General features: G+C 33.0%; 1 protein-coding gene across 3 annotated transcripts; it reads left to right on the plus strand.

The window, feature by feature from the left end:
- The first annotated feature begins 6550 nt into the window (after window positions 1-6550).
- Window positions 6551-45985, plus strand: LOC143922771 (arylphorin-like). Of its 3 annotated transcripts, XR_013261648.1 has the most exons (7): window positions 6551-6674; window positions 7234-7335; window positions 13273-13343; window positions 14090-14226; window positions 43328-43458; window positions 43531-44364; window positions 45672-45985. XR_013261648.1 is itself a non-coding variant. In XM_077446108.1 (6 exons), exons 4-6 carry the CDS (start codon window positions 14193-14195, stop codon window positions 44050-44052), a joined length of 687 nt encoding a protein of 228 aa, XP_077302234.1. In that variant the 5' UTR covers window positions 6551-6674; window positions 7234-7335; window positions 13273-13343; window positions 14090-14192; the 3' UTR covers window positions 44053-45077. The 3 variants fall into 3 exon arrangements, 1 of the variants encoding a protein (XP_077302234.1); XR_013261649.1 differs by lacking the exon at window positions 7234-7335; XM_077446108.1 differs by lacking the exon at window positions 45672-45985 and having other exon boundaries at window positions 43531-45077.
- The last annotated feature ends 26104 nt before the right edge of the window (window positions 45986-72089 follow it).

Here is a 72089-nt window from a genome sequence, read left to right on the forward strand (position 1 = left end):
AAGGTTATGTCTCCATGTGTGTAGTAAATCCCCCACAAGATACAAAGAACTTGACAGGTATGTAGCTCATGTCTTTTGTATGAAATGTTTGGCGATATCTTGTGAACAAAAATGTATTACTGAGCGAATAAGGTATATGTACATAAATATAAATACATATTTTTTTTGTCACTATCATCGGGTGAGACTTGGGTCTGAGGTGGCAACCCTAACCATAATAATACATTAAAAACATTTTTAACAAAATTTATAAATGTGTTTTCCAGATGAAGGAGTTTGCGATATAATCGACAATAGTTTTGTTCTGACTTGACTGTCTTGGATGCTTTGCTTCGGTACTCGTGAAATCATCTCTGGAGTGTTTATTTACAAAAATACTACATCAACCGATCTTCCATTAAGGAGTTTTGCATTGATCAACGAGTCGTACGATTTGCAGACTAAGGAAAAACCTCCGGAGAAGTGGAGTGTGCAAAAATACTTTGAAACCCGAAAAAATGTTTTTGTATCAAATTTCAGTCAATCTGAGTGCAGATATGTGACTAGATCAGTGGTTCTCATGTGCGGCCACCAACGCTATATTGAGTAATATTTCACTATTTTATTTGTAAAATTATTTATAAATTTTTGACATGTATTACATACATAGTTCGAATTATAAACAACTACAAAAAAATAAATTTATGTACAATAATAGAATATTGTACATAAATCAATGCAAGCATATAGCAAGTTCCAGATATAGATTGAAGACACTATAAATTAACGTTTTAAATTTGAATTCAGAAGTTGTTTTAATCGAACTACATAATATGCAAAAAATAACAAATAAAATTGTGAAATATTACTTTATGAAGCGTTGATGGCTGCACATGAGAACCACTGGTACATATGCATGTCAAACTAGAATGATCTCCTATTATTAATTTTATTACTATCATCAAAACGAAAGCGAATAATAAAAGCCTTGTAAATAGATAATAATCGTTAGATTAATAACTAATATATACATACATGCATATATGTAGAATAAATTTATTGTAAGTATATTTTATGATAAATAAAAATCTATTAAAAATTCAAAGAAAATAACTTTTTGATACAACCATCAGTCATAATTATTATTGCAAAATTTAAAAAAGTATGAGACCCTAGATAACTACCAATGAGGATTTCGAATTTTGTAAAGGTGTGTTTAGACTCTCTAATATGTATATCTTGCAACAATATAAAATAAACAAATTCTAAGTCTATTAATTAATGTATTTCTCAAAAACTAGTTCGATCTTCATCGTTCTTAAAATGTCATGCTCAAATTCTAAATACCAAGCCACAATCTAAAATACTCAGCAGCTAGGGATTTCCAACGAGAAATTCTACTCTAATTATAAATTCAGCAATTCCGGTGTAAACCAGTCTTTATAAACATTGACACGGATTACACGACCCATATTCAATGCATTTTTTTTCAATGCTACCTGGAAACAGATTTTACCTGCATTGCATTTTTGCATTATATCTTACATAAGGTTTTTGTGCTTTTTCTTCAGCTTTTTATATTCAATATTAGATAAATAGCAGAAATATTTTAGTTTTTCTGTTCTGACGGTATCTATTCCGCGTCTGCATGTGATGTATCATTCTGAGTGTTAGAAAACTATCGATTGAAGACAAATTGATTGATGCCTGGTACACATTTTTTGTCTTCCAGAAATTATAAGACAGAGACAAATAGTTCACTGCTGCAGTGTTTACCAGACTTTCTGGTCCAGACATCGACTTTTTGTTTATATTTTATGTTAATTCTGAGTTAAAAAACTTCTGTGGGAATTTAAAAAAGTAGTAAACCGGGACATTTGGGCGTCCCGAGAGGTTTGTTCGGGATACCGGGACACTGGACTTCAAACTGGTGACAATCCCGATTAATCGGGACGCCTGAAAACCCTAATTATGTCCGTTGTTTATATCATTAATTTTTATCTTCGTGACAATTGACGTGTATAATAAATGTATATAGCGCTTTAAAGCATAGGTTCCCAAACTTATTTTCCCCGTGGACCCCTAACCCAGTATTTTATCCTTCGTGGACCCCCTCCCCCAGGATGCGTAATAGTGAAATTAGTAATAGTGTAATTTTTTTAAATACAAATATGAACATACTGTGATAGGCACCACTAAGTATTTTATATTTTAATTTATATTTAATTTATATTTTTGGTGTTAAGTATTTTATATTTTAATATTGACTTTTTATTTCAATTTCATTAGTATCACAGGATGTTTTTAGATATCACTGTGAAGAAACCAAAATTAATTTCGAGTCACAGCCTTAAATACGAAAGAGCGCGCACCGGTGCGCTTATGGTGATGAAGTGGTTAAGAATACTTGGAAAAGGAACATAGACGATGGACCTATACAAAAACTACTATACAAAAAAACTCGGACGTGACTAACCCATTACTTTATCATAAAAAAAAATTCGATAATGAAACATAGTACATACACGTTCACACATACCGGCTATGAGAGAATTTTCGATATAAATGTATGAAAAAGTTACAACAGGACAACAGTTCTACTTCCGGTTGTTGAATTTTGTTTAAAATATTTTGGTTACTTAAAATTACTATAAATATTATAAGCACAAACTATCACTAATATAGAAATAGTTTAAAATGTCAAAATAAAATAATGAAATATTGTTTTAAGAAAAATTACTACTTCCGGTTTACGAATTTTAATCAAAACTTTATCAACTTTAAGTTAGTACATGAAGAATACAAATATTAATTTTCAGCTTCATACGTTCAGTGGTGTGGAATAAAGTTACATAAAGCAAAAATAATAACGACAAAAATATAATCGAAATAAATTCAAAATAAGAGAAAATAAATGAAGAATTAAAAACAGAAAATAATATATTGATAAAATGAATAACTATAAAAACCCATTAATTTTAAGGAAATCATCAAGTTTTTTTATTAAAAGGTTTAGATTACTAGAAGTTACCAATTCAATAAATATATTATTCAAAATATTAACCATTATGGACGCAAAAACGAAATAACATATAGACATATAAAAAATGAAAAAAATAAATCAATATACGTATATAAGAAAACAATTACAACATAAGAACACATATACGATTTCAAGTCATACAATCGATCAAATTGAATCAAACGAAGCGATCAAATTGGTACGTGCGATAGGATAAGAGAAAAAATTGCGGCATCTATCCAAACCTGTCAACATCAATTCAAACCCGTGTTGATAGGTTTGAATTGATCAACAAGTGTCGATCTGGAGCAGCTATGGTGAAAATGAAAAAAAAGAATATAATACAATATTGCTAAGCAGAAGCTTTACAACAGACAGATTTACCGACAGATCGCTACGTTCACGGGCTATTGTCTAATCTCACCTACAAATACACACATACGTATATCCTGAAAATAGTCGATATATTTTATATGATAGAAAGGTGGTAGACTCATTTCAAATTATTTCCAATATACCAGATATTGAACGCACGACTTTCGTTCTATTCTTTTTATACTACTTCCATATATGTATGTATACATATTTAATATAAATTCGGTACATGGAGGGCTTTCCTTCAACGGTGAAGAAATTACTCTTCAACGCGATGTGGAGATGGCAACATAGGGTTATTTTAATCAACGTTAAATTAACGAGGGGCGGGGGGATATTTTGGCATAATTTTTGCGGCAAGTCGAGACATGTTTGCGTACACACGTACACAATTACATGTCGCCGAAAATAAGATAACGGGTGTTATTGTGGCGAAGTGTGGGGTCAGATAGACCACGGGTGTGCGATTACGGGTCGGGGTCACGGTCTGGGGTCACGCACATCCGCCTCGACACGGAGTCACGTGAGGGTTGTGTCTTTTAATCGGTTCGGAGTCAAATGTATATCTCTGTCTGTCTGTATATACATACATATATAAATTATAAAATATAGAGTGAAAAAAGAAAAATTTATAGGCGTTTAAACAATTAAAATCTGACATAGCGAGAGGGTGGCGAAAAGGGAAAAAACGATCGGAAGAGTGTGGATAAATATGGCAATGTGGATAATGGTAATTGGATTAATAGTCACATTGCGGTGGTCACAAAGACTTGGCACTCAAGTTCTCGATAGTATGATAGTTATCGTTAGTATGATGGACTTTTTGGCTGCCAGATGTTCCGTTATAGAGATTTTAGTGACTTTGTGACCAATAATGATCGAACCGTAGATAATAGTTACCGAGAACGATAATGAAGTATTTTCAAACGTGTGTATTACGATTATTTTTCACCATTGTAATGGTGGATTTGATTTCCACATATATTGATGACCAAACCGAGCAAAATGGCAAAGTTTGAAAACGATCGGATAAGAACCCAAATTTCGTCACACGAAAAAATCGAAAGCGAAGTAAGAAGAGGTTAGTGACTAGTAAAAAAAAAAATATTTGTTTGCCAGCTATGAAAAAATATATAATTTTTAACTTAGGACCACCAAATTTGCTATACTTTCTCATTGTGAAATGTATGGTAGACTGGTTTTGGAAGGGTTTTTTTCTGGCTTTGAGCAAAGCTAGTAATTTATATTATAGCCAGAAGTATAGCTCGGTGGTTGCGTTAATGCTAACCACCGAGAGGTTCCCGGGTTCAAGCCCTGGGCTAACCTCGATTGAATTGAATTTATTCAGAAGTATTTCAGACTTGGACATTTGTGACTCCGAATCGATCGTTTCCTTTCACAGTTTACCAACGTGTCTGATTTAAATTGGCAAAATCATTCCTACACACTGTCACCACTATTTGAATATGATTTCAAAAAATTTTAATCTATAAATTTATATATGGACAAGTTGGTCCAATGATGCCGCTAAAGGTAATAGTTATATGTACATAAAAATGTAAATAAAAAAAAAAATACACATGTAGTTAAAATATTGAGTGTCGGTAAATAAACGTGTATTTCAAATTAGAATAATGTATTGTCTGGGTATGTTTTTGCATCTGTGTAAATACGCCAAAATGGAGAAGCTGGGAGCTTACGCATAAATCAGTTGGGCTTTCTATCCTTATTTGAGGTTTGTGGTTATTCAATATTTCAGTCAAAGTCAACATCATTGTGGTTTTCGATCGTTTATTGTTGTTCTTATTAATTAATCGGACTTTCAAAAGCTTACAGTTATATTTCAAACATTTGCTCGGTGGAAATATTTCAAATTTATTTTGAAAAAAAAAATAAGTAAATATATAAAATAAATAAAAAAACAATTAAACCTGTAAAATTTTTGTCCTGAAATATTTCTATTCAAAAATTTATTCATAATTTAAAATATATTCAAATGCCAGAAAATGGTTTTTAGAATTAGATTATAAAGAATGTAAAGGATTCTGTTTGAGGAGTACGAATTCGATTAAAATCAACCAAAATAATATTAAAAAAAACAGGCTGACTATAACTCGTTATTCCATCCACAAGTCTGCAAAGAAAGAAAAATAAAAACCACTACAACGCAATCAGGAATCAATAAAAGATACAAATCAGTCAAAATCTCGAAATCATTTGCCACTTCGTATATTTTATTTTTATTTATTATATTTTTTATTTTTAAACATTGAAATTAAAAACATTGCAGTATTTTTTATTACATAAATCGCTGTATTTCGAGAGGCTGAAGAGCAATTAATTTATTACATCTATGTATTTAGACTTGTACATAAATTTTTCATATTGTACATTAATCAAATTCAGATATTTGTGACAGCGGGTAGGATGATGTTTGCCAATCTGATGGAGGAACTCAAATAAATTGACAAACTCTGATAGGAAACAATCGACTTGGAGTCACAAATATCCAAGTATGACCAGCAGCATTAAATATTAGCACGGGATCGAACCCGGTAACCTTTCGGTGCTAAACATAAAAGCAACTACCGAGAAATACTGCTGCCTATATATATATATATATATATATATATATATATATATATATATATATATATATATATATATATATATATATATATATATGTACATAAAAACCTACATACATATGTTAATAAAATAAAAATCTAATTGAGAATGCAAAAGCAAAGCAAAAAAACACAAAATACATACGTATTTTGTATTTTTATTAAAACCATTTATCAATAATAGAAGTATGACAGAAAAGTAGATAAATATATGAAACTTTGAGCATATTATAATTGTGACTCGAGCATATATATATATATATATATATATATATATATATATATATATATATATATATATATATATATATATATATATATATTTATATATATATATATATATATATATATATATATATATATATATATATATATATATATATATATATATATAATAATTAGACTTGCAAAAACAAATTTCATGAAAAACAATCATTTTTATATGGTGGTACAATTAAGCATTATGTACTACCAAGTGGTACGCGAGTCAAAAAAGGTTGGGAAACGCTGAGGGGGCCATGTATTGTTCAAAGGTTGTAAATGCGCTCAGTTCGAGGTGATACTTCGCCGAGGTGACATGTTACTACCGACCGCTTCCTGACACCTGAGATGTCCTGCAAATGACTTCCTGGGAGACGATGGAACTCACCAGTGATGGTCAACACACTTAGGTATTTATCCTTACCATTGCAAAAAAATATACTGTCGCCATTTTGGTTATGCATTTTGTTTCCATCGTTTTTGCGATTACTTTAAGATTGTGTGCATTTTTGTCGGGAACTCTGCGCGAAAAAGATGTCACCACACAGTGTGATTGCTTAGAGCCGCTTATCATATGACGAATTCACAATAACGGGCGCTGTATAATATTGTATGTCTGTACATCGGTTTCAATTTGATTCGGCCATTTTTTATTGCGCAGTTTGCAATTTCTTTGTTTGCGTTTTTACAGGTATTCCTCGACTTTTATTTTTGGATTCAGTGTGACAGCATGCTATACACCTATTCACATACACTACGCAAGCGCATTTGTTCGCGACAACTCTCAATAACAGACCTATACTAACCGTGACCTTCAGGTGACACCGTCCATTAAATCGATTACTTGCCTGTAGGGGAGAAAAGTCTATGTTGACATGCGCTTCTGAGCTCATGGCAACAAGGGGCGGTGAGAGGGGCGGGGGAAGCCGGGGTTGCTTCAATCGATACAGTGTCTGGGTAAATTTTCAGGACCACCCCATGGCGCAGGTCAGATCCAGACGAGCCTTCAGCGAGAGAACATCTTTGTGGAAGATAATGGAGCTCAACAGTGATGGGGCCGCACACATACAGGTATTTACGACTGCAACTGCGAAATCAAAAATATTTTTTCCTGTCGCCATTTTGGTTGTGCGTTTTGTTTACGTCATTCTGCGTTTCTTTTTGACTGTATCATATTACGCATTCACAATAGCGGGCGTTCTACAATATTCGGTGGCATTTTGTTTCGGCTTTTGGGTGCGTTATCTGGTAAATTGCTATTTTTTACTTTATCTATGTTTTTAGTTGTATTGTTTTAAATTGGGAATTTTGGGTTTCTTTTGCAATTTTGTTCATTGCAAGCAACCGCAATTGTATGTAGTTGTAGCTGTACTTTTTTACTTTATCTATGTACGTAGTAACAATAGATGAAGTTTTGTGATCATGCGAAAATTCGAACTCGAGATTTTGACTGATTCGAACTCAGAATCGATCACTGATCACGTTTTCATGATCTAGAAAAAATGTGTGTGTGTGTGTGTCTGTGTGTGTCTGTGTGTGTGTCTGTGTGGGTGTGTATTTTGGGGATATTTTTAACACTGTTAGTCCTATCGAACTGAAACTTAGTATCGGTTACTGAAATTCTTATCGACACGACGTAAATTTTTTTCAAATTTTTAAGTTGACCGGAAATGGTACCTCGCCTTATAGGTGTCCTCTTTTTTTAAGTTTTTGAATTCAATTATCTCCCAAATCACTAACTGAATCGGACTGATTTTTTTTTAAATATAATAGAAATAATAATTTTTATAACCTCATATTTTTTAAATATTTCTATCTGAACCGGAAGCAGTACTTTTACTCTAGAGAATCGAAGTTTTTTATGTTTTTTTCAGATCTTCATATCTAGAAGTTTAAGTTTAATACCAAGTTAATTATAAAATTTAGTTAGCATCCGTCAACCGGAAGTAGCAGTTTACTCTTGTTCGATTTTTCTTCCACTATTTTTTTCGACCCCTTAAGCATGTGTGTTCGTCACAAAAAAATTCAAGTATAATTCTTGTTGCAATTTGATGAAAATGAAAAAAAATTATTAAATTTTATAAACCGGAAGTGGGATTTTTTTCAAAATGTTGTGAAAATGTTGAAAATGTTGTGCCCACTACTCTGTCCGCACCCCTGATCGCATTAAGCTGAAAATTTATATTTCTATCCTTTATGTACTAACTTAGAGCTGGTAGGGTTTTGGTCAGAATTCGTAAATCGGAAGTAGTATTTTTTTTAAAAACAATATTTCATTATTTTTTCATTATTTTATTTTGACCTTTTAAATTGTTTTAAGCTTCTTGATATTTAATGTGTATAATAAAAATAGTGATTTTAAGTCAAAATGAAAAAAAAATTACTTAATTTAATGAACCGGAAGTGGGATTTTTTTCCTCGTAGAAAGGTCAAAAACGTTGTGCCCACTACTCTGTCCGCACCCCTGATCGCATTAAGCTGAAAATTTATATTTCTATCCTTTATGTACTAACTTAGAGCTGGTAGGGTTTTGGTCAGAATTCGTAAATCGGAAGTAGTATTTTTTTTAAAAACAATATTTCATTATTTTTTCATTATTTTATTTTGACCTTTTAAATTGTTTTAAGCTTCTTGATATTTAATGTGTATAATAAAAATAGTGATTTTAAGTAAAAATAAAAAAAAATTACTTAATTTAATGAACCGGAAGTGGGATTTTTTTCCTCGTAGAAAAGTCAAAAATGTTGTGCCCACTACTCTGTCCGCACCCCTGAACGTATTAAGCTGAAAATTTATATTTCTATCCTTTATGTACTAACTTAGAGCTGGAAGGGTTTTGGTCAGAATTTGTAAACCGGAAGTAGTATTTTTTTTTAAAACAATATTTCATTATTTTATTTTGACCTTTAAAATTATTTTTATTTTCTTGATATTTAATGAGTATAATACTGATAGTGATTTTTAGTAATAAAAAAAATTTGAACAAAATCTGATAACCGGAAGTAGATCTTTTGTTTTGTGCAAGTTTCCATACATTTGCGCTCAATTTGTATCGCTATCATAGTCATCAGTTCAATATCGAATTTTGTTTTGTAACCTTCTTATATTCATCAAATACATAGATAAAGTCATGGGTTGGTCACACCCGAATTTTTTTATATATTACCTCAATTTATGATATTTCAAATGATTATTTGTATAAATGCACTAACTGCTAAATTTGAATTCAATAGTGTTAGTTGATATTTTTACGTTGCTAGTTTAAATTTTTGACACTCTCCAAGTAAGGGCGAAATCATACAGCGGTGAATGTGGGACTTGGGGTTTTTTTTAGATAGTTCAAAACATATAGAAAAAATATCGCGTTTGTGGTATAGTCCTTTGAAAACGATACATTCGACCGTTCGTCGTTGAAATTGTATGGTAGTATTTATCCTTGCTTTCAGTAAAATTCGGTCCGAGGGTCGTTCGTCAGAACGGTGTAAATCTACATATATTTTTTTATCAAACTTCTCTTTGACTGTTACTAGGAAGGATAGTTCCGAGTGCAGACTGCAGACACATTATACAGTTAGTTTTGCTTGTGCATAACGGAAAAAAAGATATTTTCTCTTGAACTGCTACGTACTAAACTGCGACCTTTTTATATATATATATATATATATATATATATATATATATATATATATATATATATATATATATATATATATATATATATATATATATATATATATATATATATATAATATATATATATGTCTTATATAATATATATAAGTCTCAGACTTACGAGAGCTGAGACTTATGTTCTTGACGATGTAAAGCGAAACTGAAACGAAATGTAATTGGCCATCGCGGGTCGAGTGGGGGGTGATTGCGATCGAAGTCTCATCTTAGATCGGTTTATTTTTATTTATGTAAGTCTCATCCTAAATTTTATTAACGCAAATATTTCAAAATACGAACCACGAACTCAAAAATAATAAAAAATAAAAGTCAAATTCTGCCGACCGCTATACGCACGAACAATGTTGTATTTTTGACCAAAATGCAATGCCTTAGCATTGAAACGTAATGTAATTGGCCATTGCGAGTCGAGTGGGGGTGAATGCGATAGCATGTATCCATGTACATATGTATAATACTGTAACGTAGAGATTAGGTGAGTGGCGCTCGTGGACTGATGGTTCACGACCGCGGATCACCTGATCTCTCGTTCCCGCCAAAAAGGCCTCCACGAATGAATCAGCCCTATGCAACGGCCAAAGGCATCGTCTGACTCATCGACCAATGATTGTTGAGATATGTATGTATGTGTACTGTGTCCAGCGAGTATAAATATGGGGCGTTCTCGGCATGGAATTCATTCCAGCCCGGACCGCCGCCAAGAGAGCACGAATAAACCGCTACTACCCATCTTCCTGCGTCTTTCTCCGATTCTGGAAACCCCCCCCCCTTTACGTCCACGCAACAATACCTTTTACGTAAGTCTCAAAACTAGATCGTTTCGACTATAAGGCAATAATTAAATGACTTTTTCCGAATATGAGACCAGGGACAAATTCTGTAATAGAGATAATGAATGATAGTAGCATTATAGAAGATATTTTATTTTTAGGTCTTGATTCTAGACCTACATATACATCGGTACATTGTGTTATTATGTTCTTCTAAATTCTAGAAGAACAATTGAAACGATCCATCATCCATAGCGTAACTCCAAATTTATTTCAAGTACATATGTATACATAATTGATGATTACTCTCAATCATTATCAAAGGAAATAAACGTATATAAAGTAACGGGAAAATTACAAAGAAATTAAAATAGCCCTTATAAGACAAATCCATAGATTGTTTGTGTTCTTTAAAAAGTTTTACTAATTTACAGAAATTTTTTTAATGCTTATTAAATTTAAAAAGATATGCAATAATCTAAAATATATTTTTTTGTCATTTTGATTTTTATATATGTCCATTATAGGCAGTGGCGGCTCGTGGATAGGATATCTGGGGGTGCTGCGGTTGATTTTACTATTAACATCAATTTTATGAAAATTAAACATTATATGTATTTCATTTCATTATAAAATTGATTCTTCTGTATTTTTTCCTTGAAAAAAGATCTATCACCTTTTCGTTAATTTTTTTACTGTCCGTAATCATTTTTTTTCAATTGACAGCATAGACAAAGCCGTCAATCTTTCCTGAACCATTGTGTTTCTTATACTCGTATACATATGTATATCTTTATTCTATTTATTGATGAAAAACACCGTTCTGGCTCAGAGGTAGTTAAAGTTGTAAGCAGAATTTGAATAAGTTTTGCTATTTCCACACGAACTTTGCATAAATTGATTGCAAAAATAAGTTTTAAAAATATTAATAAATCTTTAATACTATGCATTTCTTTCCTTGAGTAAAACACTTCTAATTCAGTTTGAAGTTTTTCTTTATCTAACATTGGATATGATTCAACGGTTAGTAGTAGATCTTTCATTGGCATTTTCTTTCAGTACTTTTGAAAATTTTCTTTATTGAATAATTTCCCAGCTTTTAATTGATTAGAAAAAGTATATCTTTCTTTAATATCCTTAATAATAACAAAGCACATATTTTAGGTTTCTATAATATGTGCATCACATATTATTGGCTTCTATTTTTTCTCGTATTTGTATAATGACATTAGTAAAACTTTTTAAGGTTTCTTTAATTGAAAATGCATCGATATTACTAGATTGCATTTGGTTATAAATAATTTCTACATGCGGCATTAACTTGTGAAATAGTTCTGACTAAAATAAAAAATTGTATTCAGTAAATTGGTAGAATCTGTTATTGTTTTATCAGTATTTTCGGAAGAATATTTAAGTTATTGAAAACATTAGCTCAGCTTCTCTTGATTTTTATACCATCTTAAATACAATACTTAGAGTGACGTATAGAAGGAAGTGTAGAAAGATATAAAGTGTAAGAGGTGTAGAAAGAAAGACAAAAGGTGCAGAAGAAATGACGAAAAGTGAGGAGCGTGTCGAGCGCGCGACGCCGCACACGAACGCAACAAGAAATGTGTATAGCACTGTTGGGAGTGCAGTACGGACCAAGCTTCTAGCTGCCCTCGCGCCCCCCCTTCGCCCACTTGAGCAATTCCATCGAAAACCGTACTGCACAAAATCATAAACGATGCCTCACTTTCTGATATTAGTACCGCGATATATGATCATTATTGGATGTATCGGTGTGCGGGCGAGCTTAATACACGCTTAAATATTATTGATATTTTCATATAATATACATACATTTATGTATGTATATAATAATATTAATTTTTTCTCAATTTCCTTGGGGGTGCTGCAGTACCGCAGTGCGTATGGACGAGCCGCCACTGATTATAAGTAACTTTTTAGGGAATTCTTGAGACTCAAATATTCCAACAAAATGAGTTTCTCGAATTTCGAGATTTTTATATATTTACATATTCCGAAAAAATGATATTCTGGAATCTTGAGAATCAAATAAAGTCGAGAAATTAGAAGCTCTAGTCTCAATTCGTCAATATATTATATGTATATATGTATAATATGTATGACAGTTTGGCTTGCCTATATATTTCATAAAATTCTCGGATTTTTTCGGCATTTTTTTATAATTTAAGTACAGATAATCAAAAATTACAAATATGAGTACAAATGGGAGTTTCAGGAAAAAGTGGCAACTTTGAATTCTTATTCGCTGTGAAGAAACCAAAATTAATTTCTAGCTTTAGCCTTAAATACGAAGGAGCGCGCACCGGTGGGCTTATGATAAACAATCCAATTTCACTGCAATAGTTGACTATTGAGCGATCATTTTAAATTTATTAATCGCCGAATTTGTTTGCGTCTGATTTTGAGCTAACTCTGGTTCATATGACTTTGTTTAACTATCAATACAAGTAATATTTTCCGGATCTTGTAATATTTTCCAAAAGCAAATCTCAATGTTTTTTTTTCTTGCATTTTTTAGAACTTTGGAGTGGATGAGCGCTGCAACCGAGTCCTGCAAATGAGCCTCGACCTTGCACTCAGTTGAATAAAGTAAGTTCTACATTCAGCATAAAATTAAAATGAACTTTAAGGGGTTATTCTAGTCTAGAGGGATGAATTGTAGGTATTTTATTTATAAATGTTTGAAGAGTACATAAAAAAAAATTCTAAATTCTAAAAGTTACAGGCTGATGAAGTGGCGCGTCAAAAGGGCGCGTCAAAAAAATGGCGCGCCCTGGTTTACACGATTCCAACGTTCATAGTTATCTGATATAAAAAAAAATGAATTCTTAATCCAAACAAATGCTGCAATCGAAATAATTTTTTTTCGCAAAAAATTGTTTGAAATGAAAAAGCAAAAAGCTGTTTGAAATGAAAAGACCATTTTTTACCAGTTTTTTTTAATTTTTTAAAAATAGTAAAATTTAAAATTTGTTATGGTTCTAGTTCGTGCGATAGAGTAATGTATAGAGAAGGCTCACACCAAATTTCAAGTAAAACTTGAGATACCATGTCAACCGTCTCGAAAAAAGTACTTTCGAGAAAAACGCGTTTAAAGTTTCGGGTAAGGTTACGCGCCGGTTAGATGCCACGTCACTGAAGCAGCGATATCTCCGAAAATAATTTGGATTTTAAAAATCCGCTTAAACATATTCTTAAAGGTTTAAGCTCTGAAAATATGAAAGAAAAAAAAATCGATTTTTTCAAATTTCTAAACTAGAATACCCCCTTAAAAAAACTAAGACTGACTATAAATATATGTATTACATGTATACTTGTTTTTTTTTTATATACAGTATCCGAGTCAATCAATAACAGTAAATATTTTTTTAAATATGGAAAGCAGCTTGTCGTGTTTAGAAGAATTAAGACTCTTCGCATCTTCAAAAAGCAGATCAAATGTTGCATAATACAAAACGAGCGCATTTAAAAGGTAGTCAAGATTTCTCGTCATTTCTTTAATCGTGATTTTTCGAATGCCTCATTGTTATCGGATGATTTCTACATGTGTGCGAGTCGATTCAATTTTGTCAACCAGAAATTTAGCTAAAATGTCTCATAACACTACCTACATATGTGTTTACCGGTTCGGTGATTACTGGTCACAAAGTCACTAAAATATCTAAAACGCAACATCTGGCAGCCGAAAAGTCCATCATACTAACGATAACTATAATACTAACGAGAACTTGAGTGCCAAATATTGTGTATTCGCGATTTTAATGGCAAAAATTGTCTTTGTGACCACCGCAATGTGACTAATAATCCAATTACCATGTGTTGACCGTACATGTATGGACAGTTTCTGTTGCAGAAACTCCAACGAATGATCTCTTTCCATTACTCATTATTACAATGAATGAATATATGTACATATGTATGTGTGTATGCTGTAACATTGTAAAAAAACGTAGTTTTAACTAATATTCGATGACAGTCAAGAAGTATCATGTGTTAAAACATGTGTGTATATACTTATGTAGTTTCAAATTATGAAAGTCACCAAGTTGTCTTACATGTGTACATACATATTTTCGTTGTCTGTATGTATGTATGTAAATCTACAAAATATTAAGGATAGAAAAATATGCCTTTGTGCATCCATATATTCTATACCCATACATATATTCTCAATAACGAGTTCATCATCAGTAAATCATGCTATGTAAAGTTTAATGACAATAGTTTAGTGTATACATAAATAGTAAGGTCACAGAAAACCTGAATGTATGTAAGAATTGCATAATATATTTTACTTTAATCTATGTAAATATGAACATATGTATCTACATACTTATTATGTATAATATAGAAAAAAGTTTCAATCACAAATTCGATCTTGTTCCTCTCAAACTCTTCTTTGTCTTTGGAGCTGCAGCTTCGGATACAGAATACAATCTCGATTTAGACCCACTTCGTTCATCGAAAAGATTGCGTTAATTTTTAAACATTGGTGGTTAATTGTGAGTAAACTTTCAAATTCTGAAAGACACTGTCTGTCATTGTATTAAATTAATCAAAATATGTATAATCAAATGTCCGGTTTACACTCAATTCTCAATCGGTTAATGTATATAGTATTTTTTCTTAATCGTATAAAACAATACTGCGAGTAATATCGGCATCCGGCGTTATCATGACTTATCGATATCACCATCGAATATACATACTAAGGTGAAGTCACGATATCATAATTGCTCTTGATATTGGAGGTGTCTAGACTTAAAGTTGACGTAGTCATATTCTGCTCTCGAAACATTCTAGTCGTTCTCAATGTATTATAATGTGATGTGGGATTTACTATTTATTTAATGCATCTTTCGTTTTGATGCTAGTAATAATATTAATAATGTGGGGTTTATGTATGCGATGTGCTAAAATACGATATAAAATATGAGTTTACTAAGATCGGCACCCTTAGGGTGATTTTAAGTGCGAATATTCTCTTAGGAGTAAACGAAGAGTTGTAGTTGAATTATACGTATGCAACTACAAAAATAATCTGACGAAAACAAACGTCATCGTCGAACGTTCAAATCGGACAATTATCGACATGAATCGCAATGAATCTCTTCTGCTAAAAGTAGATTCTGTAGCCCTATTGTTGTGATATTTACTACAAGGGCAATCAGCTAATCCTTAAAGGTCACTTTCTTTTTCTCTTTTGATACGATTAGATATGCAATGTCCTTAAAAATGGAGCAAAGTGTAACGGGTTTACGTGCACACGTGTCTCTGTCTCCTCTCTTGTTGAAATATGCGTACAAGCTTGATCAAATCGTGATCTGTGAAATTCCATAGATTCGGAATCATGTTTCAACGAAACCAAGTTGACCTTTTGGTCGCGTTGCTCCCCAGCAACTATTTTGTCCTTTGGGTTGTCACTCTGAATACTGGGGAGTCCAGAGTTATGAAGTTACGAGCAGTTTTGTCTACGGCATTAATTAAAGTCTTTAAAATCAGTACATAATTCATGTATGTTCAAGTTAAAGTTTTTAAAATCGAACATCAAATTGCGATTATCGACATAACGATTCTGTTATCCGTGTCCTGTGATACTACAGAGGCACTCAACAAACTTTGAAAGTTTCAAACGTCACTTTCTTTTTCTCTTTTGATACGATTGGATATGCAATGTCCTTAAAAATGGAGCAAAGTGTAACGGGTTTAGGTGCACTCGTGTCTCTGTCTCCTCTTTTGTTGAAATATACGTACATACATAGATATATCGCCGAACTTGCGATTGCATTGATTTCGTTGTATTCAACGTAGTCACTTGAATATACATAATTAATATTTCAAAGTGATCCATTATTGAAACAAGCCAGAGAAACGTTAGCTGTTTACATTTCTTCGAGTTTTTCATTACAAGATGAATCAAAATTGAATAAATCGTCCACAAAACGGACAATTTTCAATCTTTAAACTTTAAACGTATTCTCGTTCTCAGTTTAATGGATACGTGTCGTCCTCATTCGTGTAAAACAATACTGCGAGTTCTTTCGACATCATATGTTTTCATGACTTATAAACATCTGATGCAGGTGATATCACGACATACCAATTGCTCTGGATACTGGAGTTGTCCAGAGTTATGAAGTCGACGTTGTCTTGTTCTCCTCTTGAAACTTTCTAGTCGTACTCATTTAATTATAATGTGATATGCAATTTACTATTAATTTAGTGCGTCTTTCGTTTTGATGCTAGTAATAAAATGAATAATATGGGGTGTACATGTATGTATGTGATTTGATAAAATACATAACATGAACGCACTAAGATCGGCACCTCAGGCCGATCAGATTAAATTTTTAAAATTGATCTCTAAACGAATCGCGTTGGAATAATGTTTTGAATATTTTTGACAGCAAATTTGCTTCCCAATTAATTGATGTTCGCCGAATGACTTTGTCTTCTTTGAATCATCTGAGCGCAGTAAGTCCAAGAATTGGTCTCCACTGAATACATTTGTAGTTTATTTGTGGATACATATTTTCCACTTTTATTATAAATATTATAAATGTTTCCAATTGATTCAAAATATATTTGAATCAAGTCGATGGAAGCTTCGGTCTATAGTATAGCCTCCATAACATATAAGCTGTCTGGGCTTCAAGCTTACTTTGGACAGTATTTGTACACCATTTTTTTTTTTTTTAAATGCTTTTTATTATTACGAAATTATTTTCACAATACATCTTATATCTATTTTAATAGCTACTGATCTACTGATCATTTTCTATTTTACAATTTAATTTAATTTGCTTATTAATCACAGTATTATATTATTCTAATGTTAATCTACAGCATAATAGGAAAAATAGCTCAAAAACCTATTTGCAATCCTTATAAATGTTCATAATACATCTAATACATAATATTAGTTAAAGACTCTCTAAAGTCGATGATCTAAAGCAGATTGTGTTTAGGTAATCTGTGTTTATACCTGAAGGGTATAGACATTTTGTTGTAATCACCGAGACTCTTCACAAGTGTGTTAGTATGGTTATTAGTGATTCTTTCATAGAATCTACTGGTTAGTTTGTTAGTAATGTCTGTTACAAACGGAATATTATATATGGAATGCAGTTTTTTCAGGTTAGTATATATGGGTGTATTATAAATTATATTTAGGGATTTATTTTGTATTACTTGGAGCTTGGAAAGTTTAGTATTCGAGGCGGTATTCCATACAGGTGAAGCATAGGCAAATAATGGTAATATGAGCGCACGATACAATTTTATTTTATTTAGCGTTGATAAAGAACTATGGCGATTAAATATTGGATATATTGAGGATACACCCCGCATCGCCTTGCATTTCGCTGCCTCAATGTGAGGTGCCCATCTCATTCTTTTATCAAACGTTACTCCTAAATATTTTATTACTGACTGCCATTTCAGACTTTCTCCAGAGGGGATTTTCAGATCTGAACTTGGCTTATGCTTTCTAACACTAAAGAATATGGCGTCTGTTTTGGTTTGATTAATTTGAATTTCCCACTTAGTGAAGTGTTCAGTCATTGTTTTAATTGAAAATTCAAGATTTTTAAGAATAGTGTCTGGTTTTTTGCTACTTGTGAAGCAAGCTGTATCATCTGCATATAGGGCTATGTGACAGTTTTTTGGAATAGGTATGTCATTTATATATATGGAGAACAAGAGTGGGCCATGCAAGCTCCCCTGCGGAACGCCAGCTGTGATTATTTTTGGAGACGAATCATTATTTACGCTAACCACTAGCTTTCTACCAGTTAAGTACGATTTGATGATGAGAATTAGGTAGTTTGGTATTTTGTTAATAAGGAGCTTATGAATGAGTCCATCGTGCCAAACCGTGTCGAAGGCCTTTTCTATGTCGAGACATACCATTCCGGTACTTCTCTTCATATTAAAGTTCTTCGTCACGTGTTCAGTTAGTCTTGTTAGTTGTTGGATCGTGGAATGTCCAGTGCGAAATCCAAGTTGTTCATTTATTAATTTCTTATTTACGACTTTAAGTAAACGAGTGTATACTATTTTTTCCAGAATTTTTGAAAGCGTGCAAAGTAAGCTAATGCGGCGATAATTGGCCGGGTTTTTTGAGCTTTTATCGGGCTTAAGTATGGGAATTACGTTGGCTGTTTTCCAGTATTCTGGAAAATACCCGGTGAGTAAACATGCGTTGAATATTTGAGATAGTGAGACTAAAGCTTTAAACGGAAGTTGTTTGATTATGATATTATCTATTGAATCTCGCCCAGGTGCTTTTTTTATTTTTTAAATTACGTATTATATTTTGGATTTCACACGGATGCACCAATTTTATATTTTTAGTACTGTTAGTGGGAGTTTTTGTGATGATTTTAATGGACCGGTTGACTTTATTATGCGTCGGTATGTGATTGTAATGTTGTGTGAGTGTGTGATGTTTTTGGAAGGATTTTGATAATAGTTCTGCTTTGTCGCAATCACGCGTCACTGAGATTCCTGCATCATCTAATGGAGGAATCGAGTTTTTTGTCCTGCGAATCGCTTTAGCTTTCAACTGAGCTTAATTTTTCTAATTTTTTAGACCAAGCTTCATTTTTTATTTCTTTGATTCTAATTTTAATTTGATATGTGAGCTTATTTATTAATGTTTTCAATTCTGGATTTTTTGATGTTTGCCAAATTTTACGGAGTTTATTTTTACTTTTTATTTGATTTGCAACAAAGTCAGTTATCTCTAGTTTGTGTTCAATGTATTGTGTCTTAGGTATGTGACGGTCTTTGGATCGAGTTATTGATTCCGTCAGGTGTATTATGGAGCTGTCGATTTCTGTTTTGTTTGTGAGTGTGGTAGAAGTTAGAATAGTTTTGTCATTTATGTACGACTTGAACTCTCGCCAGTTAGCTCTCCCGTAATCCCAACTATGCTTGATGATTTCCTCGGGTTTCCCGTCGATTGAGAAGATTATCGGGAGATGATCAGACGACAGGGTTTGAAGGGCATTTGGTGTCGATATTTTTGGGCAGTTCTTGACGAGGACAAGATCTAGTGTGGATTGTTGTGAGTTATTTTTGGGATAGTGTGTGTATGTATCCGGATGAAGTTTGATTGTATCTGTTATTTGAATGTATTTAAAAAGAGTTGTGCCTTGTTGGTCAGTGTTTACGCAACTCTATAGCGGATGTTTGGCATTAAAGTTACCAGCTACCAATGTTAAATATTTTGTTAACAATGAAATCAGAGAAAATTGGCAATTTCTGATAGGAAACGATCAACCTGGAGTCACAAATCCAGGTCTGACCAACAGCATACTCTGAAAAATTCATTTTCAATCAGGGATAGAACCCGGCACCTTCTTGACGGTAAGCAGAAGCTTAACGTCCGAGCTATGCTGCTGGCTCATTAAATTTCGACTTTTCGATGATAGATAAGTCAAAATCGATACATAGAAAGACAAGTCCAATCAAGTAAACGAAGCGTTTTAGTTGAATTATACTTATGCAACTACAAAAATAATTCGAGTAGATGATTTTAGACAAATTTCACATTTATGTGCTTTTATCCCGGCATGCAATTTTTTATATTTCTCGAGTATAGGTTTTTGAGTAAATGATTTTACACATGAAATGCTTTTCACAGTTTTGTTGTGGATAATTTTCTATGCGAAGATTCCCTTAGGAGTGTGTGTTTATCTAAAAACATATCCAAGACGAGGAGTGCCTCCATTTCAAAGAGGCTATGCAAAGAGGCTATGCATAATGTTATCACATGAATATTATTTACGTTTACAATAGATTCAATACATATTTGAATCTAGTCGATGGAAGCTTCGCTCTATATAGCCTCCATAACGAAGAAGCTGTCTGGGCTTCAAGCTCACTTAAGACAGTATTTGTACACCATTTATGTAATTAAATTTCGACTTTTTGATGATAGAAAAGTCCAAATCGATACATAGATAGACAAGTCCAATCAAGTAATCGAAACGTTGTAGTTGAATTATACGTATGCAACTACAAAAATAATCTGACGAAAACAAACGTCATCGTCGAACGTTCAAATCGGACAATTATCGACATAACAATGAATCTCTTCTGCTAAAAGTAGATTCTGTAGCCCTATTGTTGTGATATTTACTACAAGGGCAATCAGCCAATCCTTAAAGGTCACTTTCTTTTTCTCTTTTGTTACGATTGGATATGCAATGTCCTTAAAAATGGAGCAAAGTGTAACGGGTTTACGTGCACACGTGTCTCTGTCTCCTCTCTTGTTGAAATATGCGTACAAGCTTGATCAAATCGTGATCTGTGAAATTCCATAGATTCCAAATATTTCAAAGTGATCCATTATTGAAACAAGCCAGAGAAACGTTAGCTGTTTACATTTCTTCGGGTTTTTCATTACAAGATGAATCAAAATTGAATAAATCGTCCACAAAACGGACAATTTTCAATCTTTAAACTTGAAACGTACTCTCGTTCTCAGTTTAATGGATACGTGTCGTCCTCATTCGTGTAAACAATACTGCTAGTTGTTTCGACATCATCTGTTTTCATGACTTATAAACATCTGATGCAGGTGATATCACGACATACCAATTGCTCTGGATACTGGAGTTGTCCAGAGTTATCAAGTCGACGTTGTCTTGTTCTCCTCTAGAAACTTTATAGTCGTTCTCATTTAATTATAATGTGACATGCAATTTACTATTAATTTAGTGCGTCTTTCGTTTTGATGCTAGTAATAAAATGAATAATATGGGGTGTACATGTATGTATGTGATTTGATAAAATACATAACATGAAAGCACTAAGATCGGCACCTCTGGCCGATCACATTTGTATGCTTTTATCTTAACATGCAATTTTTTATTCAAGCTTACTTGGGACAGTATTTGTACACCATTTTTGTAATTAAATTTCGACTTTTCGATGATAGATAAGTCCAAATCGATACATAGAAAGACAAGTCCAATGAAGTAAACGAAGCGTTGTAGTTGAATTATACTTATGCAACTACAAAAATAATTCGAGTAGATGATTTTAGACAAATTTCACATTTATGTGCTTTTATCCCGGCATGCAATTTTTTATATTTCTCGAGTATAGGTTTTTGAGTAAATGATTTCACACTTGTAATGCTTTTCACAGTTTTGTTGTGGATAATTTTCTGTGCGAAGATTCCCTTAGGAGTGTGTGTTTATCTAAAAACATATCCAAGACGAGGAGTGCCTCCATTTCAAAGAGGCTATGCAAAGAGTCTATGCATAATGTTATCACATGAATATTATTTACGTTTCCAATAGATTCAATACATATTTGAATCTAGTCGATGGAAGCTTCGCTCTATATAGCCTCCATAACGAAGGAGCTGTCTGGGCTTCAAGCTTACTTGGGACAGTATTTGTACACCGTTTTTGTAATTAAATTTCGACTTTTCGAAGATAGATAAGTCCAAATCGATACATAGATAGACAAGTCCAATCAAGTAAACGAAGCGTTGTAGTTGAATTATACGTATGCAACTACAAAAATAATCTGACGAAAACAAACGTCATCGTCGAACGTTCAAATCGGACAATTATCGACATAACAATGAATCTCTTCTGCTAAAAGTAGATTCTGTAGCCCTATTGTTGTGATATTTACTACAAGGGCAATCAGCCAATCCTTAAAGGTCACTTTCTTTTTCTCTTTTGATACGATTGGATATGCAATGTCCTTAAAAATGGAGCAAAGTGTAACGGGTTTACGTGCACTCGTGTCTCTGTCTCCTCGCTTGTTGAAATATGCGTACAAGCTTGATCAAATCGTGATCTGTGAAATTCCATAGATTCCAAATATTTCAAAGTGATCCATTATTGAAACAAGCCAGAGAAACGTTAGCTGTTTACATTTCTTCGGGTTTTTCATTACAAGATGAATCAAAATTGAATAAATCGTCCACAAAACGGACAATTTTCAATCTTTAAACTTGAAACGTACTCTCGTTCTCAGTTTAATGGATACGTGTCGTCCTCATTCGTGTAAACAATACTGCTAGTTGTTTCGACATCATCTGTTTTCATGACTTATAAACATCTGATGCAGGTGATATCACGACATACCAATTGCTCTGGATACTGGAGTTGTCCAGAGTTATCAAGTCGACGTTGTCTTGTTCTCCTCTAGAAACTTTATAGTCGTTCTCATTTAATTATAATGTGACATGCAATTTACTATTAATTTAGTGCGTCTTTCGTTTTGATGCTAGTAATAAAATGAATAATATGGGGTGTACATGTATGTATGTGATTTGATAAAATACATAACATGAAAGCACTAAGATCGGCACCTCTGGCCGATCACATTTGTATGCTTTTATCTTAACATGCAATTTTTTATTCAAGCTTACTTGGGACAGTATTTGTACACCATTTTTGTAATTAAATTTCGACTTTTCGATGATAGATAAGTCCAAATCGATACATAGAAAGACAAGTCCAATGAAGTAAACGAAGCGTTGTAGTTGAATTATACTTATGCAACTACAAAAATAATTCGAGTAGATGATTTTAGACAAATTTCACATTTATGTGCTTTTATCCCGGCATGCAATTTTTTATATTTCTCGAGTATAGGTTTTTGAGTAAATGATTTCACACTTGTAATGCTTTTCACAGTTTTGTTGTGGATAATTTTCTGTGCGAAGATTCCCTTAGGAGTGTGTGTTTATCTAAAAACATATCCAAGACGAGGAGTGCCTCCATTTCAAAGAGGCTATGCAAAGAGTCTATGCATAATGTTATCACATGAATATTATTTACGTTTCCAATAGATTCAATACATATTTGAATCTAGTCGATGGAAGCTTCGCTCTATATAGCCTCCATAACGAAGGAGCTGTCTGGGCTTCAAGCTTACTTGGGACAGTATTTGTACACCGTTTTTGTAATTAAATTTCGACTTTTCGAAGATAGATAAGTCCAAATCGATACATAGATAGACAAGTCCAATCAAGTAAACGAAGCGTTGTAGTTGAATTATACGTATGCAACTACAAAAATAATCTGACGAAAACAAACGTCATCGTCGAACGTTCAAATCGGACAATTATCGACATAACAATGAATCTCTTCTGCTAAAAGTAGATTCTGTAGCCCTATTGTTGTGATATTTACTACAAGGGCAATCAGCCAATCCTTAAAGGTCACTTTCTTTTTCTCTTTTGATACGATTGGATATGCAATGTCCTTAAAAATGGAGCAAAGTGTAACGGGTTTACGTGCACTCGTGTCTCTGTCTCCTCGCTTGTTGAAATATGCGTACAAGCTTGATCAAATCGTGATCTGTGAAATTCCATAGATTCCAAATATTTCAAAGTGATCCATTATTGAAACAAGCCAGAGAAACGTTAGCTGTTTACATTTCTTCGGGTTTTTCATTACAAGATGAATCAAAATTGAATAAATCGTCCACAAAACGGACAATTTTCAATCTTTAAACTTGAAACGTACTCTCGTTCTCAGTTTAATGGATACGTGTCGTCCTCATTCGTGTAAACAATACTGCTAGTTGTTTCGACATCATCTGTTTTCATGACTTATAAACATCTGATGCAGGTGATATCACGACATACCAATTGCTCTGGATACTGGAGTTGTCCAGAGTTATCAAGTCGACGTTGTCTTGTTCTCCTCTAGAAACTTTATAGTCGTTCTCATTTAATTATAATGTGACATGCAATTTACTATTAATTTAGTGCGTCTTTCGTTTTGATGCTAGTAATAAAATGAATAATATGGGGTGTACATGTATGTATGTGATTTGATAAAATACATAACATGAAAGCACTAAGATCGGCACCTCTGGCCGATCACATTTGTATGCTTTTATCTTAACATGCAATTTTTTATTCAAGCTTACTTGGGACAGTATTTGTACACCATTTTTGTAATTAAATTTCGACTTTTCGATGATAGATAAGTCCAAATCGATACATAGAAAGACAAGTCCAATGAAGTAAACGAAGCGTTGTAGTTGAATTATACTTATGCAACTACAAAAATAATTCGAGTAGATGATTTTAGACAAATTTCACATTTATGTGCTTTTATCCCGGCATGCAATTTTTTATATTTCTCGAGTAAAGGTTTTTGAGTAAATGATTTCACACTTGTAATGCTTTTCACAGTTTTGTTGTGGATAATTTTCTGTGCGAAGATTCCCTTAGGAGTGTGCGTTTATCTAAAAACATATCCAAGACGAGGAGTGCCTCCATTTCAAAGAGGCTATGCAAAGAGTCTATGCATAATGTTATCACATGAATATTATTTACGTTTCCAATAGATTCAATACATATTTGAATCTAGTCGATGGAAGCTTCGCTCTATATAGCCTCCATAACGAAGGAGCTGTCTGGGCTTCAAGCTTACTTGGGACAGTATTTGTACACCGTTTTTGTAATTAAATTTCGACTTTTCGAAGATAGATAAGTCCAAATCGATACATAGATAGACAAGTCCAATCAAGTAAACGAAGCGTTGTAGTTGAATTATACGTATGCAACTACAAAAATAATCTGACGAAAACAAACGTCATCGTCGAACGTTCAAATCGGACAATTATCGACATAACAATGAATCTCTTCTGCTAAAAGTAGATTCTGTAGCCCTATTGTTGTGATATTTACTACAAGGGCAATCAGCCAATCCTTAAAGGTCACTTTCTTTTTCTCTTTTGATACGATTGGATATGCAATGTCCTTAAAAATGGAGCAAAGTGTAACGGGTTTACGTGCACTCGTGTCTCTGTCTCCTCGCTTGTTGAAATATGCGTACAAGCTTGATCAAATCGTGATCTGTGAAATTCCATAGATTCCAAATATTTCAAAGTGATCCATTATTGAAACAAGCCAGAGAAACGTTAGCTGTTTACATTTCTTCGGGTTTTTCATTACAAGATGAATCAAAATTGAATAAATCGTCCACAAAACGGACAATTTTCAATCTTTAAACTTGAAACGTACTCTCGTTCTCAGTTTAATGGATACGTGTCGTCCTCATTCGTGTAAACAATACTGCTAGTTGTTTCGACATCATCTGTTTTCATGACTTATAAACATCTGATGCAGGTGATATCACGACATACCAATTGCTCTGGATACTGGAGTTGTCCAGAGTTATCAAGTCGACGTTGTCTTGTTCTCCTCTAGAAACTTTATAGTCGTTCTCATTTAATTATAATGTGACATGCAATTTACTATTAATTTAGTGCGTCTTTCGTTTTGATGCTAGTAATAAAATGAATAATATGGGGTGTACATGTATGTATGTGATTTGATAAAATACATAACATGAAAGCACTAAGATCGGCACCTCTGGCCGATCACATTTGTATGCTTTTATCTTAACATGCAATTTTTTATTCAAGCTTACTTGGGACAGTATTTGTACACCATTTTTGTAATTAAATTTCGACTTTTCGATGATAGATAAGTCCAAATCGATACATAGAAAGACAAGTCCAATGAAGTAAACGAAGCGTTGTAGTTGAATTATACTTATGCAACTACAAAAATAATTCGAGTAGATGATTTTAGACAAATTTCACATTTATGTGCTTTTATCCCGGCATGCAATTTTTTATATTTCTCGAGTATAGGTTTTTGAGTAAATGATTTCACACTTGTAATGCTTTTCACAGTTTTGTTGTGGATAATTTTCTGTGCGAAGATTCCCTTAGGAGTGTGTGTTTATCTAAAAACATATCCAAGACGAGGAGTGCCTCCATTTCAAAGAGGCTATGCAAAGAGTCTATGCATAATGTTATCACATGAATATTATTTACGTTTCCAATAGATTCAATACATATTTGAATCTAGTCGATGGAAGCTTCGCTCTATATAGCCTCCATAACGAAGGAGCTGTCTGGGCTTCAAGCTTACTTGGGACAGTATTTGTACACCGTTTTTGTAATTAAATTTCGACTTTTCGAAGATAGATAAGTCCAAATCGATACATAGATAGACAAGTCCAATCAAGTAAACGAAGCGTTGTAGTTGAATTATACGTATGCAACTACAAAAATAATCTGACGAAAACAAACGTCATCGTCGAACGTTCAAATCGGACAATTATCGACATAACAATGAATCTCTTCTGCTAAAAGTAGATTCTGTAGCCCTATTGTTGTGATATTTACTACAAGGGCAATCAGCCAATCCTTAAAGGTCACTTTCTTTTTCTCTTTTGATACGATTGGATATGCAATGTCCTTAAAAATGGAGCAAAGTGTAACGGGTTTACGTGCACTCGTGTCTCTGTCTCCTCGCTTGTTGAAATATGCGTACAAGCTTGATCAAATCGTGATCTGTGAAATTCCATAGATTCCAAATATTTCAAAGTGATCCATTATTGAAACAAGCCAGAGAAACGTTAGCTGTTTACATTTCTTCGGGTTTTTCATTACAAGATGAATCAAAATTGAATAAATCGTCCACAAAACGGACAATTTTCAATCTTTAAACTTGAAACGTACTCTCGTTCTCAGTTTAATGGATACGTGTCGTCCTCATTCGTGTAAACAATACTGCTAGTTGTTTCGACATCATCTGTTTTCATGACTTATAAACATCTGATGCAGGTGATATCACGACATACCAATTGCTCTGGATACTGGAGTTGTCCAGAGTTATCAAGTCGACGTTGTCTTGTTCTCCTCTAGAAACTTTATAGTCGTTCTCATTTAATTATAATGTGACATGCAATTTACTATTAATTTAGTGCGTCTTTCGTTTTGATGCTAGTAATAAAATGAATAATATGGGGTGTACATGTATGTATGTGATTTGATAAAATACATAACATGAAAGCACTAAGATCGGCACCTCTGGCCGATCACATTTGTATGCTTTTATCTTAACATGCAATTTTTTATTCAAGCTTACTTGGGACAGTATTTGTACACCATTTTTGTAATTAAATTTCGACTTTTCGATGATAGATAAGTCCAAATCGATACATAGAAAGACAAGTCCAATGAAGTAAACGAAGCGTTGTAGTTGAATTATACTTATGCAACTACAAAAATAATTCGAGTAGATGATTTTAGACAAATTTCACATTTATGTGCTTTTATCCCGGCATGCAATTTTTTATATTTCTCGAGTATAGGTTTTTGAGTAAATGATTTCACACTTGTAATGCTTTTCACAGTTTTGTTGTGGATAATTTTCTGTGCGAAGATTCCCTTAGGAGTGTGTGTTTATCTAAAAACATATCCAAGACGAGGAGTGCCTCCATTTCAAAGAGGCTATGCAAAGAGTCTATGCATAATGTTATCACATGAATATTATTTACGTTTCCAATAGATTCAATACATATTTGAATCTAGTCGATGGAAGCTTCGCTCTATATAGCCTCCATAACGAAGGAGCTGTCTGGGCTTCAAGCTTACTTGGGACAGTATTTGTACACCGTTTTTGTAATTAAATTTCGACTTTTCGAAGATAGATAAGTCCAAATCGATACATAGATAGACAAGTCCAATCAAGTAAACGAAGCGTTGTAGTTGAATTATACGTATGCAACTACAAAAATAATCTGACGAAAACAAACGTCATCGTCGAACGTTCAAATCGGACAATTATCGACATAACAATGAATCTCTTCTGCTAAAAGTAGATTCTGTAGCCCTATTGTTGTGATATTTACTACAAGGGCAATCAGCCAATCCTTAAAGGTCACTTTCTTTTTCTCTTTTGATACGATTGGATATGCAATGTCCTTAAAAATGGAGCAAAGTGTAACGGGTTTACGTGCACTCGTGTCTCTGTCTCCTCGCTTGTTGAAATATGCGTACAAGCTTGATCAAATCGTGATCTGTGAAATTCCATAGATTCCAAATATTTCAAAGTGATCCATTATTGAAACAAGCCAGAGAAACGTTAGCTGTTTACATTTCTTCGGGTTTTTCATTACAAGATGAATCAAAATTGAATAAATCGTCCACAAAACGGACAATTTTCAATCTTTAAACTTGAAACGTACTCTCGTTCTCAGTTTAATGGATACGTGTCGTCCTCATTCGTGTAAACAATACTGCTAGTTGTTTCGACATCATCTGTTTTCATGACTTATAAACATCTGATGCAGGTGATATCACGACATACCAATTGCTCTGGATACTGGAGTTGTCCAGAGTTATCAAGTCGACGTTGTCTTGTTCTCCTCTAGAAACTTTATAGTCGTTCTCATTTAATTATAATGTGACATGCAATTTACTATTAATTTAGTGCGTCTTTCGTTTTGATGCTAGTAATAAAATGAATAATATGGGGTGTACATGTATGTATGTGATTTGATAAAATACATAACATGAAAGCACTAAGATCGGCACCTCTGGCCGATCACATTTGTATGCTTTTATCTTAACATGCAATTTTTTATTCAAGCTTACTTGGGACAGTATTTGTACACCATTTTTGTAATTAAATTTCGACTTTTCGATGATAGATAAGTCCAAATCGATACATAGAAAGACAAGTCCAATGAAGTAAACGAAGCGTTGTAGTTGAATTATACTTATGCAACTACAAAAATAATTCGAGTAGATGATTTTAGACAAATTTCACATTTATGTGCTTTTATCCCGGCATGCAATTTTTTATATTTCTCGAGTAAAGGTTTTTGAGTAAATGATTTCACACTTGTAATGCTTTTCACAGTTTTGTTGTGGATAATTTTCTGTGCGAAGATTCCCTTAGGAGTGTGCGTTTATCTAAAAACATATCCAAGACGAGGAGTGCCTCCATTTCAAAGAGGCTATGCAAAGAGTCTATGCATAATGTTATCACATGAATATTATTTACGTTTCCAATAGATTCAATACATATTTGAATCTAGTCGATGGAAGCTTCGCTCTATATAGCCTCCATAACGAAGGAGCTGTCTGGGCTTCAAGCTTACTTGGGACAGTATTTGTACACCGTTTTTGTAATTAAATTTCGACTTTTCGAAGATAGATAAGTCCAAATCGATACATAGATAGACAAGTCCAATCAAGTAAACGAAGCGTTGTAGTTGAATTATACGTATGCAACTACAAAAATAATCTGACGAAAACAAACGTCATCGTCGAACGTTCAAATCGGACAATTATCGACATAACAATGAATCTCTTCTGCTAAAAGTAGATTCTGTAGCCCTATTGTTGTGATATTTACTACAAGGGCAATCAGCCAATCCTTAAAGGTCACTTTCTTTTTCTCTTTTGATACGATTGGATATGCAATGTCCTTAAAAATGGAGCAAAGTGTAACGGGTTTACGTGCACTCGTGTCTCTGTCTCCTCGCTTGTTGAAATATGCGTACAAGCTTGATCAAATCGTGATCTGTGAAATTCCATAGATTCCAAATATTTCAAAGTGATCCATTATTGAAACAAGCCAGAGAAACGTTAGCTGTTTACATTTCTTCGGGTTTTTCATTACAAGATGAATCAAAATTGAATAAATCGTCCACAAAACGGACAATTTTCAATCTTTAAACTTGAAACGTACTCTCGTTCTCAGTTTAATGGATACGTGTCGTCCTCATTCGTGTAAACAATACTGCTAGTTGTTTCGACATCATCTGTTTTCATGACTTATAAACATCTGATGCAGGTGATATCACGACATACCAATTGCTCTGGATACTGGAGTTGTCCAGAGTTATCAAGTCGACGTTGTCTTGTTCTCCTCTAGAAACTTTATAGTCGTTCTCATTTAATTATAATGTGACATGCAATTTACTATTAATTTAGTGCGTCTTTCGTTTTGATGCTAGTAATAAAATGAATAATATGGGGTGTACATGTATGTATGTGATTTGATAAAATACATAACATGAAAGCACTAAGATCGGCACCTCTGGCCGATCACATTTGTATGCTTTTATCTTAACATGCAATTTTTTATTCAAGCTTACTTGGGACAGTATTTGTACACCATTTTTGTAATTAAATTTCGACTTTTCGATGATAGATAAGTCCAAATCGATACATAGAAAGACAAGTCCAATGAAGTAAACGAAGCGTTGTAGTTGAATTATACTTATGCAACTACAAAAATAATTCGAGTAGATGATTTTAGACAAATTTCACATTTATGTGCTTTTATCCCGGCATGCAATTTTTTATATTTCTCGAGTAAAGGTTTTTGAGTAAATGATTTCACACTTGTAATGCTTTTCACAGTTTTGTTGTGGATAATTTTCTGTGCGAAGATTCCCTTAGGAGTGTGCGTTTATCTAAAAACATATCCAAGACGAGGAGTGCCTCCATTTCAAAGAGGCTATGCAAAGAGTCTATGCATAATGTTATCACATGAATATTATTTACGTTTCCAATAGATTCAATACATATTTGAATCTAGTCGATGGAAGCTTCGCTCTATATAGCCTCCATAACGAAGGAGCTGTCTGGGCTTCAAGCTTACTTGGGACAGTATTTGTACACCGTTTTTGTAATTAAATTTCGACTTTTCGAAGATAGATAAGTCCAAATCGATACATAGATAGACAAGTCCAATCAAGTAAACGAAGCGTTGTAGTTGAATTATACGTATGCAACTACAAAAATAATCTGACGAAAACAAACGTCATCGTCGAACGTTCAAATCGGACAATTATCGACATAACAATGAATCTCTTCTGCTAAAAGTAGATTCTGTAGCCCTATTGTTGTGATATTTACTACAAGGGCAATCAGCCAATCCTTAAAGGTCACTTTCTTTTTCTCTTTTGATACGATTGGATATGCAATGTCCTTAAAAATGGAGCAAAGTGTAACGGGTTTACGTGCACTCGTGTCTCTGTCTCCTCGCTTGTTGAAATATGCGTACAAGCTTGATCAAATCGTGATCTGTGAAATTCCATAGATTCCAAATATTTCAAAGTGATCCATTATTGAAACAAGCCAGAGAAACGTTAGCTGTTTACATTTCTTCGGGTTTTTCATTACAAGATGAATCAAAATTGAATAAATCGTCCACAAAACGGACAATTTTCAATCTTTAAACTTGAAACGTACTCTCGTTCTCAGTTTAATGGATACGTGTCGTCCTCATTCGTGTAAACAATACTGCTAGTTGTTTCGACATCATCTGTTTTCATGACTTATAAACATCTGATGCAGGTGATATCACGACATACCAATTGCTCTGGATACTGGAGTTGTCCAGAGTTATCAAGTCGACGTTGTCTTGTTCTCCTCTAGAAACTTTATAGTCGTTCTCATTTAATTATAATGTGACATGCAATTTACTATTAATTTAGTGCGTCTTTCGTTTTGATGCTAGTAATAAAATGAATAATATGGGGTGTACATGTATGTATGTGATTTGATAAAATACATAACATGAAAGCACTAAGATCGGCACCTCTGGCCGATCACATTTGTATGCTTTTATCTTAACATGCAATTTTTTATTCAAGCTTACTTGGGACAGTATTTGTACACCATTTTTGTAATTAAATTTCGACTTTTCGATGATAGATAAGTCCAAATCGATACATAGAAAGACAAGTCCAATGAAGTAAACGAAGCGTTGTAGTTGAATTATACTTATGCAACTACAAAAATAATTCGAGTAGATGATTTTAGACAAATTTCACATTTATGTGCTTTTATCCCGGCATGCAATTTTTTATATTTCTCGAGTATAGGTTTTTGAGTAAATGATTTCACACTTGTAATGCTTTTCACAGTTTTGTTGTGGATAATTTTCTGTGCGAAGATTCCCTTAGGAGTGTGTGTTTATCTAAAAACATATCCAAGACGAGGAGTGCCTCCATTTCAAAGAGGCTATGCAAAGAGTCTATGCATAATGTTATCACATGAATATTATTTACGTTTCCAATAGATTCAATACATATTTGAATCTAGTCGATGGAAGCTTCGCTCTATATAGCCTCCATAACGAAGGAGCTGTCTGGGCTTCAAGCTTACTTGGGACAGTATTTGTACACCGTTTTTGTAATTAAATTTCGACTTTTCGAAGATAGATAAGTCCAAATCGATACATAGATAGACAAGTCCAATCAAGTAAACGAAGCGTTGTAGTTGAATTATACGTATGCAACTACAAAAATAATCTGACGAAAACAAACGTCATCGTCGAACGTTCAAATCGGACAATTATCGACATAACAATGAATCTCTTCTGCTAAAAGTAGATTCTGTAGCCCTATTGTTGTGATATTTACTACAAGGGCAATCAGCCAATCCTTAAAGGTCACTTTCTTTTTCTCTTTTGATACGATTGGATATGCAATGTCCTTAAAAATGGAGCAAAGTGTAACGGGTTTACGTGCACTCGTGTCTCTGTCTCCTCGCTTGTTGAAATATGCGTACAAGCTTGATCAAATCGTGATCTGTGAAATTCCATAGATTCCAAATATTTCAAAGTGATCCATTATTGAAACAAGCCAGAGAAACGTTAGCTGTTTACATTTCTTCGGGTTTTTCATTACAAGATGAATCAAAATTGAATAAATCGTCCACAAAACGGACAATTTTCAATCTTTAAACTTGAAACGTACTCTCGTTCTCAGTTTAATGGATACGTGTCGTCCTCATTCGTGTAAACAATACTGCTAGTTGTTTCGACATCATCTGTTTTCATGACTTATAAACATCTGATGCAGGTGATATCACGACATACCAATTGCTCTGGATACTGGAGTTGTCCAGAGTTATCAAGTCGACGTTGTCTTGTTCTCCTCTAGAAACTTTATAGTCGTTCTCATTTAATTATAATGTGACATGCAATTTACTATTAATTTAGTGCGTCTTTCGTTTTGATGCTAGTAATAAAATGAATAATATGGGGTGTACATGTATGTATGTGATTTGATAAAATACATAACATGAAAGCACTAAGATCGGCACCTCTGGCCGATCACATTTGTATGCTTTTATCTTAACATGCAATTTTTTATTCAAGCTTACTTGGGACAGTATTTGTACACCATTTTTGTAATTAAATTTCGACTTTTCGATGATAGATAAGTCCAAATCGATACATAGAAAGACAAGTCCAATGAAGTAAACGAAGCGTTGTAGTTGAATTATACTTATGCAACTACAAAAATAATTCGAGTAGATGATTTTAGACAAATTTCACATTTATGTGCTTTTATCCCGGCATGCAATTTTTTATATTTCTCGAGTATAGGTTTTTGAGTAAATGATTTCACACTTGTAATGCTTTTCACAGTTTTGTTGTGGATAATTTTCTGTGCGAAGATTCCCTTAGGAGTGTGTGTTTATCTAAAAACATATCCAAGACGAGGAGTGCCTCCATTTCAAAGAGGCTATGCAAAGAGTCTATGCATAATGTTATCACATGAATATTATTTACGTTTCCAATAGATTCAATACATATTTGAATCTAGTCGATGGAAGCTTCGCTCTATATAGCCTCCATAACGAAGGAGCTGTCTGGGCTTCAAGCTTACTTGGGACAGTATTTGTACACCGTTTTTGTAATTAAATTTCGACTTTTCGAAGATAGATAAGTCCAAATCGATACATAGATAGACAAGTCCAATCAAGTAAACGAAGCGTTGTAGTTGAATTATACGTATGCAACTACAAAAATAATCTGACGAAAACAAACGTCATCGTCGAACGTTCAAATCGGACAATTATCGACATAACAATGAATCTCTTCTGCTAAAAGTAGATTCTGTAGCCCTATTGTTGTGATATTTACTACAAGGGCAATCAGCCAATCCTTAAAGGTCACTTTCTTTTTCTCTTTTGATACGATTGGATATGCAATGTCCTTAAAAATGGAGCAAAGTGTAACGGGTTTACGTGCACTCGTGTCTCTGTCTCCTCGCTTGTTGAAATATGCGTACAAGCTTGATCAAATCGTGATCTGTGAAATTCCATAGATTCCAAATATTTCAAAGTGATCCATTATTGAAACAAGCCAGAGAAACGTTAGCTGTTTACATTTCTTCGGGTTTTTCATTACAAGATGAATCAAAATTGAATAAATCGTCCACAAAACGGACAATTTTCAATCTTTAAACTTGAAACGTACTCTCGTTCTCAGTTTAATGGATACGTGTCGTCCTCATTCGTGTAAACAATACTGCTAGTTGTTTCGACATCATCTGTTTTCATGACTTATAAACATCTGATGCAGGTGATATCACGACATACCAATTGCTCTGGATACTGGAGTTGTCCAGAGTTATCAAGTCGACGTTGTCTTGTTCTCCTCTAGAAACTTTATAGTCGTTCTCATTTAATTATAATGTGACATGCAATTTACTATTAATTTAGTGCGTCTTTCGTTTTGATGCTAGTAATAAAATGAATAATATGGGGTGTACATGTATGTATGTGATTTGATAAAATACATAACATGAAAGCACTAAGATCGGCACCTCTGGCCGATCACATTTGTATGCTTTTATCTTAACATGCAATTTTTTATTCAAGCTTACTTGGGACAGTATTTGTACACCATTTTTGTAATTAAATTTCGACTTTTCGATGATAGATAAGTCCAAATCGATACATAGAAAGACAAGTCCAATGAAGTAAACGAAGCGTTGTAGTTGAATTATACTTATGCAACTACAAAAATAATTCGAGTAGATGATTTTAGACAAATTTCACATTTATGTGCTTTTATCCCGGCATGCAATTTTTTATATTTCTCGAGTAAAGGTTTTTGAGTAAATGATTTCACACTTGTAATGCTTTTCACAGTTTTGTTGTGGATAATTTTCTGTGCGAAGATTCCCTTAGGAGTGTGCGTTTATCTAAAAACATATCCAAGACGAGGAGTGCCTCCATTTCAAAGAGGCTATGCAAAGAGTCTATGCATAATGTTATCACATGAATATTATTTACGTTTCCAATAGATTCAATACATATTTGAATCTAGTCGATGGAAGCTTCGCTCTATATAGCCTCCATAACGAAGGAGCTGTCTGGGCTTCAAGCTTACTTGGGACAGTATTTGTACACCGTTTTTGTAATTAAATTTCGACTTTTCGAAGATAGATAAGTCCAAATCGATACATAGATAGACAAGTCCAATCAAGTAAACGAAGCGTTGTAGTTGAATTATACGTATGCAACTACAAAAATAATCTGACGAAAACAAACGTCATCGTCGAACGTTCAAATCGGACAATTATCGACATAACAATGAATCTCTTCTGCTAAAAGTAGATTCTGTAGCCCTATTGTTGTGATATTTACTACAAGGGCAATCAGCCAATCCTTAAAGGTCACTTTCTTTTTCTCTTTTGATACGATTGGATATGCAATGTCCTTAAAAATGGAGCAAAGTGTAACGGGTTTACGTGCACTCGTGTCTCTGTCTCCTCGCTTGTTGAAATATGCGTACAAGCTTGATCAAATCGTGATCTGTGAAATTCCATAGATTCCAAATATTTCAAAGTGATCCATTATTGAAACAAGCCAGAGAAACGTTAGCTGTTTACATTTCTTCGGGTTTTTCATTACAAGATGAATCAAAATTGAATAAATCGTCCACAAAACGGACAATTTTCAATCTTTAAACTTGAAACGTACTCTCGTTCTCAGTTTAATGGATACGTGTCGTCCTCATTCGTGTAAACAATACTGCTAGTTGTTTCGACATCATCTGTTTTCATGACTTATAAACATCTGATGCAGGTGATATCACGACATACCAATTGCTCTGGATACTGGAGTTGTCCAGAGTTATCAAGTCGACGTTGTCTTGTTCTCCTCTAGAAACTTTATAGTCGTTCTCATTTAATTATAATGTGACATGCAATTTACTATTAATTTAGTGCGTCTTTCGTTTTGATGCTAGTAATAAAATGAATAATATGGGGTGTACATGTATGTATGTGATTTGATAAAATACATAACATGAAAGCACTAAGATCGGCACCTCTGGCCGATCACATTTGTATGCTTTTATCTTAACATGCAATTTTTTATTCAAGCTTACTTGGGACAGTATTTGTACACCATTTTTGTAATTAAATTTCGACTTTTCGATGATAGATAAGTCCAAATCGATACATAGAAAGACAAGTCCAATGAAGTAAACGAAGCGTTGTAGTTGAATTATACTTATGCAACTACAAAAATAATTCGAGTAGATGATTTTAGACAAATTTCACATTTATGTGCTTTTATCCCGGCATGCAATTTTTTATATTTCTCGAGTATAGGTTTTTGAGTAAATGATTTCACACTTGTAATGCTTTTCACAGTTTTGTTGTGGATAATTTTCTGTGCGAAGATTCCCTTAGGAGTGTGTGTTTATCTAAAAACATATCCAAGACGAGGAGTGCCTCCATTTCAAAGAGGCTATGCAAAGAGTCTATGCATAATGTTATCACATGAATATTATTTACGTTTCCAATAGATTCAATACATATTTGAATCTAGTCGATGGAAGCTTCGCTCTATATAGCCTCCATAACGAAGGAGCTGTCTGGGCTTCAAGCTTACTTGGGACAGTATTTGTACACCGTTTTTGTAATTAAATTTCGACTTTTCGAAGATAGATAAGTCCAAATCGATACATAGATAGACAAGTCCAATGAAGTAAACGAAGCGTTGTAGTTGAATTATACTTATGCAACTACAAAAATAATTCGAGTAGATGATTTTAGACAAATTTCACATTTATGTGCTTTTATCCCGGCATGCAATTTTTTATATTTCTCGAGTATAGGTTTTTGAGTAAATGATTTCACACTTGTAATGCTTTTCACAGTTTTGTTGTGGATAATTTTCTGTGCGAAGATTCCCTTAGGAGTGTGTGTTTATCTAAAAACATATCCAAGACGAGGAGTGCCTCCATTTCAAAGAGGCTATGCAAAGAGTCTATGCATAATGTTATCACATGAATATTATTTACGTTTCCAATAGATTCAATACATATTTGAATCTAGTCGATGGAAGCTTCGCTCTATATAGCCTCCATAACGAAGGAGCTGTCTGGGCTTCAAGCTTACTTGGGACAGTATTTGTACACCGTTTTTGTAATTAAATTTCGACTTTTCGAAGATAGATAAGTCCAAATCGATACATAGATAGACAAGTCCAATCAAGTAAACGAAGCGTTGTAGTTGAATTATACGTATGCAACTACAAAAATAATCTGACGAAAACAAACGTCATCGTCGAACGTTCAAATCGGACAATTATCGACATAACAATGAATCTCTTCTGCTAAAAGTAGATTCTGTAGCCCTATTGTTGTGATATTTACTACAAGGGCAATCAGCCAATCCTTAAAGGTCACTTTCTTTTTCTCTTTTGATACGATTGGATATGCAATGTCCTTAAAAATGGAGCAAAGTGTAACGGGTTTACGTGCACTCGTGTCTCTGTCTCCTCGCTTGTTGAAATATGCGTACAAGCTTGATCAAATCGTGATCTGTGAAATTCCATAGATTCCAAATATTTCAAAGTGATCCATTATTGAAACAAGCCAGAGAAACGTTAGCTGTTTACATTTCTTCGGGTTTTTCATTACAAGATGGATCAAAATTGAATAAATCGTCCACAAAACGGACAATTTTCAATCTTTATACTTGAAACGTACTCTCCTTCTCAGTTTAATGGATACGTGTCGTCCTCATTCGTGTAAAACAATACTGCGAGTTGTTTCGACATCATCTGTTTTCATGACTTAATAAACATCCGATGCAGGTGATATCACGACATACCAATTGCTCTGGATACTGGAGTTTTCCAGAGTTATGAAGTCGACGTTGTCTTGTTCTCCTCTTGAAAATGGGCAAAGTGTAACGAGTATATGTGCACACGTCTCCCTGTCTTCTTTTTAGTTGAAAAGTAGATATATCGCCATATTTGCGAATGTTGCAGTTTCGGTTACATCAAATGTGATCAATGAATGCATTTCTCGATTGCAGAATTCTCATTTTCCAACATGTATTGCATGATATACATATACATATGTATAATAATATTGCATGATATATCACCAATCTGTTATATCAGAAGTTGAGCCTTTTGGTCCTATATAATTGAATTAGTTTTTAAAGATACACTAAAATTTGGTTGTAAAAAATTTGCGCGGTTCGCTGTCTATTCGATTTATCAAAAATTTAATAAAAACATGTAACTTTCCATACGTAGGTACATATATATAATTGTACGCATTTGTTTTAGTATTTTGCTCACATTGATTTTCATAAAAATAATGTCACCAATTAATTTTATTAATTTAATCTTCGTGCTTCTTTACATAAGTAAATTTATTTTAATCAGTGAATACCAATGTACTGCTATACAGTTTGTTAATATTTTTCCTATATGTTCAATACAAATGTGAAATGCTGATGATAAATTGTATTGTCTGGAGTATGTTTGTAAGTTAACCATAGTGTTGGTAACCAATAGAGAGGTCATGGGTTCAATTCCCGGCCGGAATTGAGAAATATGACTTACAGACTTATGTACATACAATTTTCCATTTTCATTTCATTTAATATTTTGTATCCGATAAAAATCGATATCCTCTGTTTCCTGTAAATTCGTAGCTATCGAATTTTTTGGTTGTTAAATATGCTCACCTACATACATGTATTGTAGAATTTGTTAAGTACAACTTTGCCCATATATTGTTATGTGTTTAGAATTACTTAGTACTTACATATGTATGTATAAGGTTTGGCCATAGGTATCGCTTTGTGGCAACTTATCATGGCACATATGGTAAACATGTAGAAATAAAATAGATAATAAGATTTTAATATATTTAATGTATCTATGTATGTATGCGTATGAATTTTCACTGTGAGATTTTGGATATGTGGGTAATAAATTAGTTACAAAAAAATATATTATGGATTTTATTTTACCTTATAAGCTTGGTGTCGCAATGTGTGGCCGTTTGCACAACTCCGTGCTCTAATCCGTGCACAAATCCGTGCTCTAATCCGTGCACAAATCCGTGCTCTACTAATACGAATTTTTTGCTCGTAAATTTACAGATTTAAAATTCAGCACACATCCAATTAACCATTTTAAACGAAAACAAAAAATAATTTGGCCAGAACACTATCCTAATAAAAATGTTTCAATAGAAAATTATCAATATAATATAGTATTAAAAGTGGGAAAAAATCCCAAGTGAAAATACGTAATTTTGACTTTTGATTTAAAATGGACGACTACTTAGAGAGATTTGAAAACTGAAAAGTAAAGATAAAATACTCGACTATAAATTCTGATATTCATTTTGAAAAGGAAATTAACAGATTTTGAGAAATCGACCGAACAACACCAAGATAAAGAAAAATCGCGCGATTTAAAAAACACATACATATATGTATGTTTGTATCTCCGAATCTCGAGCCAATCAACACTTTTTATTACCAGATTCGTATTTACTGGGCATAGATCTATAGATAAATATCTAATTAAAATCGAGTAGAAACTCAGGGGTGGATATTCCAATCAAAAAAGCAATTATATTTTTGGTAAAATTTTGATTAAATATATTACAAGCTACTTTTTTGAGTACTACTTGATCAAAAATTTATCAATAAAGCTTTTAATTATATCCCAAGTGACCTCCAACCTGAAAGTCCAAATCTATCTTTTAGTACATACATATGTATATTTATTACAAATACAAATCTATATAGTTGCATAACACGAGTCACAAGTTTGATCAAGTGTGACGGATTTTGACACGAATAAATAAAATTTTATTAATAGTTCATCAAAGTACAATACTCGTCAATATATAACGATGATATTTTAATAGTTTTTCGGAAAATATTAAAGTCGTGAATGTCCAGGCAGATCTACACACGGCCACACTGTGCGTTGCCTGAATATACCTTCATACAAATGATGAAATATTAAATGTATGTAATTGTATCGCCTTTTTACAAACTGTTCCTGCGTCTACATAAGAAAAACACAAACACACTTCCAATTTCATCTACCTAGGTAATGTATTTAGACGTACTGCACATTCAAATAGTACATATGTACATACATATATCGATATGCTGGTTGGAGTTTCATTCCCTGCAGTATATAATATACATATATTAGATGAAAGAAAATAGTCCATTTGGGCGAATGTTGAGCATATTAAGAACTACGCGAACACAGTAAGTATATCACAAGAAATGGTGTTGAAAGTAAAAAAAAATACTAACCCAGGCGAAGCCGATCACTCTCACTTACATTTCGTGGATGACATCAATTATCATTATTAAGCTCCATGCATCATTCTTCAGCTTCGGATTCCACTAACATACATATGTACATAAATAGTTATAAGTGCATATCTATACATATATTAGTCTTTACATATGTATAGATATGTAGGTAAGTATTGAACTTGATACAAATTAATATTACAGATGTTATCTCAAAATTATTCGATTGGAGTCGTACGATTGTTTCTGAGATCGAAAGATTTATTATATGTATTCGAATTTCAGATATTCTCGCTACTACAAGTATACAAATATATAGCTACATAGATACTCATAATAAAATAATAGAGAAATAAGTTCCTTATTAATTAAAAACCACAAAACTCAAGAGTAAAGATTGTTTCATGGTGGAAAAAAATATGCATAAAAACCTTTTAAAATTATATTAAAGTTACATAACGATTTTAAGAAATACCCTAATGCAGTGGTCACCAACCTACCGGTCCATGGAAAAAATTGATCCAATTTTCCCCCAATCTTTCGATTGAAAAAATTGATCCAATCCCTCAATTTTCATCCGGCCGAAGGAAAAAATTGGCCTGATTTTTAAAAACTAATTCAAATTCCTTCACAATCAGGTCTGATGAAAGTTTTATATATTTTTGATAAAATAGTTACGTTCAGAAAATTGAATACACGCTTTATAACATACAGAATATGAATAACATTTGTTGACAATTTGATAAATATGAGAGGACCATTTTAGGTCGCAAGTGGTGATGATACTTACATAGGTCTAATTGATGTTGGACGCAATTGAGGAACTGAATAACATTATTATTATATTCGGAAAATAATAAAAACAATTTAAACCCGGTTGACCACACCTGATTCCAAATTCGATTCACTCACCAAATATTCAATCGAGTATCGAGTATTCACCGAGTATTCAATCGAATATCGAGTCAAATTGACTCGATATCCGATTTATTATAAATATGGAGCGTTTTATCAACCATTATTACTTTTTTATATTTTGTTTTCGGACTTTTTGTGGCTGGACCTTTAACCGGTTGGACGATTTTCGGTCGGACGTTTTATCATCTGGGTTTTTTATCGTCTGGATCACTTATCTGGTGGACATTCTATCGGGAGGATCTTTTTTCGTGGTACCTTTGTCGTTGGATCTTATATCATTGGACCTTATGTTGTGATACGGTATATACATACATATACACGGTTACACGACAACTCGTTCATAGATTTTGTGATACGGTATATACATATACACCTGTATGTAAAAATAATTAAATAAATAAATGTTTTAATTTTAATGATTTTTTAATAGCTACCAACCTTTTTATTTTCGAATTTGTACATAATAACAACACATACATATGTACATAAACATGTGTGCATAATTTAGGTATAAAATCCGTGTGTACACTATATACAAATATGCAAGAAATAAATTTACCTCTTTTATGTTTTAAAAAATGTATTCAAGTTTGTTTGAATTGGATTCCAATAAGATTTTGTTTATCCAGGTCCTCCATACATTTCAAAATTCTGAACCGGCCTATTTCTCAAAGGTTGGAGGAATAGATTTGTCTCATTTAGTCTTGAGTGCGAGTCTAGTTTTTAGACGCTGTTTTGAGCAGCCTTTTGGATACACAGCTCCAACTGTCTTCTTTTGTTTACAGTAGTAGACAAAAGCAGTTGCTTGGTTTTGACAGGCAAAACACCGTCTATGGTAAACTCCAAGCTCTGTTTTAACCCCTCAATTTCTTCACATAAGACCCTTATAAATTGTCTATTAATTTTATAAATCTTATGCAAATTTCACTTTTGTTTTGTTATTTTCGCATCTATTCGCATATTTTACGAATTTAGCATCTTTTAGCATCTATTCCGAATTTTAGCAACAATTAGGCATTAATAACAAAATGCCCAAAATACGTGTCTCTAGTAATAATAAATTATATAAGTTGTAATTCGATATGTCTAGAATCTCGGAAAAGCAGAATAAATGTATTACAGGACACATTGTTAAACGCAAAACATTATATTTAATATTTTGTGAGATATTTCTCGAAATGAAGAAAACTTTCAAATATAACGGCTCATATTTACATATATTACATAAAATAATTTTTCAAATGTCAACCTTTAGCTCGAGATAAATGAACTCATACAAACTCGGACTTGAAAGATATCAAAAGGTGTTGTTTTAGTGAGGTTATCGAAAGTAACCCCAACACAACGGTTAGGATTCTTATCATGCTATTTCTGCTGATTATGAAATTGAAAAAATAATCAACAATAACAACTTATAATATTAAAATTTTATTATTTTTTCAGCCGACAAAGATTTTCTTTTGAAGCGACAAAAAATCTTCGACCTGTTGAACCATGTCAACCAAGAATTCGGCGATGAATACGTCAAAATCGCCAAGGAGTATTCCATCGAAGACCACATCGATCAATACACCGTACATTAATTGAATTAATATTTCAAATATATTAACTTTTCAATATTTATTAATTATATAATTTACTTTCAGAACGTTAAGGCCGCTAAGGAATTCGTGAAATTCTACAAGCGTGGATTCGTTACCAAGTTCAAGCTCTTCTGTCTGACTTTCGACAAACATAGGGATGAAGCTGTTGCTCTATTCAATGTCTTCTACTATGCTAAGGATTTCGAAACCTTCTACAAGACCGCTTGCTGGGCCCGCGAATTCATGAACCACGGAGTCTTTGTCTATTCCTTCACAGTAGCCGTTCTCCACCGTGAGGATTGCCACGGATTCGTCTTGCCAGCAGCTTATGAAATTTACCCCTTCTACTTCGTCAGCAGCGATGTCCTCGCAAAGGCCAATTACATCAAACAACAAGGATACGTTCAAGATCCTAAACTCGCCGAGTTTTATGGTATCCAATTCGAAGACAACACCTACACATTCTACGACAACTACACCCAAGGTTATGACTTCTATGATCAAGAACGAAAAGTATCTTACTTCACCAACGACATCGGATTGAACTCGTACTACTTCTACTTCCATGCTGACTACCCATTCTAGCTAGGAGGCGAACGATTCGGATTGAACAAGGATAGATGCGGTGACCTGTACTACTTCACTCACCAACAACTTTTGGTTCGTTACTACTTGGAAAGATTGTCCAACGGATTGGGAGAAATCCCTTCATTCAACTGGAAGTACCCAGTCAAGACTCAGTACAACCCCAACATGAGATACCCCAACGGATATCCCTTCCCAAGGAGGCAAGAGAACTACTACGTCAACACCGATAACAACCAGTACCTCGTCCAGGAAGTCGAAGATTATGAAAGACGCATCCGTGATGCCGTTACCCAAGGATTCGTGACTTTGGTGAATATTTAGAATCTGGTGAATGTCAAATAAGTGATGGTAAGCCTAGAGAATGTCAAATAAGTATAAACTTATTTGACATTCTCTAGGCTTACCAACTTTACATTGGGCCGTGCTTTTAGGAACAAAAGTGCGACAACAGTTTAGAAATAATCTACTAGTTTTTTTTATTCCAGAAGTATGGGTGTAATAAATATTTTCAAGTTTTGTAGTTTCAATTTTGATGGAATCCAAATCTCGTAAAAATCACTCAACGTCATTTGCTCGGTTTGCAATTTTATTGTGGATTCTTTTAATGGCCGTAATGTATCAATGATGACATTAATTTTGATCTATTTACATTTATTCTAAGAAATAGTACTCCGTATTGATTTAAACTATTTTTGAATAAAATTCTTTACATTACAATAAAGAGTTTAACATATCAAATGTATTATTCCATCTATTAATACAGTCTATTGCATTTTCGTTGAATTTCATTATAAGACAACGGATTCTTAACTTTTTAACCAAGTCGCGAGCATCACATATAATTGTATTTAAATCGGAATCGTTAATAGAATCTTTGATTGTTAATTGTAAAGTATGTGCCACACATTTTATTCCGATGAGATGAGGGAGAGAACAGTTTTCAATGGAAGAAATCAGGTCCATTGTCTGTTTTGACAGAGTAGATTTGTATGATATCGATATTATATTTTTCTAAATGTTTCAAAAACATATTTTAAATTTGTATTCCTGTATGTTTGTCCATTAATTCTATCATTCCCAAAGTGTATATAAATTTTACCGAACTGAAAAAACGAACCGCAAAAAAATATCGGTTCGGTTTCGGTTTTTGTTTTCGGTTCGGTTTCGGTTCAGCTCCCTGGTTTTTATAATATAATTAACAATTATTTATGTATTATTGAGACATCTGTAGTTGAAAAATATATTTATCAAATTGTATATGTACCAACGTACTTTATATTTTGGTTGAAATCTTTACTAAATTAGAGTTTTACATTTCAAAACATTTAACTAGATAAATTAATCATTTAATTTTTTTAATGTTTTGAAATTTAATACTCCAATTTAGCAAAGGTTTTAACCAAAACTTATAAACATATTTTTACTCTATAGATGTCTCGATAATACATAAATAGTCATTTATTGTATTATAAAAATTTTTAATTAATTAAATTATTTTTTATTGATTTATCAAAAAAACTTTTATAAAATTGTTTTTTCTCGCGTGTACGTATTTTTGTATGCAATATAAAGTATTACATATACATATAAATCTACATCTTTGTATTAACTTTTAGAGAGCTTGAGTTCTGTGGTTGGCAAGCACAAGTGAGAGCTTAATTGATCGGGTTTTTTTTACCATACGGATATGTACTTTGTTGCTGACGAAATAATGAAAAATCGATTTCTACACCTGCATATGAAGCCTATTTATTTCCTGGTATAAATTAAAAAGATAAAACATTCCAACTTTTTATTTACCCTTTTAACCCTCCCGTACCGATATGGAGTACATCTCAACGCCAAAATTCTTGTTTTTTCAACCATTTGTTAAATAGTAATAGCATCTATCTTAAATTTATTGTATTCCACAAAGATATCCTTATGAATCAACAACAAAAAAAAAATACTCATGGATAATGTCAAAATGATTTAGTATGTGCGTAGTAGTGAAGTGAGTACGCGGCCCTTTTTACTTACCTCCTTTACGTTTTTTGTCACTGGCAATGACCAATCGATACCGACAGTGGACGGGGCCGAAATCTTTTGCTAACGGAAGTTTGGTATCGACTGGCTCTGATGGTGCGTACGCACCAAGCCAACGAACGGCCCACAGGCCGAAAGTCTATGTGTGAAATGTTTGGCGATATCTTGTGTACAAAAATGTATTACTGAGCGAATAAGGTATATGTACATAAATATAAATAAATATTATTTTTGTCACTATCACCGGGTGAGACTTGGGTCTGAGGTGGCAACCCTAACCATAATACATTAAAAACATTTTTAACAAAATTTATAAATGTGTTTTCCAGATGAAGGAGTTTGCGATATAATCGCCAATAATTTTGTTCTGACCTGACTGTCTTGGATGCTTTGCTTCGGTACTCGTGAAATCATCTCTGGAGTGTTTATTTACAAAAATACTACATCAACCGATTTTCCATTAAGGAGTTTTGCATTGATCAACGAGTCGTACGATTTGCAGACTAAGGAAAAACCTCCGGAGAAGTGGAGTGTGCAAAAATACTTTGAAACCCGAAAAAATGTTTTTGTATCAAATTTCAGTCAATCTGAGTGCAGATATGTGACTAGATCAGTGGTTCTCATGTGCGGCCACCAACGCTATATAGAGAAATATTGCGATAGCCCACAATACAGGATAAGCAACAAGGATATCTTTCTGCAGCCAGAAATGCTGGTAACCCTCTCTAAACTGTACCTTAAGTTCTTTGTTTGTGCTTAATCCAATCAATTCTTCTTGTACTGTGTATTAAAACCCGCATTATTTTTATTAAATTTGATTCCATTGATTCCGGTCCGTGGATACCCATTTACATCTCGGGGACCCCCATTTTTTACTAACCTCTTATACGTTTCACATGGTTTTCGTGTAAGTGGTAATTTATTTTTCTTCCTGTCAGGGACCCCCTGGCAGTCCTCACGAACCCCCGAGAGTGCGTACGGATCACTTTGGGAACCTCTGCTTTAAAGTAATAAAAATTTAACCGTAAGCAGAACTTGGTGGTGATCTATGGTTTGTTTGGATTAGCTATAATTTTTATACCTGCTTTCTATTGGATTTCTAAATATGTAATTCTAGTTGGAAATTTTGTTGGCTTTCAACAGATCGTCAGCACTCAAAGGGTTAAAGATCGTTATCGAGCTGTTCTCGAGTGTCAAATTCAAGTTATGTACATATTTATTGGAGCGCTAACGTGGTAAATTTAAAAATTCACTCAAAAATCCATACCGGATCAGAAGGAAACGGTATCGATTACCCGAATTTCAATCATCGACTGTATGTACATTTGACAGTCGAAGACTTAATTGCGATAATGTTTATTAATCATATAAAAAATATTTCTATATTTTACTAGCCTCTTCTTAGTTCGGATTGCGTACGTATTAATGCGCATCTGCGCAGATGATCCAGCTGTAGATTTGGAATAGGGTTGCCAATAATTCCGGATTGAACCATGTCGTTCTGTCAATGTCATAGGTCAAGCCTGTTTAATTTTTTTTTACTGAAACGTATGTTCTGTGATGTGGGGAAAATATATATTCTATATTCCAGCTTTCATATTTAAATTCAGCATGTGTATGTATGTACATATATGGATAATACCGTACTCGTTATGCAAGTGCCGAAGAAATTTCTTCTGCACTATCTCGATGAATAAACTTAGTCAGTTACTAGGTGGAAAGTCAAAATTATAAACTGAAATGAAGTGTTACGGGGACGAGTAGGAGATGGTATATGTAATTTATAAAAAAAATTAATGTTTATTTTTTATTTTCCAAAAGAAGCATTTTGTGTAGACGAGATCTATGCAGACATGTTTTGAGATGCGTGATACAAGTCTCGAACACAAAATTACTAGTTACAAGTTACCAGTTTAATTCGGCAGTTTAATCACAAGTGGGGTTCAATATGGCTGACATGAGTAGATATACAACAAGGATATTAATTTCAACCAATGACAGAATTTTGGTAAAACAACTGGCATTCATGCGTAAGTCTTAGTATTTGATATATTTGTCCTTTGGGGGTATCACGAAATGGTTGAATAAAAACACACAATTAGTCATGCAAATTAACCCTTTGAGTGCTGACGACTTTTCTGTTGAAAGCCCGCCACGCTTAAAATTTCGCCAACATTTCCAACTAGAATTATTTAGAAATCCAATAGAAAGCAGGTATAAAAAGTGTAGCTTATCCAAACAAACACTAGATATCTACCGCTGAGGATTTCGAGTTTTGTAAATGTGTGTTTAAACTCTTTAATATATCTTGAAACAATATAAAATAAACAAAAGAAGTCTATTAATGAATGTGTTTTTCCAAAACTAGTTGCATCTTCTTCATTGTTGCTAAAATTTAATGCTCACAATCTAAATGCCAAGCCACAATCTAAAATACTCGGCAGTTGGGGTTTCAATGGAGAAATTCTGTGTGGTTATAAATTCAGAAGTTCCGGTGTAAACCAGTCTTTATAAACATTGACACGGATTACACCAGCCATGTTCAATGAATTTTTTTTTCGATGCTACCAAAAAAGGCTTAGTGGGCAGTATTCTTGTTTATTTTTTACATACTTAAAAATAAACAAGAATATTTACATTGGTAAAATGCCAATCGGCGTTGGTCAGAATTCAAAGGATTAAGAGGAATAATGATATGATGTGATAACACTGAGCAACAAAAAATCACGTTTTTGAGTTACCGGAGCGGAGACGAACCAATCTTCACTAACTTTGACCCACTGAATTCGAATATGATAATGATTTTTGTTGGCTGGTGATTGTTTACGAGATAAGAGCGTTTAAAAAAATGCGCGAGTTTTACAGTTTTTTGGCTTTTGTTTTTTATTAAAAATATATTTTTGACTTTTAAAATTCACTAGTCAATTAATTACAACTATTTTAAGGCAATGAAATATCACAATCAATAGGAAAAACATCTGACTATTGATTGCAATACTCACTTTGAGCACAGCAATACAAGATTTTGAGTTAAAGACCGCAAAAGCCAAAAAACTGTAAAAAATCGCGCATTTTTTTAAACGCTCATATATCGTAAATGATCACCAACCAACAAAAATTATTATCATATTCGAATTCAGTGGGTCAAAGTTTCGTAAATAATAAGATATCAAAATTAAGAGAAAAATATCAATTAAACGTGCGTTTAAATAATTAAGATTAGATAATACGTGAGAAAAAAGAGTAATATATAATAAATACATAGTACATAGGTTTGTAAGATATTTACCACATTACAGTAGTGACAACCCTATCGTGAGCGGTTACTTGCTGCAAGCAACCGTGTCAATCGATATTGCAGGGCAGCGTTTCCCAACCTGTGGTACGCGGTTGATGGGTGGTGGTACGCGAAAAAAAATAAGTAATGGCGGACATGCAGGAATGAATGATTTACAATCATAAAAATAGAAATATTTTTTATATCTAATATATAATTTCGAAAGAGACTTTGTAAGTTTGTGTCTTTGTTTGGGAACTTCGAAAACAAAATAAAATTTCCATGGCGACAATTCAATTGGTTGAACATTATATTTTTTTCGATTCAAATAAATTTAATAAAAAATCAAATGAATATTTACTATTAGATTCGCCATGCTTAAGCTGTTTATATTGCAAATATTGAGCGAAGCCGAGTAAAACAACTAGTAATTAATAAAAATTATCTTAATCAGTCAACGTCGACTTTAATATGTACAGTGGATGATCGAAAATCTGGCAATTTATAAGTTTTCCCGAGATCCAGCATGGATTTTGGAGTGCATTTTTAAATTTACCGCGTTCACGCTTCTATAAATAAATAACTTGAATTTGACACTTGAGAACAGTTCGATAATAATCTTTAATGTTGCAGATAAAATTGAAAGTACATATGATTAGAAAATTAGATTTTTGGAATTTATGTATCGAAGATGATCAAACTGAAGTATTTGAAACTTAACATAATATACTGAAAACAAGAGTCGTATGTCTAGGGATATACGTGAAAAAATAATTGAATATTTAATAGAACTGGTTGAGAGAGCTTTCTCTTCATATGTTTTAATAAGACAAATATAGAAATGGATTGAAACCAGCTCCAGACTTAAAGGTAAGTTCGGCATCAGTTGAACCAAATTAAAAAAAACTAAGTACAAGGATTTCATTAAATTTATTTTGTATGGAGATTTAATGAATAGAAAACATATTATATGTACTTTGTAATTTTCTGTTTTTAGTAAAACCATTTATCAATAATAGAAGTATGACAGAATAGTAGATAAATATATAAAACTTTGAGCATATTATAATTGTGAATCCGCAAATAACTTTTTTTCCACAAAATTTCTTACCAAAACAGATCTTCATATGCTACATATCCTGTCTTCACAATCCTTACCATGCAAATACTACATATATATATATATATACATATATATATATATATATATATATATATATATATATATATATATATATATATATATATATATATATATATATATATATGTATATATATATATATATATATATATATATATATATATATATATATATATATATATATATATATATATATATATATATATATATATATATATATATATATATATATATATATATATATATATATATATATATATATATATATATATATATATATATATATATATATATATATATATATATATATATATATATATATATATATATATATATATATATATATATATATATATATATATATATATATATATATATATATATATATATATATATATATATATATATATATATATATATATATATATATATATATATATATATATATATATATATATATATATATATAACACAAAAAAGGTGACAAAAGCGATATCAAGAACTACCGACCCATTTGTTTACTTTCAGCGATCTACAAGCTCGATCTAACCTTCACGAAGGTTATTACAGAAAGGCTGAAGAATATCCTCGACGAGAACCAACCTATAGAGCAGGCAGGGTTTAGGGCAAATTTCAGCACAATGGACCACCTCCAAGTAGTTGGCGAACTAATCGAGCGTGCCAACGAATATCAACGGCCATTGTGCCTAGGTTTCGTCGATTATGAGAAAGCCTTCGATACAGTTAGTCATAATGCAGTACTTAACGCTCTACAAACACAGGGAGTGCCGGAACCCTATGTGGGACTGTTAGCTGCAATATATAAGAATGCCACAGCTTCGGTTAAAATTTTTTCAGGTACAGATAGATTTAGCATAGGAAAAGGAGTAAGACAAGGAGATACAATCTCGCCCAAGTTATTCAATGCGGTGCTTGAGGGAGTTTTCAGGAACTTGGATTGGGATACAGCCGGAGTTAGCATCAATGGTCACTTCTTGTGTCACCTTCGGTTCGCAGACGATATAGTTTTAGTAGCTCGTGATTCAGCTGACCTACTTATCAGACTAACACAGCTGGACAGGGAAAGTAGAAAAGTAGGATTAAAAATTAACGTAGATAAGACTAAACTAATGTTCAATAGTTATTGCATGCCTGATAGCATCCCCTTAGATGATAAACCAGTAGAAGTAGTATATATATATATATTTATATATATATATATATATATATATATATATATATATATATATATATATATATATATATATATATATATATATATATATATATGCATATATATATATATATATATATATATATATATATATATATAATATATATATATATATATATATATTATATATATATATATATATATATATATATATATATATATATATATATATATATATATATACATATATATATAATAATTAAACTTGCAAAAACAAATTTCATGAAATACAATCATTTTTATATGGTGGTACAATTTAGCATTATGTACTACCAAGTGGTACGCGAGTCAAAAAAGGTTGGGAAACGCTGTTGCGCTCAGTGCGCTTAGTGAGCGCTCAGGTGCGCTCAGTTCTGGGCGACACTTCGCCGAGGTGACATCTTACTACCGACCGCTTCCTGACACCTGAGATCTCCTGCAGCCAGCTTCCTGGGAGACAATGGAACTCACCAGTGATGGTCAACACACTTAGGTATTTATCCTTACCATTGCAAAAAAATATATTGTCGCCATTTTGGTTATGCATTTTGTTTCCATAGTTTTTGCGATTATTTTTAAGATTGTAAAGCGGTGTCTACGCTCACGCCTAAATGTGAGTGTGTGTATTTTTGTCGTGAAAAAGTTGTCACCACACTAATTGCTTTGCGGCGCGAGTGTAGAGTCCGCTTATCATATGACGAATTCACAATAACGGGCGCTGTATAATATTGTATGTCTGTACATCGGTTTCAATTTGATTCGGCCATTTTTTATTGCGCAGTTTGCATTTTCTTTGTTTGCGTTTTTTACAGGTATTCCTCGACTTTTATTTTTGGATTCAGTGTGACAGCATGCTATACACCTATTCACATACACTACGCAAGCGCATTTGCATTTGACAACTCTCAGTAACATACCTATACTAACCGTGACCTTCAGGTGACACCGCCCAATAAATCGATTACTTGCCTGTAGGGGAGAAAAGTCTATGTTGACATGCGCATCTGAGCTCATGGAAACAAGTGTGTTGCCGACGGCGACCAGGGCCGATGAGAGGGGGGGTAATGAAATTATACTGCAAATTGAAAAAACAAATCGGACGCATGTATGTACATATGTATGTACGTATTTCATGAAACGCGATACTTTTGACCGGGGCGCGAAAATGCATGGCTTCCCCGTGCAGCGAGCCGACGTTCCATAATTGGATATAGAGCGAGCAATTTTCCAACTTGTAATGGATATACTTCGGGTATATGTAGATACTAACCCCTGCACAAATGATAAAATCTATCATAGTATAATATACTATATTTGTATGTATGTATGGTGTATTAAAAATTACTTTAAAAGAGATGACGGTTTTGTTGATTTTGACGATGTGTGTGTTTAATGGTCCGTACGCACCAAACCAACGACGATTTTGGGCCAACTTTTAAAACCAGTAGCGTACAAAATATCGAAATAAAAATGAAATAAAAAAATTGAAATTAAATATCAAAATTAAGCTAACGAGCGAGATTGAGCTAAAATCAGATCATCGTTGATGTTTTGAATTACAACAATGTTTTGAATTACGACAAAACGCATTACAACCAGAGAAATATTATAATTACGAGCGAAAAAAACCTTGTTATTGTTTCTTATAAGTCGTCACGATACACTACTGTGTTTCCCCCTTCGGAAATATTTAACCAACGAAGATTTTGGGCCAACTTTTAAAACCAGTAGCGTACAAAATATCGAAATAAAAATGAAATAAAAAAATTGAAATTAAATATCAAAACTAAGCTAACGAGCGAGATTGAGCTAAAATTAGATCATCGTTGATGTTTTGAATTACAACAATGTTTGAATTACGACGATATTTTTTTTATTTTTTATTTATTTATTTAACATATTAGCCACGGTGACATTACAGAGATCTCCAACGCGTCGCTGTGGCCGGTCATTCAGTAATAATAACATGATAACAGTAATAATAACTTATAATAATAACAATATTAACACAACATCATTAAAATCATAAAAAAAAGAAAAAACATAGATAAAGTAATAACAATCATTAATATTTATAATAGGCAAAATCAACCACTGGCATTCCTCAACAACCACTCAACCAGATTAGTATATTTTATATTGAAGAGGTCAATTTCACCAGAAATCCTGTTAAGCAGATATATCGCTCTAGATATAGGAGCCGTTGACAACATATTTGTGCGAGCCACAGGAGGAACAAACAAATCACGATTTCTCAAGTCCCTGAATTTACAAGGTGCATTAAACCTAAATTCCTTTAGAACCTGACGATTGTGTATTATCCCATTCAACAGCTTAAAAAAGTGTCTTCCCAGTAACATATTCCGACGAGACTCCAATGAGTTGAAACCTAACGCCCCTAATAGGAATGCACTAGGATATAGCCAAGGATAATAACCACACTGTTTCAAATAAAGATATCTGAGAAACCGTTTTTGGATTCTCTCAATCTTCAATGAATGAGTTATATGGTTAGGATTCCATATCATAGAAGAAAATTCTAGAATACTACGTACTAAAGATTCATAAAGAATTTTAAGCACCAACGTACTCTGGAAAGGTTTGCTAACTCTTAGTAAGAATCCCAGCATTTTTGTTGCACGCAAACAAATATTGTCTATGTGTCGTTTAAATTGAAAATTATTCGAGAACAAGACCCCCAAATCACAATATTCATCTACAAACTTTAATTCAAAACCACTTAGGCGATATGGATAAATCAAGCGATTTGAAGATCTTGTCACATTGAGAACACAGCATTTTTGAATGCTAAAAAATAATTTATTATCGACAGACCAACTTGACAGCGCATCTAAGTCCAATTGGAGAAGGGCTGCGTCACTATGAGACTTAACTGTCTTAAAAAGCTTAAGGTCATCGGCGAATAAAAGATAGTCTGAATACTTAATTATTTTTGAGATGTCATTAATGTAAATTAAAAAGAATCATGCACAGAGTCGTCAAGCCAGGTTTCCGTTAGTACCAGGATGTCAGCACATTGAATAGCCGAGTTAGAACCTAATTCATCCAGTTTAGATTTAAGACCTCGTACATTTTGATAGAAAATGCTTTAATTATGCATTACAACCAGAGAAATATTATAATTACGAGCGAAAAAAACCTTGTTATTGTTTCTTATAAGTCGTCACGATACACCAATGTGTTTCGCCGTCGATGAAATATTTAACAAAAAAAATATCGGTGATTTGTCAAAGGGTTTTTTTTTCTTTCGTCGAAATAAAATTAATAATCACACATTATCCGATAAATTTTACCTCTGAGATGGATTTAATTATTTGATTTATTTCGACGAGAGAAACAATTGAAGACATTATCCGATAAAATTTACCTCTGAAATGATTTAATTAATTGATTTATTTCGACGAGAGAAACAATTGAAGACAAAAAAATTTCCTTTGATTAAACCGACAACGTCTCGGGTTGAAGAAATCGCTCGGTCACCCATACTAACACATAATATATGCTCAGTAGCTGCGCATTACGGGGAAGTAAAAATAATAATTCTTTGATTTTTTTTTCGATCTTCGTGCGTATCTACGTAAGTCAAAACATCTTCGACAAACAAAAGTCGAGGATTATCTGTATGTGATTGTTGATGATCTAATTTTAGGTCAATCTCGAAAATTTATTTAAATTGTGCATGTTCTGTTTTAACTTTCGATATTTAATTTTAATATAATGATGATAATTTTATTTTGATATTTAAATTTAATTTTAATATAATAATAATATTTTTAATTTTGATATTTAATTTCAATTTTTAAATTTAATTTTTATTTAGATATTTTGTACGCTACTGGTTTTATCCTGATGGTTAAATCGTTGGACCAAAATCGTCGTTGGTTTGGTCCGTACGCAGCATAAAACGGAGACATACTACATATATTCCAATATACATATGTATAAAAAAAATCGATAGTATAATGGTGAAGTTTTCAAGCTCTATTCAAGTTATAAATAAAGACAAAAATATTTATATATGTATAAATATATATATATATATATATATATATATATATATATATATATATATATATATATATATATATATATATATACATATATATGTATATATATATAAATAAAAAATAAAAAATAAAAATAAATTGCCAACAGCGTGACTCGGTGGTTTGATTCCGTAAGCTGACCGCGATTGAAAACAAATTATTCCGAGTATAACCTTAAATGCTGCTGGACACACTTGGATATTTGTAACTCCAAGTAGATCGTTTCCTATTAGATTATGCCAATTTGTCTGATTTCATTATTGAAGCGGTTCTTCCCTCAAATTAGCAAAAACAATCCTACCCAATATGTCAACACTATTTGAACATGATTTTATAAATTTATTATCTCGCTAATTTTCTTTTATATATAGTATTTTTACTATGTTTATATTATACTAGTGTAGGGCCCGTTGATTTCAACGGGTGGTTTCGAAAAGAAATTGAAACTCGAATAAAAATAAAGTTAAAGATATGGAATCGACTGGTTTCGGAAAGACAAAGGCACAAAAAAATGAAAATTATGAAAAAAATGAAAAATATGAAAATAATGAAAAAACTGAAAATAATGAAAAAAAATGAAATAATATTAAGTTCTTTATTTTGTCATCGAAGGTGATGAAATTAATTGTTTGATTGTGTACCTATTATCGCAATTTTGTTTGCGTCCTTTGTACCATTGACTGCGTCCTTGAACATGAACAATTGAACTGTACCGTTCGACATGCGCATTCTATCTTATGGCAACAGATTCGAAGCTAATCCTTCAAATGGCGCTGCCTATTAAATCAATCACAATCATCCATTTTTTCAAGGCAAAAATCTCTATATCTATTGACATTTTGCCCGCGTCCTTTTTGTAGAGGTCATGAAAAATCTGCGCGTACAGATTGTTGTGTCTGCGCAACTTTTTTAGGGGTGGGGTAGAAATGTCCGTATGACCTTTGCTTCAATCGATACAGTGTCTGGGTGAATTTCCAGGACCACCCCATGGCGCAGGTCAGATCCAGACGAGCCTTCAGTGAGAGAACATCTTGCTGGGATTTCCTGTCAGCTTTATAGAAGATAATGGAGCTCAGCATTGATGGGGCCGCCAACATCCAGGTATTTACGATTGCAAATGCGAAATCAAAAATATATTTTCCTGTCGCCATTTTGGTTATGCCTTTTGTTTCCTTCATTTCTGCGTTCCATTTTGATTGTATCACATTAGGAATTCGCAATAGCGGTTATTGGATGCGTTATTTGGTGCATTCCTAGTTTGAATTTTTATTGTATTGTTTTAATTTGGGCATTTTGCGTTTATTACTAATAAGGGAATACATTTTTCTTCTTCTAATGCCGAATCCGTATTCGGACGTAGGAGACTACCATGGGCAGACATCGTTTATGGCCCGTGCGAATTCTTCCCTATCATGGGCAAGCCGAAATAACTTTTCGAGACCGAGTCCCATCCATGACCTGATGTTCCGGAGCCAAGAGAGCTTCTTTCTCCCAATCCACCGTTTGCCTTCTATTTTCCCTTCTATGATTATTTGTAGAAGGCGATAAATTAGACCCCGATAATCTGAAATTGCTATTATTTTTGTTCTTTGTGCCATCTATTACACTTAGACCACAAATGGACGGGTATATCGACCATTCCTTTTTGGGTGTATTTAAATCATTAGGGCGAAAACACACTGAGATAACCGCGGCACGTGTTCTTTTGCGCCTACGCGACTTCCAGCCAAGGAAGGGCGAAGGGCGTTCCCAGTTCATTGTCATTTCGCACGATTTTAATATTTCGACAAAATCCTCGTACATTTCTTCAAATATGGGAATCACTGTTATTGAACACTCTCAAATCTTTGTTAATACAAGGATAGAATATCACCGAAAAGACGTTTATATGTATGTGCGCAACACGCACTGATCGTTGTTTGTGCGCACCTTTTTAGGGGTGGGGTTGAGCTGTCATAAATAGAATTACCCGTTTAACTTTTGCTTCGATCTATATTCTGTCTGGGTAAATTTTCTCGGTAAAAATGAACCAGAAAAACAGGCAGAAAACTTAAGCTTATAGTTCTGAACAGGACCTATACTAACGGTGACTTTCAAGTGCACCGCGCAATAAATCGATTACTTGCCTGTAGGGCCGAAGAGTCTCTGTTGACATGCGCATCTGATCCCATGGCAACAAATGTGTTGCCAACCACGACCAGGGCCAACGAGGGAGGGGGGGGGGGGAAGCTGCGTTCCGCGTCCCGGACGACAAGAGAGACATGAATATGTAGTGTTTTCACCCCAAATCCCACAACTGGGACATTGTTCTTTCGATGGCCAACCAATGCATTTTAAAAACTACGATGTCTTATTTCGTATTTTTTTAAGGAATGTAATTTGTTCGACTTTGTTTTATCTGTTACATTAGGACCACAAAAGGAAGGGTATATCGAACATTCCTTGTTAGGTGTATTAAAAGAATTAGCCTTCGCGACTTCCAGACAAGGAAGGGCGTTCCCAGTTCATTGTTATTTCGTACGATATTATTATTTCAATAAGTTTCTCCTACATTTCTTCAAATATGGAAATACGCAGGGTCGCCGAGAGGAATCCCGGGCCATGGGAAAAAAATATTCCGGATCCTATGACAAACTAAAAATCTTCATTTTGCTATTTGCCTATTATCGCCATTTCGCACGCATCCTATGTGTATAGGTCATCCTATTGATCGTTGTATCTGCGCGCACCTTTTTAGTGGTGGGGATGTGCAGTCATAAATAGAATTCACGTACGGCCTTTGATTCGATCAATAAAGTGTCTGGGTGAATTTCCAGGACCACCCCATGGCGCAGGTCAGAACCAGACGAGCCTTCAGCGAGAAAACATCTTGCTGAGAACATCATCCTGCAGCCAGCGATGTGGAAGATATGGAGCTCAACAGTGATGGGGCCGCACACATCCAGGTATTTACGACTGCAACTGCGAAATCAAAAATATTTTTTCCTGTCGCCATTTTGGTTGTGCGTTTTGTTTACGTCATTCTGCGTTTCTTTTTGATTGTATCATATTACACATTCACAATAGCGGGCGTTCTACAATATTGTATTTTTGAATCGCAGCATTTTGTTTCGGCTTTTGGGTGCGTTATTTGGTAAATTCCTATTTTTTACTTTATCTATGTTTTTAGTTGTATTGTTTTAAATTTGGAATTTTGGGTTTCTTTGCAATTTTGTTCATTGCAAGCAACCGCAATTGTATGTAGTAGTCATTGCGAGCTGTACTTTTTTTCCTTTGTGTTATTGGCTGCCTTATTTTGAGGGTGCGAATAAGCATATGTATATACATACATATGTACGTTTACACCAGTGGTGTGCCGCAGAAATCTGAAGCCATTTAAAGGGGACATTTTGAACACTTTTTTATGAAATTTAATTTTTCATATCGTCAAAAATCATCTAAAAATATTAGTTTAAATTAAATTTTTAACAAAAATGACACCACAATGAACATGGTTCAGGGTCGATATCAGAAAAAAGGTAACAATACTTTGCTTTAAAAATCGATCATATTTTCCACGATTTTTCAATTTTTTTTTTTAATGAATACAAGTAAATGGTGCCCCCTTCTGAGCTAGCACATCGGGCGACCGCTCGCCTCTCGAGTCGGACTTGGATCATAGGATCTATAGAATAGACGTCATAGCAACTGTAGAGGTCATAGCTACTGTAGAGGTCATTAGGAGTGTAGACTTACAGTCGTGCCTTTGTGAACGGTATTTTTTCTTTGTCTTATTTGCTGCATTCTTAGTATGTATGAACAATTTAAGGGTACGAATTTAAGTGTGACGACACCAGTAGGGCGCGGCGGAAATTTATCTGTTCTTGTCACACGGCCTTGTCATGCGAAAATGATAAAAGAGCATTAAGTATTACCACCATTTTGAATTGGTTGGCTGAGCGCGCCATTTGGTGCATCATTTGATTGTCTTTTTTGAGATTCAACCAACTGTGAATTTGTCCTGGGAGAAAAAGGGGGGGGGGGTTGGCAATTTTTTAAAGTTTAAAATCTTGAATCTTTCGGAGTCAATAAACAAATAAAAATTGTTATGTAAACTATATTCAATTCACCAAATTTTCTTCAATGCAATTTTTGCTTGGGGAAAATATTGTATTTGTACTATGCACATAACCGTTTGCGTTTTCGAGAAACATATACATACATATTTAAGTATACATATCTGCAGTTGCACTGACCGGGAAGATTTTATTTCATAAACGTGACACAATCAATATAACGAAAGTTTAAAAATCTTTGAATGCACAATTTGATTTTACCACTGAGCATGGTAAACATTGGTCCCATGCCAACACGTAACATTCTGTTGACAACTTTGCAATTAATAATTTAATTTTTTTTAACCATCGATGATATGTTATCTGTATGCAGTGGTGTCACCCCAATTTTGGAACAACGGGTTTCAAATTTTTTTTTTATGTAATAGTGACTTGAATGAAATTTCTTTTATATATTACCTCAATTTATGATACTTCAAATGATTATTTGTATAAATGCACTAGCTGCTAAATTTGAATTCAATAGTGTTAGTTGATATTTTTACGTTGCTAGTTTAAATTTTTGACACTCTTCAAGTAAGGGCGAAATCATACAGCGGTGAATGTGGGACTTGGGGTTTTTTTTAGATAGTTCAAAACATATAGAAAAAATATCGCATTTGTGGTATTGTCCTTTGAAAACGATACATTCGACCGTTCGTCGTTGAAATTGTATGGTAGTATTTATCCTTGCTTGATAGTGATCTATAAAAAAACGACCCTTCGGACCGTTTTCGGTAAAATTCGACCCGATTCGTTCGTCAAAACGGTGTAAATCTACATATATTTTTTTATCAAACTTCTCTTTGACTATTACTAGGAAGGATAGTTCCGAGTGCAGACTGCAGACACATTATACAGTTAGTTTTGCTTGTGCATAACGGAAAAAAGATATTTTCTCTTTAACTGCTACATACTAAACTGCGACCTTTATATATATATACATATATATATATATATATATATATATATATATATATATATATATATATATATATATATATATATATATATATAGTTATATATATAGCCGGCGCGACTCTTCGCACCATTGTTCATTTTTATGGTGAACCTTTTTTTTTTTGCTCTCTAGCTATTTTAGTTTGCCCTCTTTCCTGGGAAATAGCCTCAAAACTCCCATTTTTTGTTCTAAAAGCACGCTCTACCGCCGACGACTAGTTATGAGCGTCGTGTATTTTATAGGTTGGAAATTTTCTTTCCCCCTATACATAGATACACCATCATCCAGTGCCCTCCGCATTAAAATTCCCCATAGACAATGTAGTGTGGCGTGAGACTTACGAGAGCTGAGACTTATGTTCTTGACCAAAATGTAATGCGAAACTGTAACGAAATGTAATTGGCCATCGCGGGTCGAGTGGGGGGTGATTGCGATCGAAGTCTCATCTTAGATCGGTTTATTTTTATTTATGTAAGTCTCATCCTAAATTTTATTAACGCAAATATTTCAAAATACGAACCACGAACTGAAAAATAATAAAAAATAAAAGTCAAATTCTGCCGACCGCTATACGCACGAACAATGTTGTATTTTTGACCAAAATGCAATGCCTTAGCATTGAAACGTAATGTAATTGGCCATTGCGAGTCGAGTGGGGGTGAATGCGATAGCATGTATCTATGTACATATGTATAATACATTTTACGTAAGTCTCAAAACTAGATCGTTTCAACTATAAGGCAATAATTAAATGACTTTTTCTGAATATGAGAGCAGGGACAAATTCTGTAATAGAGATAATGAATTATGGTAACATTATAGAAGATATTTTACATTTAGGTCTTGATTGTAGACCTACATATACATCGGTACATTGTGTTATTATGTTCTTCTAAATTCTAGAAGAACAATTGAAACGATCCATCATCCATAGCGTAATTACAAATTTATTTCAAGTACATATACATAATTAATCATTATTCTCGATCATTATCAAAGGAAACAAACGTTTATAAAACAACGGGAAAATTATAAAGAAATTAAAATAGCCCTTATAAAACAAATCCATAGATTGTTTGTGTTCTTTAAAAAGTTTTACTAATTTACATTAAATTTTTTTAATGCTTATTAAATTTAAAAAGATATTAATATGCAATATTATAAAATATATTTTTTTGTCATTTTGATTTTTATATATGTATGTACATTATAAGTAACTTTTTAGGGAATTCTTGAGATTCAAATATTCCAACAAAATGAGTTTCTCGAATTTCGAGATTTAAATATTTACACATTCCGAAAAAATGATATTCTGGAATCTTGAGAATCAAATAAAGTCGAGAAATTAGAAGCTCTAGTCTCAATTCGTCAATAAATTATATGTATATATGTATAATATGTACGACATTTTGGCTTGCCTATATATTTCATAAAATTTTCGGATTTTTTCGGCATTTTTTTTATATTTAAAGTACAGATAATCACAAATTACAAATATTTGTTACGAGCGTGATGCGATTTGAATGGGAGTTTCAGGAAAAAGTGGCAACTTTGAATTCTTATTCGCTGTGAAGAAACCAAAATTAATTTCTTGCCATAGCCTTAAATACGAAGGAGCGAGCACCGGTGCGCTTATGATAAACAATCCAATTTCACTGCAATAGTTGACTATTGCATCATTTAAAATTTATTTATCGCCGAATTTGTTTGCGTCTGATTTTGAGCTAACTCTGGTTCATATGAATTTGTTTATCTATCAATACAAGTAATATTTTTCGACTCTTGTAATATTTTCCGAAAGCAACTCTCACTGTTTTTTTTTCATGCATTTTTTAGAACTTTGGAGTGGATGAGCGCTGCAACCGAGTCCTGCAAATGAGCCTCGACCATGCACTCAGTTGAATAAAGTAAGTTCTACATTCAGCATAAAATTAAAATGAACTTTAAGGGGTTATTCTAAGAGTCTAGAGGCATGAATTGTAGGTATTTTTTCAGGTGCAATAAAAAAACAAAAAATAAGCCATTATTTTACAAAATATTTATAAATGTTTGAAGAGTACATAAAAAAAAATTCAAACTTCAAAAAGTTACAGGCTGATGAAGTGAGGGGTCTCAAAAAAATGGCGCGCCCTGGTTGACACGATTCCAACCCTCCTAGTTATCTGATATCAAAAAAAAAAATTAATTCTTAATCCAAACAAATGCTGCAATCGCCCGAACTACGGAAAAGTCAAAATACTTTTTTTTCGCAAAATAGTGGCTGTTTGAAATGAAAAGACCATTTTTTACCAGTTTTTTTGACTTTGAATTTTTTAAAAATAGTAAAAATTGAAATTTTGTTATGGTTCTAGTTCGTGCGAAAGAGTTATGTATAGAGAAGGCTCACGCCTAATTTCAAATAAAACTTGAGATATCATGTCAACCGTCTCGAAAAAAGTAGTTTCGAGAAAAACGCGTTTTAAGTTTCGGGTAAAGTTACGCGCCGGTTAGATGCCACGTCACTGAAGTGGCGATATCTCCGAAAATAATTTGAATTTTAAAAATCCTCTTAAGCACATATTCTTAAAGGTTTAAGCTTTGAAAATATGAAAGTAAAAAAAAATCGATTTTTTCAATATTCTAGACTAGAATACCCCCTTAAAAAAAACTAAGACTGACTATAAATATATGTATTACATGTTTACTTGTTTTTTTTTATATACAGTATCTGAGTCAATCAATAGCAGTAATTTTTTTTTTAAATATGGAAAGCAGCTTGTCGTGTTTAGAAGAATTAAGACTCTTCGCGTCTTCAAAAAAGCAGATCAAATGTTGCATAATACAAAACGAGCGCATTTAAAAGGTAGTCAAGATTTCTCGTCATTTCTTTAATCGTGATTTTTCGAATGCATCAATGTTATCGGATGATTTCTACATCTGGGCGAGTCGATTCAATTTTGTCAACCAGAAATTTAGCTAAAATGTCTCTTAACACTACATATGTGTACCGGTTCGGTGATTACTGGTCACAAAGTCACTAAAATCTCTAAATCGGAACGTCTGGCAGCCGAAAAGTCCATCATACTAACGATAACTATCATACCATCGAGAACTTGAGTTTCAAATATTTTGTATTCGCGATTTTAATGGCAAAATATGTCTTTGTGACCACCGCAATATGACTAATAATCCAATTACCATGTGTTGACCACGATATGGACAGTTTCTGTTGCAGAAACTTCAACGAATGATCTCTTTCCATTACTCATTATTACAATGAATGAATTTATGTACATATGTGTGTATGCTGTAACATTGTAAAAAGCGTAGTTTTAACTAATATTCGATGACAGTCAAGAAGGATCATGTGTTAAAACATGTGTGTATGTATATATGTAGTTTCGAATTATGAAAGTCACCAAGTTGTCTTAGATGTGTACATACATATTTTCGTTGTCTGTATGTATGTATGTAAACCAAATATTAAGGATAGAAAAAAATGCCTTTGTGCATCCATATGTTCTATACCCATACATATGTATATAATCAATAACGAGTTCTTCATCAGTAAATCATGCTATGTAAAGTTTAATGACAATAGTTTAGTGTATACATAAATAGTAAGGTCACAGAAAACCTGAATGTATGTAAGAATTGCATAATATATTTTACTTTAATCTATGTAAATATGTACATATGTATCTACATACTTATTATGTATCGATTTGGACTTTTCTATCATCAAAAAGTCGAAATTTAATTACATAAATGGTGTACAATCAAATGACAATAAGGCATTTTTAATTACATCAGTAAAAAAATTAGTTATGTTGCGTTAGTAAGTTATCTTCGGACATTCAGAGACATTAATATTTGATGATAGTAATAATATTAATAATGTCGGGTTTATGTATGCGATGTGTTAAAATACAATGAGTTTACTAAGATCGGCACCCTTAGGGTGATTTTGATCCTCGTCTGTTGCCCGGGACTGTGACGACCCCTCCCGGTAATCAAAAATAGTTTTGTTGTGGATAATTTTCTGTGCGAAGATTCCCTTAGGAGTGTGTGTTTATCTAAAAACATCTCCAAGACAAGGAGTGCCTCCATTTCAAAGAGGCTATGCATAATGTTATCACATGAATATTATTTACGTTTCCAATAGATTCAATACATATTTGAATCTAGTCGATGGAAGCTTCGCTCTATATAGCCTCCATAACGAAGAAGCTGTCTGGGCTTCAAGCTCACTTAAGACAGTATTTGTACACCATTTATGTAATTAAATTTCGACTTTTTGATGATAGAAAAGTCCAAATCGATACATAGATAGACAAGTCCAATCAAGTAATCGAAGCGTTGTAGTTGAATTATACTTATGCAACTTAAAAAATAATCTGACGAAAACAAACGTCATCGTCGAACGTTCAAATCGGACAATTATCGACATAACAATGAATCTCTTCTGCTAAAAGTAGATTCTGTAGCCCTATTGTTGTGATATTTACTACAAGGGCAATCAGCCAATCCTTAAAGGTCTTAAACTTCACTTTCTTTATATTTTTTTAAACGATTCAATATTAAGGGTTGGGATTAATGGGCAAAGTGTAACGAGTTTAACGAGTAACGTTCGGCAAGTCGCTTTTTCACAGCAGGTTTGATCCGCGGCTGATGCCCGGGACTGTGACGACCCCTCCCGGTATTCAAAAAAAGTTTAGTCGTGGATAATCTTCTGTGCGAAGATTCTCTTAGGAGTAAATTTCGACTTTTTGATGATAGAAAAGTCCAAATCGATACATAGATAGACAAGTCCAATCAAGTAAATGAAGCGTTGTAGTTGAATTATACGTATGCAACTACAAAAATAATCTGACGAAAACAAACGTCATCGTCGATAAATTATTCACTCTCGTTGCTTCCGTCACTTTTTGTTTAAAACCCAATTCATTTACCCAATTTCTCAACTTTTTTACATAAAATTCTTCTGTCTGTAACCAATTAAAATTCCAGTCCCCAAACATAATTATATTTTTACTCACATCTATACTTCTTTCACTCAATTCTTCTAAAAATTTAAGAAATCTTCCACTTCTACCCTTCGGAGAGCGGTAAATTACTAACAAAAACACAGTAACTCCATTCACAAGCACATCCACACCAATTGTCCAAAACTCACCATCAACCTTATTAACTATTACATTACCGTAACTTAAATCATCCCTTAAATACAATAGTACCCCAACCGTATGTCTAGAATTAGAGTCACACCTCAAAACACAATATCCATCTATATTCAGCTCAAAATCTTCAAAATCACTAGTTACATGCGTTTCACTTAAACCTATAAATAATGGTTTTTGACTTACAGTTAAACTCCAAACCTCATCCTTGTGAGCAAAAAAACTTTGTACATTTATATCGATACCTTTTGGTGGTTGCTATATATTATTATACTAAATTCTATTTCTCATTAATTCTATATTTATTTTATATACACAGCACTTAGTGTCCAACGGTCCGTGATTCGTGTTCAAATTTAATTTTAATTTATTATTACTCTTAAAGCAATTAATACATTTTATTATTTTATTGTTACATCCCTCGCTTTTGTGCCCTTCTTCTCCACATTTCGCACATGTCACCTTGTTTCTACAATCCACCGCTTTGTGATTAAATCCGTAACAATTTAGACATCTTAGAATATTAATTTCTTCAAAAACCTTACATCTATTCTAATTTATATTTATTTTTCCATCTTTAATTAATCTTTTAAATGTATTGCAATCTACTTCCACTATCGCATTATATTTATTATTTTTTCTACTTTTCCATATTTTTAACACCTTCAATTCACCATCATTTATAACTTCTTGATTTTGATTCATCAAACACTCAGCCAACTGTTCACTTGTAAGTTCCTCCGACATATCTACAATTTTAATTTTGGGATTTTTTAATTCCCCTCTTTTAACATTGTAATTCTCCCCTAATTTATTTTCTACTTCTTTTATTAATTTAATACTATCCTGTGCACTGTTACACGTTACAACAATACCCCCTTTACCGATTTTTTTAACCCCTTGTATTCCTATTTTTAGTTCCTTGGGTTTTATTACATTTTTGCACTCTTCTTTTGTTTTGTCCGTTTCTTGAATTTTTTTTGGAACAATTATTGTTACGTCTTTATTATTATTTTTAAGTGCGTTTGCATAACTTAAATTATTTTCATTCTTATTTACACCCCATTTTAAAATGTTTAATTCACTGTTGCTTTTTAATATATTAATGTCTTTTTGTATATTGTTTTTCAAATTTTTAAATTCACTTCTTAATTCACATATTACATCCGAAGATTCTCTTAGGAGTGTGTTTATCTAAAAACATATCCAAGACGAGGAGTGCCTCCATTTCAAAGAGGCTATGCATAATGTTATCACATGAATATTATTTACGTTTCCAATAGATTCAATACATATTTGAATCTAGTCGATGGAAGCTTCGCTCTATATAGCCTCCATAACGAAGAAGCTGTCTGGGCTTCAAGCTCACTTAAGACAGTATTTGTACACCATTTATGTAATTAAATTTCGACTTTTTGATGATAGAAAAGTCCAAATCGATACATAGATAGACAAGTCCAATCAAGTAATCGAAGCGTTGTAGTTGAATTATACTTATGCAACTACAAAAATAATCTGACGAAAACAAACGTCATCGTCGAACGTTCAAATCGGACAATTATCGACATAACAATGAATCTCTTCTGCTAAAAGTTGATTCTGTAGCCCTATTGTTGTGATATTTACTACAAGGGCAATCAGCCAATCCTTAAAGGTCTTAAACTTCACTTTCTTTATATTTTTTGATACGATTCAATATTAAGTGTTGGGATTAATGGGCAAAGTATAACGAGTTTAACGAGTAACGTTCGGCAAGTCGCTTTTTCACAGCAGGTTTGATCCGCGGCTGTTGCCCGGGACTGGGACGACCCCTCCCGGTAATTAAAAAAAGTTTCGTTGTGGATAATTTTCTGTGCGAAGATTCCCTTAGGAGTGTGTGTTTATCTAAAAACATATCCATGACGAGGAGTGCCTCCATTTCAAAGAGGCTATGCAAAAAAGCTATTTATTTATTTATTTATTTTATTAATTGAAAAATCAACAGACAGGATGTACAGAGATAGGTATAAAAAAAACAAAAAGTAAATAAATAATATATGTAATATCCGAGTCCAATAATAGATTTATACAAAAATGAAAAAGATATGCATAATGTTATCACGTGATTATTATTTACGATTCCAATAGATTCAATACATATTTGAATCTAGTCGATGGAAGCTTCGCTCTATATACCTCCATAACGAAGAAGCTGTCTGGGCTTCAAGCTCACTTTAGACAGTATTTGTACACCATTTATGTAATTAAATTTCGACTTTTTGATGATAGAAAAGTCCAAATCGATACATAGATAGACAAGTCCAATCAAGTAAATTAAGCGTTGTAGTTGAATTATACGTATGCAACTACAAAAATAATCTGACGAAAACAAACGTCATCGTCGAACGTTCAAATCGGACAATTATAGACATAACAATGAATCTCTTCTGCTAAAAATTGATTCTGTAGCCCTATTGTTGTGATATTTACTACAAGGGCAATCAGCCAATCCTTAAAGGTCTTAAACTTCACTTTCTTTATATTTTTTTAAACGATTCAATATTAAGTGTTGGGATTAATGGGCAAAGTATAACGAGTTTAACGAGTAACGTTCGGCAAGTCGCTTTTTCACAGCAGGTTTGATCCGCGGCTGATGCTCGGGACTGTGACGACCCCTCCCGGTAATTAAAAAAAGTTTTGTTGTGGATAATTTTCTGTGCGAAGATTCCCTTAGGAGTGTGTGTTTATCTAAAAACATATCCATGACGAGGAGTGCCTCCATTTCAAAGAGGCTATGCAAAAAGGCTATGCATAATGTTATCACATGATTATTATTTACGATTCCAATAGATTCAATACATATTTGAATCTAGTCGGTGGAAGCTTCGCTCTATATAGCCTCCATAACGAAGAAGCTGTCTGGGCTTCAAGCTCACTTGGGACAGTATTTGTACACCATTTATGTAATTACATTTCGACTTTTTGATGATAGAAAAGTCCAAATCGATACATAGATAGACAAGTCCAATCAAGTAAATTAAGCGTTGTAGTTGAATTATACGTATGCAACTACAAAAATAATCTGACGAAAACAAACGTCATCGTCGAACGTTCAAATCGGACAATTATCGACATAACAATGAATCTCTTCTGCTAAAAGTAGATTCTGTAGCCCTATTGTTGTGATATTTACTACAAGGGCAATCAGCCAATCCATAAAGGTCTTAAACTTCACTTTCTTTTTATTTTTTGATACGATTCAATATTAAGTGTTGGGATTAATGGGCAAAGTGTAACGAGTTTAACGAGTAACGTTCGGCAAGTCGCTTTTTCACAGCAGGTTTGATCCGCGGCTGTTGCCCGGGACTGGGACGCCCCTCCCGGTAATTAAAAAAAGTTTTGTTGTGGATAATTTTCTGTGCGAAGATTCCCTTAGGAGTGTGTGTTTATCTAAAAACATATCCATGACGAGGAGTGCCTCCATTTCAAAGAGGCTATGCAAAAAGGCTATGCATAATGGTATCACATGATTATTATTTACGATTCCAACAGATTCAATACATATTTGAATCTAGTCGATTGAAGCTTCGCTCTATATAGCCTCCATAACGAAGAAGCTGTCTGGGCTTCAAGCTCACTTGGGACAGTATTTGTACACCATTTATGTAATAAAACTTCGACTTTTTGATGATAGAAAAGTTTAAATCGATACATAGATAGACAAGTCCAATCAAGTAAACGAAGCGTTGTAGTTGAATTATTCTTATGCAACTACAAAAATAATCTGACGAAAACAAACGTCATCGTCGAACGTTCAAATCGGACAATTATCGACATAACAATGAATCTCTTCTGCTAAAAGTAGATTCTGTAGCCATATTGTTGTGATATTTACTACAAGGGCAATCAGCCAATCCTTAAAGGTCTTAAACTTCACTTTCTCTATATTTTTTAAACGATTCAATATTAAGTGTTGGGATAAATGGGCAAAGTGTAACGAGTTTATGTGCACACGTCTCCCTGTCTTCTCTTAAGTTGAAAAGTAGATATATCGCCGTAGTTGCAAATGTTGCAGTTTCGGCTACATCAAATGTGATTAATAAATGCATTTCTCGATTGCAGAATTCTCATTTTCCAACATGTATTGCATGATATGTATGTATAATAATATTGCATGATATATCATCACCAATCTGTTATATCATAAGTTGAGCCTTTTGGTCTTATGTATTTGAATTTGTTTTGAAAGATGCACTAAAATTTGGATCATATTATTGATGATTGCCATATTGGAATAATGATATATTTTGCAACAGAACATTTGACGATACGATAGCACTAATATCTGTAAAATCATGTAAGCTTGATCAAATCGTGATATTTCACTTTGTTAATATATGTTCAGATTCATTTACTACCATCAATGATTATTATTTGAACAATAGTTCTATATCTTTGTTTATAATTATTGATGCATGTTCATTTGTATACATATGTCTATGCTTACCTACGCATGTAGGCTTATACGTCTATCTTTACGCACTCTATCAATTCTGCCCATATATTATGGTTTTTGTTTTCATTATTAATTATTGGTTCTTTCTTATATTTCTAAACGCACTTTATTTTCAATTCTATCGTCAATTGTCATCTAAATCATTGTTTATTATTATATTATGAACAAATACTTGCCAAAAAACTATATAATTCGCTTTATTAATTTTATTTTAACTCAATTGGTATCACGAATGATGGTTTGCTCGGTAATTCCGTATCGCTTCTATGGATGCAAGTATGTATGTGTATATTTATATTCATATACACATAACTGCTGATATTTATGCTTCTGGATATCTACACGTCTATCACTACGTACTCATCAATTGCCAATTCTATTTACGTTTTACAATTTATCTTATTTTTATTACATTGCTATATTTTATTCTGTGTACTTTCCATGTTCCTTATTTCCATGTGCTTTATTTTCCTACTCTTTTCTTATTTTAAATGTTTGAGCTTTTCTTTTTTTTACCTATATGTGAAAATTATTAATGGTTTACTTAACATAATTATATTTTTTTTACTATCAGTCTATGTAACTTAATAAACTGTAAATTTTCCAAATAAATAAATAAATAAATAAATAAATAAATATGTACATCTGCCAGTTTCACTAAAGTGGAACATTAGTGCAGCTGGGTGGAGATTTTGGGGCTTACTTTGGGAGCTCCTTACATTTATACAGTATCGCAATAATTTTTGATAAAATTAATATACCGTTGTAAAAATTTTGCGCGGTTAGCTGTCTATTCGATTTATCAAAAATTTAATAAAAACATGTAACTTTCCATACGTAGGTACATTGATATAATTGTACGCATGTAAACTTTGTTTATGTCATTTGTTTTAGTATTTTGCTCACATTGATTTTCATCAAAATAATGTCACCAAATTAATTTTATTAATTTACTCTACATAAAAAATTTTCTTTACATAAATAAATTTATTTTAATCAGTGAATACCAATGTACTGCTATACAGTTTGTTAATATTTTTCCTATATGTTCATTACAAATGTGAAATGCTGATGATAAATTGTATAGTCTGGAGTATGTTTGTAAGTTAACTATAGTGTTGGTCACTGGTTGAGTATTTTTTTACCAGTTCAAATCATGGGTTCAAATCCCGGCCGGAATTGAGAAATCATTTGACTTACAGAGTTTTGTACATACAAATTTCCATTTTCATTTAATTTAATATTTTGTATCCGATAAAAATCGATATCCTCTGTTTCCTGCAAATTCGTAGCTATCGAATTTGTTGATTGTTAAATATGCTTACCTACATACATATATTGTCGAATTTGTTTAGTACAACTTTGCCCATATATTGTAATGTGATTAGAATTACTTAGTACTTACACATGTATGTATAAGGTTTGGCCATAGGTGTCGCTTTGTGGCAACTTATCATGGCACCTATGGTAAACATGTAGAACTAAAATAGATAATAAGATTTTAATATATTTAATGTATGTATCTATGTATGTATGCGTATGCATTTTCACTGTGAGATTTTGGATATGTGGGTAATAAATTAATTACAAAAAATATAATG

This window comes from Arctopsyche grandis, chromosome 2, assembly GCF_051622035.1.
Source record: "Arctopsyche grandis isolate Sample6627 chromosome 2, ASM5162203v2, whole genome shotgun sequence".
Lineage (NCBI taxonomy): Eukaryota > Metazoa > Arthropoda > Insecta > Trichoptera > Hydropsychidae > Arctopsyche > Arctopsyche grandis.

Excerpts from the sequence above, each read along its gene's own strand:
- LOC143922771 (XM_077446108.1), top strand. The coding sequence starts at position 14,193 with ATGTTGCATAATACAAAACGAGCGCATTTAAAAG. Across the intron at positions 14,227-43,327 it reads AAAACGAGCGCATTTAAAAG|CCGACAAAGATTTTCTTTTG; the intron begins GTAGTCAAGATT and ends TTATTTTTTCAG. Across the intron at positions 43,459-43,530 it reads ACCACATCGATCAATACACC|AACGTTAAGGCCGCTAAGGA; the intron begins GTACATTAATTG and ends ATTTACTTTCAG.